A 69638-nucleotide genomic window follows, 5' to 3' on the forward strand; every position below is an offset into this window, starting at 1 on the left:
GTGAATAAAATCGTATCATTCCTTGGGCCCGTGGACGTAGGTTGAAAAACCAAACCACGTAAATTCTTGTTCTTCTTTTCGCCGGTGATCTTTACACGTACTTCTATTCATTGCTTACTTTCATGATTAATGAAACATTCTCTCTCTTTTTCTTTTATCACTAATTCACTATAGTAATTCTCTTTGCTAATGACCCGCGAAGTTGGAGGTAGAGATTATCGACTCAGTAAGTCGATGTCGCAGTAAACTTTGTACTACTTCACTCTCTGGTTGAGAACATACCATACATGCATTAATAGCATGATCCAACAAAATGACTTTTTTTTTCCTCGCACAAGCTACAAACTTTCAAAAATAAAAATTCAAAGGTTTATACCAAGCAAAATTAAATGTACATTTGCGACATCCATGCACAACAATTTCAAATTAAGAAGGAAAAAAAAAAAAAAACTCAAGAGATGATACATTAGTTATGGTTATGGAGATGGGATGGACTAGGCTTCAAAATTATTGCCCTCCAAATCCAAGGCGCCCATATACTTCACCAACTGAATAGACTTTGGAACTTCACCGCTCAACTTATTATACGATAAATTCAAATTTATAAAGTAATTTTCAGCGCTGAAACTATCCGGCACCTTCCCTTCCAATGAATTCCGGCTTAAATCCAAGTAATTCAAACCCTTGTTGCCGAACAAACTCGCCGGTATCTCACCGGAAAGTTTATTCGAGTTCAGATTCAGGACCGACAGCACCCGCATCGACCCCATCCAATCCGGAATCGAACCGCATATCTGGTTCATCGACAGGTCCAAATCAGCCATCCTAGACAGACCGGCGAACGACTCAGGTACCGAACCGCCGAGTTGGTTCCCGCTCAGTATCGCGCGGCTCAGCATACTCATTTTCCCCATCTCCGACGGAATCTCACCGGAGAGTTTGTTGTTGCTGAGGTCTAGAAGCTTCACGTTGCTGAGGCCGGCGACGGATGGGGGAATCGAGCCGGTGATCTCGTTGTCCGCGAGATTCAGCACCACGAGCTGGGTCAGCTTCCCGATATCCGCAGGGATCTCGCCGGAGATTCTGTTTCCGGAGAGGTCGAGGATGCGGAGGCGGGAGAGCGAGGTGATGCACGGCGGGATCCCGCCGGAGATCCTGTTCCAGTCGGTGACGATGAGCGTGTTGAGCTGATCGAGCTGGCAGAGGGAGTCGGAGATGAGGCCGGTCCAATCGACGGTCAGATCGAGCTTCTCGCTCTGTAGATCGGAACTCGGCGAGTCGCCGGCGCGGAGGACGATGTCGGTGACTCGGAGCGTCTCCGGGTGGCAGACGATCCCCGGCCACGTGCAGCAGTCGGTACCGGTCCATGCGGTGGCGATCGAACCGCTCATCGCATCTCTGATGGCCGACACCGCCGCGAGGTCAGTAGATTGGCTTCCATTTGCGTGTATTGAGGTAATCAGCAGCGTAATGCTGCAAACCGTCAACAATCTGCTCATCAATCTCATTGTAATTAACACAATATAAATCAATGTGTATAGATAGCTGCAGTAGGAGTGAAGTGTTTATATATTGGGGAGGATAGAGAGTGATGATGAGAGGGTGAGGAAACTGCATTAAAAGCTGCTACCTATAAAGAAAATTAGAGCAGCGCCATGGACGGTGTGGGGAAGAACAAAGGCATGTGCTGTAGCTCCGAATTTATTAATAAGCCGGAATCCATTAAATTTGGAATCATGCATGCTCTGTTTTTCGTTTTCGTGAATTATTATCAGACAATTAGACATTTAGATTGCTTAATTTTTTTTCCCACTTTAACACGAAAATAATGCCTTTGTAATTGGTCGATGGGAGATACTAATGATCTTCATAATGTATAGGAATATGTTGACGACTGATAATTGAGATCTGCAGAAATTTTAAAGGGTTTTCATTATTTCTATAGGCTATTTTATTTTTGTTGTTAGAAATGGATATTGGGCTCATTCTCCATGCACGCGCTGCGTGGACTATCCCAAACGCCATCTGTTGACAACGATATTGGGGGGCCCATCATTGGATTGGGTTGGCTCTGATACCATGTTAGAAATGGATATTGGGCTCATTCCTCCCTTAAAAAGGCCTTATAAGGGAGAGGGTTGCCTCACCATATAAAGTGGCTCATGCCATTATCTCCAATCCAATGTGGGACACTTCAATATTTGTAATACAACAATTTATTTGAATTTCAGTTAAGAAGTTGATTAAAAATAACAATTATTATGAAGATCATTTATATGCTATTAGTGGCATCACATGTGGCATCATGTTACACAGCATGATGATCAGTCTGTAATGCTAACTTTTTTCTTAGAAAAAATAAAAAAAATTCTTTCAGAAACTGGTCCCATAAAAGTATAAAACTGTTATATTTAGCCATGTGGCCAAGTCAGTTTTAATTTGAACTATTTGATGCTCGAATATAAGTAAATTTACAAGTCTTGAGTTTATTTTATGTTATCACTGTATCCTTCAACTTTGAGTTTGATAGCAAAGTCATTTTCCTTTGAACTTAATGAGTCATTAATTAAGGCCCTTAAAATTTCCATGAAACCTCGCTTTGCATTGAATTCGACTCTGATGCAATTAAGCAATTATATTGCTAACAAGTAATTGGCAATTTCGAAAAGACGTTGTTTCAAATAAACTGTTTATTAAAAAAATTAACATATTTTAGGAATCTTTTTTTCTCATAAATTCCATCGTTAAATTAAATAATGATTAAATATTTTTTAAAAATAAGAATTTCCATCGTTATTAGCATTTTTTTTGTAGTGATGTCTACATAAATAGTGTTTCATAAAGTTGTGAGCCGTCCATACGCCCATTTGGGATGGAATTCTGCCGTCACATCGGAATTTCACAGAAAGCAAAAAAGAAAATTTAATTTCCCTTCTTCAAAGGCAGGTCGTCCATAGTTGCCAATTGATCGATTCCAATCTTGCATATTTTTTGTCTTTTTGTTATTTTTTCAAACTTCGAAGAATTCATTAAATTCGAAGCTGTTACAAATTCTCAATATTCACCAGATATCATTAAATTTTTATTTTCGAATATAATTAAATCTCTGAAAATATCTCTCAAAGCTCAAGTCAAAAAATTCGAAAAACACGCACAAATACTTTCGTCAATTCACAAGATTGGACAGATTAAGAAGACAGTACTAATGTCTTCTCCATGTCTTCTTGGTGTATAGTTACCGAGAATCCAATTGTTGACACCAACCAAAAAGGTGATGTGTTATGGGAACACATTTTTAGATTTGTATCAACAAGATCGAGCAACCAATCTACAACTGGGCGAATAAAGATCATCAAGTAACTGAGAAACCATTATAAATGACTTAATGCAAATGTGACCAAGTGGATTGTGCATATAAGGAAGCATTAGTTGAAAGATGAGCTAAATGTCTAACCAAGATGTTGAAAGGGAGGCTCAAACAATTTAAGGAGCTTCTAAATTCATGAATTGAGAAGTTTTTAAACAAGTTATGCGCCATCATCCCAAGTGAAATTGAAATTGGACAGTGAAAATATACGTAAATATCCATACAATGAAGATAGCATTCATGAAGGGGATGGCAGTTCAAAAAGATTAAGGACCGAAGAAGATGGATTCGACTCGACCGACTCACATCCAGAAGCTCAAGTTATCCGTACTTCAACAATTAGGCGTCCTGTTGGTAGACATAAGGCTAAAGCTAAATGAAGGAAAAGCCACGACATCACAATCTTCAATTATTCCAGATGATTTCATTGCAGAACTTCATGCGATGAGGATCGTACGTAAAAGGAGTTTGATGTGCGTCGAAAGAAAGTTGATGTAATGAATAGAAAGACGGACATGATTATGTTAACTACATTGATGAACCAAAATCACGTATCTCCACGAGATGAAGACCTGAAAATGCGTCTCATGATGAAATTATTTGCAAATTGCTTGTAATTTTAATTTCAATTATTTTAATTATTGTCCTACAATAGCTTTTAATTTATGTAATTTCATTTTCTGTAATGTTAATTAATGTAATTTCAGATTTTGTAATGTATTATGGTAGGGAGTAGAAATGCCTTTATAAGGCTGTACATTGCAAATTTTTGGTGGTAAATTTAAGCCTTCAAATTTTCGATGGAAATGAAATTGGATGAACCGCCATTTTCTTTAATTGATGTGTCTCTTTAATTTTCAGTTTTTTAATTTTGGATGAACCGCCCTTTTCTTTTCAGTTTTTCATATTGGAACTAAGTGGAATTGAAAATTTTGGAATTAAAATGAGTTTAAATTGATAACAGTGAATAAAAAAAAATGTAAAATCTGGATAAAAAAAATTAATTTAAATAATTAATTAAATTTTCAAAATTTAATTATTTAAATATTCAAAATATAAAGTCAAAACTTAAAATGAAGTCAACAAATTCATTAAACTTAAATTAAACAAAACACTAATAATGTGGGCCACAACACTTTATCACCTAAACTACCTCTCCTTAATCTCCGTGCCCAAATGAAGTGTGTCTTCATTATTGGGACGAATGAAGTATATTTTTAAGGCTTTTGAGTTTTGAAGACTCGAATCTTACCAAAAATAAAAGAATTGAAGACTCGATACGTAATATTTTAGTTACCATATTATCATTCAATCGATCAAATCATCATTATAATAACGTATCATATAGTATAATGTCTTTATGGAGTACATGAGATGGACATGTTAGGAGAGAAGTTAGTGTGAGACCAAAAACAATTTAGTGCTCGCAAGCAAACAATTGCTTAAAGTTATTACTGTATTTGCAAGCATGTAATAAATCTGCGATCGTATTGTTGAACAAAAATTATTTATTTGTTTAAGAGTTAATTATCAATTAAAGCATGAATTTGTATTCATTTTGTGATTTCAACTTGATATTTTAAAATTTTAAATGATAATGATATAAATCACTAATGGGGTGATGCTAATTGCGATGATGAGATATGTCACGTTGATTTTTCGACGATTTTTTTTTTTAGAATGGTAAAGAAGATGACATTATTATAATGTTTTTAAAATTGTATTTTTGTTATTTTTTTTTTGGATTTGAGGGAGTTGGGGAGGAGGAGCAGTGAGGTTTGAACTCGGGATCTCATTGTTCACACATAGGATATCGTATCGCTTGGTGTCCCCTTAAAGATGTTTTTAAAATTATACTAGTACATTAAAATTGCAAAATAGTGGAGAATTATTAATAATTTAAATACAATTTTAGTCTCCCGCCATCACCATTTCACCAAACAAAATTAGGAATCCACTACCCCACCATTTCCAATCCCAAAAACTTTCTCTTTCTCTCTCTAAAACTCAGCTATGCAGATTCCGGTGATCGATCTGGCGCCCTACTTGGAATTCTCCGCGAATTCTCCGAGCCCGGGCAAGGAGGAGCCCGATTCGAATCTGAAGACTCTGTGCTCGGAAGTCAGCCGAACCCTAAGAGAGACGGGAGCTCTGCTTGTTAAGGATCCGCGATGCTCCGCCGCAGACAACGATCGCTTTCTCGACATGATGGAGAAGTATTTTGAAATGCCCGATGATTTCAAGCGCCGCCAGGAGCGCCCGCAGCTCCATTACCAGGTCTTTTAGTTCTTAATTCAGTAGTGGGCATGTTTGAGTGTGACTGATTTCGAATTTTGGGTACTGATAATTGCAATTAGATACTCGAACGTTTGGGTTTTAAGTAATTTCTTGTGTTAGTGCTTTTGCTTTTGTTGGCATTGGTGTCCATGGAATACAATTGGGTGCATTTTACACGCACACACATACACACTTCTTTGTGGGTATTTGTCTGCATATCTTTGCTATATACTGCATCTGTGCATTTCTCCAGTTTCTCGCATCCCCAAGACCATAGTCACTCATGGTTTTTTCTCCAACTAATCTATATTTTAATAAACCCTCTTGGGCATTTTATCTCATCTGCAATACAAAATAAACTCAATGTATGATCACTATAGCTTAGTTTGGTGATCAGTACTGGTATGTGGATGGAACAAATAGTGAATATGAGAGCACGGAATGGTATTAGATTAAGTCCTCAAGAATTAACAGTGGGACCACATTATCACATACACTCTGTATGACTGTATCCAAAGAAGTTGAGAAAGAGCAAGATTATTTTATTTAGCATCTGTTCTTTCTTATATTCTATATTTCCATATTCCATTTGGAGTTCAATTTACTTTACATGATTGATAAGATGCATGATTGGGTATTTTTATCCTCAAGCGTATGATTTCTTCAATCCCACCCTCTCAATGGGACATGAATCAAGCAAAACTAGCTTAAATGATAGAAATAATCAAGAGCCTTGAGATATCTAAAAGTTTCAATCTATCTAAGTAAACACGGGATTAGTCTTACTATTTTTATCTATCAAGGCTAATCCTTAAAAGTAAACGCCCCCTGAGGAGATTATGTGGTTGATAATAGCTATATCTTTAAATATTCTTGTTTGGAGTGACTTCCTGCTAAGGTTTCATTCCATTCTCTCCATCACACAAATCTAATCGCGACATTTGTGTTATGTTTACTCAGGTAGGAGTGACACCTGAAGGAGTTGAAGTACCCCGTAGTTTAGTTGATGAAGAAATGCAAGAGAAGCTAAGATCAATGCCAGTAGAGTCTCAGCCTTCCAATCCTGCTGGACCTGACCCTAAGTGGCGGTATATGTGGAGGGTTGGTCCACGGCCATCAAGTACCCGCTTTAAGGTCAATCTCATAAAGGTGTTCTATGAATGCTGTCTATGGGCTTCGTATGCTGATGCATATTTCTTTTGTAGGAACTTAACTCTGAGCCTGTCATACCTGAGGGATTTCCTGTGTGGAAAGATACCATGGATTCATGGGGGTACAAAATGGTGTCTGCTATAGAGGTGAATATCAGATTTCCTGTTCTTATTTTGTATGGCTAGTATAATTTATTTTTCTTTCATGTTATGACATTCTTTGTTAGGTTGTTGCTGAAATGGCTGCAGTTGGATTTGGCCTGCAGAAAGATGCATTCACGTCTCTTATGAACCAGGTTTACCCTTCTAAACTCCACCTCTTTCTTCAACTCATTCATGACTTCCACACTGAACATCTACTGAATGTTTGTGTGGGTATGTGATCTTTCCTATGTGTGATGCAAATCCATGGTGCTTGTGTTGCTTCATTACCGCACTTGTTCTCTGTCTCTCTATATATTGTTATTTTCATTGTGCATGTGTTTCTTCAATACCTCAAATGTTCTTATGCAAAAATATTCAATTTTCATTTTCAGGGACCACACCTACTTGCTCCAACAGGAAGCAATCTAAAACGCCATGGCCAAATAGGCACAGTATTTGCAGGGTATCATTATGACCTCAACTTTCTTACTATTCATGGTAGGAGTAGATTCCCGGGACTAAATATTTGGCTGAGAAATGGGCAAAAAATGGAAGTTAAAGTTCCTGTGGGATGTCTCCTCATTCAAACAGGAAAACAGGTGATTTCCTAAGTATTGGCATGTCTAAATATAAATACCTGTAGATTGTATGTTTGCATCCAGCTAGTTATTCCCTTTTCAGTTGTGTTTTGGTCATCACTAAAAGATAAGCAAGGTTGTCTGATCCTTCTAAAACCATATTATCCCTGTTGCTGATGTGACTAAAATTGTTACCATTTAGATTGAAAACTTGCTACCATGATAGAAATAAGATAACTTGAGAAGTCTTAACTTTAGATCTTTTCCTATAAGAAATCTTTATATTCTTCACTGGAGTTATGCGTATGCAGATAGAATGGCTAACTGCTGGAGAATGCATAGCTGGCATGCACGAAGTTGTTGTGACTGATCGCACAATTGAAGCAATGAAATTAGCTTCAGAGCAAAATCGCAGCCTTTGGAGAGTATCCTCAACAGTGAGTTTATGCTTTACCGATGTTTTGATAATTTCAGTGTTCTGCTCTTCTGCTTTGCTATGACCTTGAATCTAAACGACTTGCTAAAACGTGTATCTTCTTCTTTGATGGCCTAGCTTTTCGGGCACATAGCATCAGACGCAATTTTGAAACCGCTAGGCCATTTTGCGGACTCACCCCTAGCCTGCAAATATCCCTCTATGCGTGCCGGAGAGTTTGTGGAACAAGAGCTCGCAGTTATCAATCTCAAAGGAAGTAAAGGAGAGACATCATAATCTACAACAGGAGATTGTGGTTTGATTTATTTCCATATCGTTGTGGGAATGTTGTGTAATTCAGTATTGGAATCAATTGGTGGCTGCACAAAGAGAAATTGCCACGTTCTTTACTTCAATTATTTAATGCGTCGATAATGGAATTCACATGCATCATGCCTTGTACATCAAAATGGGAATTTTTTGAATTTATTAAATTAAATGCGAAAATTGAGTTAAATCTTATCTAAACTAGACTAGTTTGTGGTTCGTTCCTAGATGCCTAATTGTCTGTTTTTCTTCCATTTCACACAAAAACCAACTGCTACGGAATGGTTTGAGACATGGAGTAATAAGTGGTAGTATACCTAAATCCATCTTTTTTTTGTTAGGGTGTGTTTACATTGGTAGTAAAATTTTCATTTGAAAATGATGAATAAGAAAAGGTGAGATAATATTTATCTTCTTCTCCTTTTTTTTATCACGTGTTTACTTTGTTAGAAACAGATGGATAAACAAATCGAAATGTTGGAAAATATTTTCACACCCTCCCAATAGGATAATATTATCCAACATTTGTGAGAAAATGAGTGAAAAGGGGCTGCCCGAATAAATTTTCCAGCCTGACCGGAGAAAATTATTCATCATAGGAAATATGTGAAAATGGAAAATATACTTTTTCTAACCTTTTCTATCAAAGTAAACACACCCTTAGTTTATTAATTTTCCATTTCGACTAATAATATAGATTGCCTAGTTTTGTGACTGTTATTTTTCAACATTCAAGAAGAAAAGTGACCCAATCTTAGGGTGTTTATGTTGCATGATTGATTATAAACATGATTGAGTATTTTTATCCTAAATAGTTGGATTTCTCCAATTCCATCTTTTTCATTGGATAAGAGTCGAGCAAAACTAGCTTGAATAATAGAAATAATCAAGGACTTTGAAATATCTTAAAATTTCAATCCTAAACTTAGTGTAAAGTAAATAATGGATTAATCTTATTATTTTTATCTATCAAGATTAATTTTTCAAAATAAATGTCCCTTAGTGTGAAGGACATGGGATTATTGCATTTCGCACGTATGGTGAAGAAGAAATCAGGGTAAATATCAAGAATAGATGGTAGTAGTGTGTGTGTGTTGGCCTAGTGGTAGTCGGTAGGTAGTTAATGCTCAAGGTCAGAGGTCCTAAGTCTGAGTTTACCGTGGTGTTATCTTTAATTTTTTTCTATTTACTTGTGTAGGCAAATCTCTCGTTTATGCTAGGGTTTGCATAGAAAAGGGGTTGCACCCACAGAGCTTTGGAAAGGACAGTGGCTCGGCGTCGAGGACACCAGTGAGAGAGACATAAGACCTTCAGGATTTGAGGGTCTAGGGCGGAGAATCAGAGATTCTCTGTCTTTTCATGGTGCGACGAACAGAGTGAGGCGATAGAGAGTTGTAAGAATAGGGGTTGAGTGTGGCTAGGGTTAGATAGAAGGCATAGAAGTAAATTTTAACTATGAATCCTAATTAAACAAGTTAAATAGGCTTAATTAAGCCTAAAATATTTTTATTTTGGGATTGAGCCACTTGTAATGAGACATATAAAAGTGGAAGTGTGTCCACTTTTACTCGGACAGAGAGAGTATATATTATTTTTCATTTTGAATGTGTGTCGAAAAAGACAAAGAAGATTAATTAATACTCCCTCCGTCCCACCATTTTAGTCCCCTCCCACTTTTCACACATATTAAGAAAATGCATTTAATTTTTATATTTTTTTATCTTTTATACCCTTATTTATTATTTTCACACATCCTTTTCACATTTAAGTGAAGCATTAAATAAGGTTAATTTAGTAAAAATAATATTTTTATATAGTATTAATTAGAAAAGTGGACTATCTTTTTGGGACATCTCAAAATGAAATAAGGGACTAAAATGGTGGGACGGAGGGAGTAGTTTAAATGTAACAAATAAGAAACTTGTAATTAATAGTTTAAGTGTACCCAAATGACAATTTTAATGCATGCAAATGATACTTTCGAATGGGCCGATAAATGATATTTCGCAAATGACACTTTTAATAACATAAATTGATACTTTTAATGCATGCAAATTCTTAAATAGTACTATTTTTTTATAAAGTCAAATGATACTTTTTATAAAAATAAATGGTACTACTAAATTACAAATGACACTTTTAATAATAATAATAAAAATAATAGTTTTAGTGCATGCAAATAATACTTTTAAATAAGCTGAAAAATAATTATTACAAATGATACTTTTAATGTATATAAATGACATTTTTAATACTATATATAAACGATATTTTCATAAAAGCCAAAAAGAGTTGGGGAAACAATTTTTTCTTTTCAGACTGGACATGTGCAAACTATATAATTAAGGAAAATGGTGGAAGTGGGTTTCAAAGTTCAAACCATGACCTTGTGGTTATATAAACTATTATATAATAATGATTCACTTTTCTTTTGCATCTGTTCCATTAATAACGATCCAGTTTAAGAAAAGGAAATAATTTTTTTCTCACAAAAAAATTTAGACTTCGCTATTTTTTTTTATCATTTTTATCTTTTTAATTACTCTTCTTTTAATAACCATGACAAACACTAATGGGTCGGTATTATTGAGACGAAGGGCGTAGATAAGTTCCATTAAGCCTTATTGGATATTATTATAAAACTAATGGTAGGTTTTACCTATTTCTAAAATTAAAAGATAAAAAATATTTATTATAAAAGAAAATTATAAAAATGATCACTTTAAATGTGAAAAGATAAAATTGTCCTTACTTTATAGATTCAAAGCTTTATCCGCTATTTTATATTACTTGAATCACAAACATTATACGATATATTCGATCAATGTGAATTGAGTATTAATAATAAATATATTAATTTGAGACACAAGCATGTCCAACATTAGTGGTTAATGCGGTGGTCCTTAGTATGTCAAACATTAGTACTCGAGCTTTCATAAAAAAAAATACACTAGTATTTAACATACTAAATCACTATAAATTGAGTATAAGTGAAACATAAGGATAAAAATGTCAAAAATAGATAATCTATACTTCATTTTGTAAAACATGGATTTTTTTATAGGGGAAATAGCACCAAAATCCTTGTAGTTTCGCGAAATTTGCATATTTCCCTTGACCTTTAAAAGGTAGTGATTAAATCATTGAACTTAATTCCGATTCTTATTTTTCCCATAAAATTGATCGGCCCCTAATCTTATGCTGACATGGATGTCGGAAATCCATGTAGGATTAAATTTCCGGTGAATCGTTGACTGTGTTTAAGTGAGAACATTAAACGTCGTCGTTTTAAATGAAATTAGGGTTCTTCAGAGATGATCTGCTCCTCTTCTCTCTTCTCCTCCGGCCGCTGCGACTAAGCCACCGGTCGTCTCTCTCCCGCTAACCCCTCTCTCATCTCTTTACAGATCCCCTCTCCTATTTTCTCCTCCGGCCACCGCGGACACACAAGCACGAGACGGCCACCGCTGTAACTCCGGCGAGGAGCGCCGGCCTCGTCCTTCGTCTGTACTCCCTCAAACTGAAACACCCTCTGAATCTCCCTCTCTGTCCTCTCCCATCCGCCCTTGGATGGGCAGTGCAGCGACACCGCCGCCGCCGACCCCACCCTCCCTCATCTCTCTCAACTCTGCCCCTAAGTCAAACGACGGCACACAACCCCCGACTGCCTTGTTCCCTCAACCAAACCAACACCCTCAACAAGAAGCTCAACAAAATGGCGAGAAAGCATCATTTTAAGGTCAAGGGAAAAACGAGAATCGAGCCAAACTTCAGGGATTTTGACGCTATTATGTTAGACGCAAAACGACGTCGTTTAACTTCTAAATAATCTACTCAGCATAAGTGTGTCACATTGGTGACACGTCATCTAATTAATGGCCGGAAAACGTCACTTAAGGGAAAAATGAGAATCGGAGCAACGGTTAAGGATTTTATCACTACCTTTTGAAGGTCAAGGGAAATATGCGAATTTCGCAAAATCACAAGGATTTTGGTGTTATTTTTCCTTTTTTATATTTTCTCTTTTAAAATAATTTGGATTGAAGTCTTCTTCCTCGAGGTCTTGAGTATTAATCTCCTCTCCCTAGACAACACATAGTAACCTTCTTTTTTATCTATCCACCCACACATGCTCATATGCTCGTACTCGTGCTCGTGCTCTATTAAGAATTTACTAATTATACTTTGATATAGTGATTGGTATATTTGATAAATAAAGCTTCGGCTGGTAATTAAAGTGTATGATATCGAAATCTGAATAGTTATTTATTGGACAATGTAACGTTGAGTTAAGATGATGGAGAGACGATTGAACGCCGGGCTTCTCCTACTTTAAGTCGCAACCAGTTTCTTCATTTCTTTTTGGAAACCAGTTTCCTTTTTCTCCAATGGTAGTTCTCAATTTTGGAAACTGATTTTTTAAACAGTTGGAGGCACCTCCAATCATAAACTCCATTTTTAGTTTTCAAAATGTCACATCAGCTTTAAAAAATCAATTACTTTTTCTTTTACATCTCTTTCAACAATAAATTAGTTTCTTATTTTTTAAGAGTGCCACTATAATACATACTTCACTTATATATCTATATATATATTAATTTTATTTCAATTATAATTTATATATTATTTATATATTTTAAATATATATTTAAATTAAATTTTATATTGATCAGAAATTCAATACCCATTCGTGATTGCAAAAAGATATAAAAATTACACCTCCAAAAATTTGAACTATACGCATGACCCCCTCAATTTTAGCTACAAGTGATTCAACAAAGCAATATATATATATATATATATATATATATATATATTGAATTTATAAAGCAACATATGGTATCTATTTTACGTAACATATACTCCATATTCAAAGGAAAAAAAGTAAAATGGGAACACCAAGTCACCAATATTCGATTGAAAACAAGAAAGTGAAGGAATGGGGCCCGCCACTATTCGGCTAAAATCAACAAATTAAAGAAATGGGGCCCGCGCCTGGGAGTTCTAATGACATTGATTAGTTTGTTAATATTTTCTTGTCTTTTAGTTGTTGAGAGTTTAAACAATCCTACGAGTTCGATTTTAATGTTAAAGACTACTATTTAATTTTTATGCCTATTTTAATTCTTGTGTTTTTTTAACATATTCATTCTTGTTTTTTTTTTTTTTTATGTCTATTTTAATGTTAAAGACTATTTAATTTTTATTTTATTGTATAATTGTAGAGAAATCAATTGATTAGTTGGCACTAATATATAAAAATAAAATTAAATTTACTTTAATTTGTCAAAATATAAATATAAAAATTATTATCCACACATATATTATGTGTGGTTTAAAAAAATTAATAGAGGTGAACACCAAATATAAAAATAAACTTCATTAAATAAAATAAAACTTAAAAAAGAATTACCGCCATATAATTAATGTTACAAATAAATTTTCTGCTACACATTTTAAATGTCAATAACTAATTAAAAGTTTCAAATTGTTTCACCTACACATTTTTCAAAATATGTGTGGGTAATTATGCGTGGGTAAAACACCAATTAAGATTTGCATAAATAATTAATTAAAGCCAAAATATAAATGTAGCTAAAAATATTTTTCCACGTTTCTTACATGTCAAGAATAAATAATGATAAAAATTCATTACCCACACATAGATAATTTAGAATTATGAGTGGTTAATAAGTTTTATTAGTTTGCCACGTTGGTGCAACAAATTTTAAAATAAATTTTATTATACATAAATAAAACTTAAAAATAACCGTAAAATAATAAATGTCGCGAAAATATTTTTGCCTCACATTTTAAATGTCAATAACTAATGAATTTTTTTTTTTGTGTGAATTACCTACACATTTTGAAATTATGTGTGGCTAAACTACCACACATTATTATGTGTGGGTAAAAACCCAATTTCTTGTAGTGCAGAATTCACACGTGAAGTGGAGTTAATTTTCAGAACATGTTTATTATTTCATTGAGCTAATCAACAAACACACATAGCCCAAAAGCCATTAAATCGGGCTGTAGATACAATTGGATATACAATTTGGAGGGTTTGTGTGTATTTCTTCCACTTGTTTGAGTTCAGAGAAAAAGTAATTTAATTTTGGGAGAAATGAGATTGATTAGGCGTGGGGGAGTTGGTTTCGTAGTTTTAATTAGTGAGTTAATTGTGTGGGTTAATTGCATAGATTAAATAAAAGTGTGGATTTATTAATGACATAAGTTGTAAATAAATTGAAAAGTAAAGGGTATGAATGTACAAAAAGGTAAATATGACACTTTTTCGTGGACAAAAAAAAGGGGTAAGTAGGGCACTTTTTCGTAGATAGAGGGAGTATCTAAAACCAAGAACTAGCATTGGAGTAAGTAGGAACTAATTTCTTTGAAAAAATCGAGAAACCAGGTGAAAGAAAGAACTGGTTTCTCAAACCGTGTGGGACCCAAATTTGAAGCTGACAGCCATTTTTTTTGCTTTTGTGGCCTACTTTTTAAACATTGAAAAGCATGCCATTGAATTATATGGGAGTATGGCTTCGGTGACCTTGTGGTCTTTTTTTTTTTTTTTTTTTTTTTTTTTTTATTTTGCATTGTGTTGTAGTCCATTAATTTTGAATGTTTTATTTTGCATTATAAAAAAGCAACGGCTATATGTAATTTTAATTATAATTTAGAATTTTAAATTAAATTTATTTTATTAAATTAGATAATTAAAATATAGAATTTTAATTTAAAAATATAATTAAAGTATATAAATAATAATACAAATAAAATTAATTAAGAAATATATATATATAGATATAGAGAGAGTGTGTATTATGGTGGGAGACCCTGAAAAAGTAAGAAACTAGCAACACCCTGTATAGAAACTGGCAACACCCTGAAAAAGTAAAAAAACTGGTTTAAAGTAGGTGTCGTTTCATTTTCTTGTTTTGAGAAAACACCTTGTACCTCTTTCAATATCCTTGTTGAAATTTTTAAGCATTTTGATATTCGGTCGATATTGTTTGTTCTGTTGAGTTGCAGGGCTGTTTATAAATTGTTGGGATCAATGGCAGAAAAGGGGCAAGGACGGGCGATTGGGATCGATTTGGGGACGACATATTCATGTGTGGCAGCGTGGCAGCATGAACGCATTGAGATTATAGCGAATGATCAGGGCAACCGCACCACGCCATCTTATGTGGCCTTCATCGACTCCCACCGTCTCATCGGAGATGCCGCCAAGAATCAAGTTGCTAATAATCCCATCAACACTATTTTTGGTGAGTTTTCTTTACTCTTGTTTGATTTTTTTCTTTTTCCTTTTTTGGTTCGATATGTTTAAGTGGAAAAAATTGAGCAAGTAAATGCAAACTTCAATTATTGTTTGACTTATAGTGGTATATAAATATTTATTGATAACCAATTTGGATTTGTGTAGCGATGGTTGAGAAGTGCCGTGAGGGTTAATTACTGTAATATTATGTGGTTGGAGCAGACGCTCCTAGCCCTCGTTTAACCACAAGTTTATTTTCTTCAATTTTATCTGCACTCTAAATTTTGTTGCTTTCTCTTCTATTTTTGTTCCGACTAGTTGACTTCTTTCTTACTCTATGTTCCCCATAGATGCAAAGAGGCTGATCGGTCGCAAATTCAATGACCCAACGGTTCAGAGTGACATGATACTTTGGCCATTCAAGGTCATTGCTGACTCCACCAACAAGCCTATGATAGTAGTAACCTACAAAGGAGAGGAGAAGCAGTTTGCAGCTGAGGAGATCTCGTCAATGGTGCTCACCAAGATGAAGGATGTCGCCGAGGCTTATCTTGGAGAGTCGGTGAACAATGCTGTGATCACCGTGCCTGCTTATTTCAACGACTCTCAGCGTCGCGCAACCAAGGATGCGGGAGCCATTGCCGGCCTTAATGTTATGAGGATCATCAATGAGCCTACTGCTGCAGCCATCGCATACCTTGTGGATAAACGAGCTACTTTCCGCGGCGAAAAAAATGTGCTCATTTTCGACCTTGGTGGTGGCACGTTTGATGTGTCTCTGGTGACTATTAATGCGGGCGTCTTAAGAGTGAAGGCTGTTTCTGGAGATACTCATCTTGGAGGCGAGGATATGGACAACAGGATGGTGAATCATTTCGTAAAAGAGTTCAAGCGCAAGAAAAATATGGATATTAGTGGGAACCCAAGAGCTATTAGGAGATTAAGGACTGCTTGTGAAAGGGCCAAGAGAATCCTTTCCTCCACTTTTGAAACCAATATTGAGATTGAATCATTGTTTGAGGGGATTGATTCCATTTCGACTATCACTCGTGCTAAATTTGAGGAACTTAATATGGATTTATTCAACACATGTATAGAGCAGGTCAAGATGTGCTTGCAGGATGCTAAGATGGAGAAGAGCAGCATCCATGATGTGGTGTTGGTGGGTGGGTCGAGTAGAATTCCCAAGGTCCAGCAGATGTTACAGGAGTTGTTCGATGGGAAAAAGGTGTGCAAGAGCATTAACCCGGACGAAGCTGTGGCTTATGGCGCTGCCGCGCTTGCTGCCCATTTGAGTGGTGAAGGCGATGATAAGGTGCGACAATTGGTTCTTTTGGATGTTACTCCGTTGTCCCTTGGTATTGAATGTAATGGAGATAAGATGGTGGTGTTTATTCCGAGGAATACAGCTATCCCAACAAGGAAGGAAATCAAAGATTTCTCCACAGCGGAGGATAATCAGACCAATGCGACATTTCGGGTGTACGAGGGCGAAAGAAGCAGGGCAACAGACAACAATCTGCTAGGGGAATTCTGTCTCGAAGGCATTCCAACGGCTCCCCGGGGTGCAATTTGTTTCAATGTGTGCTTCGACATTGATGCGAATGGTATCCTGAAGGTGTCGGCGGGAGAGGCAACGAGTGGACTAAACAACAACATCACCATCAACAGCTACATGGGTAGGCTGTCCAAGGAGCAAATAGAGAAGATGGTTGACGATGCTGACAAGTACAAGAGGGAAGATGAGGAGCATAAGAAGAATGTTGCGGCCATGTATGCTGTGGAGGACTACGCCTACGAGACGAGGAACACCATCAGATGTGCAGCCAAGCTCACAGAAGACGACAAGAAGAAGATGGAAGATGCTTTTGAGTCTTTTATACAATGGTTGGACTCAAACAAACTTGCAGAAGCTGATGATTACAAAAATAAGATGAAGGAGCTCGAGACCATTTTCAATCCCATCATTGCCAAGATAGACTAAGATTGAAACTTAATGTCCCTAAAAGAAAAAGAATGAAACTTGATGATTGGTTGAGTTTATTTTTGTTCCCTTTTGCAAGTTGCCGCGATCGATAATTATGAAAAGTTTATGCCATTTCAAATTCGTGTTATATTTTTATCTTTAAAAATAGATATATACTCCCTCTGTCCACGAAAAAGTGCCCTTCTTACCTCTTTTTTTTTTCCACGAAAAAGTGCTTTGTTTACCTTTTTGTACATTCATACCCTTTACTTTTCAATTTATTTACAACTTATGTCATTAATAAATCCACACTTTTATTTAATCTATGCAATTAACCCACACAATTAATCCCATTTATTTATTTATTTTCTTAATTTTCAGTTTATTTATTTATTTATTTTCTATATTTCAAGTTTATTTATTTATTTATTTTTGAATTTTTAGTTTATTTATTTCTAGTTTATTTATTTATTTATTTCCAGTTTATTTATTTATTTTCTGAATTTTCAGTTTATTTATTTATTTATTTATTTCCAGTTTATTTATTTTCCATTTTATTTATATATTTATTTTCTGAATTTTCAGTTAATTTATTTATTTATTTTCTGAATTTCAAGTTTATTTATTTATTTATTTTTGAATTTTCAGTTTATTTATTTTCCAGTTTATTTATTTCCAGTTTATTTACTTATTTATTTATTTATTTCCAGTTTATTTATTTTCCAATTTATTTATTTATTTATTTTCTGAATTTTCAGTTTATTTATTTATTTATTTTCTGAATTTCAAGTTTATTTATTTTTGAATTTTCAGTTTATTTATTTTCCAGTTTATTTTTTTTTTCTGAATTTTCAGTTAATTTATTTCCAGTTTATTTATTTATTTATTTATTTCCATTTTATTTATTTATTTTCTGAATTTCAAGTTTAGTTATTTATTTATTTTTGAATTTTCAGTTTATTTATTTTCCAGTTTATTTATTTATTTCCAGTTTATTTATTTATTTTCTCAATTTTCAGTTTATTATTTATTTATTTTCGAATTTTTAGTTTATTTATTTCCAGTTTATTTATTTATTTATTTATTTCCAGTTTATTTATTTATTTTCTGAATTTTCAGTTTATTTATTTATTTATTTATTTTCCATTTTTTATATATTTATTTTCTGAATTTTCAGTTTATTTATTTATTTATTTTCTGAATTTCAAGTTTATTTATTTATTTATTTTTGAATTTTCAGTTTATTTATTTTCCAGTTTATTTATTTCCAGTTTATTTACTTATTTATTTATTTATTTCCAGTTTATTTATTTTCCATTTTATTTATATATTTATTTTCTGAATTTTCACCTAATAAAATAATGCCAAATAGTTAGTGCAAGATTAGTAAAAGTAACCACAATATATTAACACTACCCTTTTAGTCTTTTACACTATCTTTACACCACATTTTTCAGCTTTCTTAAAACCCGTGCCAGCACCCAAATGGGGCACTTTTTCGTGGACGGAGGGAGTACTATTTTCACCATCAACAAATTAAAGAATATACGTACATTCCACACTAAAAAAGTTCATTAATTGTGAATGGTGGTCAGCCTCAGCCGGTGTAGATAATTTATTGAAGTCCTCGGCATCACTTCAGTATATCAATTTTAATTGTATTGTTTCATCAATCTACAAGAGTAGCATTAAAATTTCACCTTCTTTTTATCTATATATCTACGTATATGCTGTCATCATATCATATTTGATAAATAAAGCTTCCGCGCGCTGATAAACTGTATGACATTGAAATCTGAATACTTACTTTAAAACATTTATCATAAGCACTTTTTATTGGGCAATGTAACGTCGATCGAGTTAGGCAGATGCCAGGAAAAGGCCTGCTACTCCTACTTTTGGATTAGGGTTTCTATCAGCGTACGCCATTTCATTTTCTTCTTTCCAGAAAACGCCTTCTACCTCTTTCAATATCGTGCATTTCAATTCCTAGTTGAAATTTTCGCGCTCTCGACAAGCATTTTGAAGTGTATGTGCTTATTGTTGGCATCAATGGCAGAAAAGGGGCAAGGACGGGCGATTGGGATCGATTTGGGGACGACGTATTCGTGTGTGGCAGCGTGGCAGCACGAACGCGTTGAGATTATAGCGAATGATCAGGGAAATCGCACCACGCCGTCTTACGTCGCCTTCACCCACTCCGAGCGTCTCATAGGAGACGCCGCCAAGAATCAAGTCGCCAATAATCCCATTAACACTATTTTCGGTCAGTTTTCTTTTCTCTTTAATTTTTCATGCTTTTGATTGATTTTTTTTCCCTTCTATTTTCTACTTCTTTCCTATATATGTGAAAGAGATAGATACTGGAAGAGGGAGGATATTTTTTTAATAAAAAATGATTACGACTTCGGTCATTGGGGTAATGTCTTAATTATTCATAAGAGTGATAAATATTCAGCAAAAGTAAATTGAATCATACTTATTTGGGTTAGTGTATATGTAGCTTAGACTAGAATGCAATCATATTTATTGGTATTATATAAAAGTATTTATGTTTACGAATTTGGATGTGTCGTGAGGAAGGATATATAGTTTTCTTATCAAAGTTATGTGTTTATTAATTCAGCAAGTAGATGCAACCTTCAATTATTGTTTCATTTATAGAGCTACATGTAACTTGTCTTAATTTTGAACAAGCACGAGTTTATTTTCTTGATTTTATCCTATCGTTTCTTAAGCGCTCTAAATTTTGTTGAATTCTTTCTGCTCCGACTATTTGAATTCTTTCTTACTCTGTGTTGAACAGATGCTAAGAGGCTGATCGGTCGTAATTTCAACGACCCAACGGTTCAGAGTGACATGATACTTTGGCCATTCAAGGTCATTGCTGACCCCACCAACAAGCCTATGATAGTAGTAACATACAAAGGAGAGGAGAAGCAATTTGCAGCTGAGGAGATCTCCTCAATGGTGCTCACCAAGATGAAGGATGTCGCCGAGGCATATGTTGGAGAGACGGTGAACAATGCCGTCGTCACCGTGCCTGCTTATTTCAATGACTCTCAGCGTCGTGCAACCAAGGAAGCGGGAGTCATTGCCGGTCTTAATGTTATGAGGATCATCAATGAGCCTACTGCTGCAGCCATCGCATACCTTGTGGATAAACGAGCTACGATCCATGGGGAAAAAAATGTGCTCATTTTCGACCTTGGTGGTGGCACGTTTGATGTGTCTTTGGTGACGATTAAGGCTGCAGGTACTTTACAAGTGAAGGCTGTTTCTGGAGATACTCATCTTGGAGGCGAGGACATGGACAACAGGATGGTGAATCACTTCATCAAAGAGTTCAAGCACAAGAAGAATAAAGATATTAGTGAGAATCCAAGAGCTATTAGGAGATTAAGGAGTGCTTGTGAAAGGGCCAAGAGAATCCTTTCCTCCACCGTCGAAACCCATATTGAGATTGAATCATTGTTTGAGGGGTTTGATTCCATTTCGACTATCACTCGTGCTAAATTTGAGGAACTTTGCATGGATTTATTCAACACATGTATAGAGCAGGTTAAGGTGTGTTTGCAGGAGGCAAAGATGGAGAAGAGCAGCGTCCATGATATTGTGTTGGTGGGCGGGTCGAGCAGAATTCCCAAGATCCAGCAGATGTTGCAGGAGTTGTTCGATGGGAAAAAGGTGTGCAAGAGCATTAACCCGGATGAAGCTGTGGCTTATGGCGCTGCCGCGCTTGCTGCTCAATTGAGTGGTGAAGGCGATGATAAGGTGCGAGAATTGGTTCTTTTGGATGTTACTCCGTTGCCCCTTGGTATTGGACTTGATGGAGATTTGATGGCCGTGTGTATTCCGAGGAATACACCTATCCCAACAAGGAAGGAAAGAAAAGATGTCTTCACAACGAAGGACAATCAGACTAGTGTTTCATTTCCGGTGTACGAGGGGGAAAGAAGCAGGGCATCAGACAACAATCTGCTAGGGAGATTCACGCTCACAGGCATTCCAGCGGCTCCCCGGGGTGCAATTTGTTTCAATGTGTGCTTCGACATTGATGCGAATGGTATCCTGAACGTGTCGGCGGGAGAGGCAACGAGTGGACAGAATAACAACATCACCATCAACAGCTACATGGGTAGGCTGTCCAAGGAGCAAATAGAGAAGATGGTTGACGGGGCTGACAAGTACAAGAGGGAAGATGAGGAGCATAAGAAGAATGTTGCGGCCAAGTATGCCGTGGAGGACTACGCCTACAACACGAGGAACGCCATCAGATGTGCAGCCAAGCTCACAGAAGACGACAAGAAGAAGATGGAAGATGCTTTCAAGTCTTTTATACAATGGTTGGGCTCAAACAAACTTGCAGAAGCTGATGATTACAAAAATAAGATGAAGGAGCTCAAGACCATTTTCAATCCCATCATTGCCAAGATGGATTAAGAATGAAACTTGAGAGTTTGGTTTTGTTCCTTTTTGCCTGTATGTGTCTGCCATGTAACTTAAGGACCCATTTCACTCACTATATCAGACTTTAAAAAATGATCGTTTATGGTTGCTTAAAGCCTAATGATTCGTCGTTACTATCTTTTGGTAACTGTATTCATTTGTAGTTTTTTTTTCTTTTTTGTTTGAGCTTATACGTTAATGAAAATAATTTTATAACGAAATTATAATTCACAAAATCTAAATGTCTAATTTTAATATATATTTTTTGATTTTAAGGTAATTTTATTTCAACATCAATATATAATACGATTAGAAATTCTTGCGCTCCCCTTGATTCATGGTCTCACGTGGCGTGTCTAAGAATTCAGTATTTAAAAAAATCTCTGCAATTCTAGAGCTTCTAGCTTTAAAATATATATCCTACATGAACGTGTCAGCGGAGGAGACAGGGAGTGAGCGAAGTAACAAGATGACCATCAACAACGACAGGGGTAGGCTGTCGATGGAACAAATAGACAAGTACAAGAGGGTAGATGAGGAGCGCAAGATGAATGTTGGGGTAGGCTGTCGATGGAACAAATAGACAAGTACAAGAGGGTAGATGAGGAGCGCAAGATGAATGTTGCGGCAAAACATGATGTAGCGGATTATGCCTACGAGCAGGGACGGACCTAGAAATTTAATAATGACTGGGCTAGATTTAACCGGATGATTCTAATAAAGTTTTAGTAAAGAAAACGAGTTGAATCTTGAAATAATTATTTGAAATACATATATATGTAACAAAAAAAAAATTGACTGGGCGATGGCCGGGGGTGCCTGGCCTTTAGATCCGTCCCTGCCTGTAGTGACCCGCTCTTTTATATATATTAAATTCAGTAATGCGTGTTTATTATTCATCATCAATGAATGAAACCCGGTTATTATCTTGATATGAATTCAGCTTATGATCCTGAATTTATTTTGTTAAAGCAGTCAATGATATTATTTCAAAAGTTAACTTAGCGAAGTCATATTATTTATTGAGCGAGATGGGACTATAGATTCTATTATTTATAATTACTTAAGTCGTGGATTATTTCCGACTCGTGAGTTAATTAAATCTACGGATTTAATTCGGATTCATTTTACAACCTGTCAATTCTAACAAGGCGGAAGATCATATGTCAAAACAGGAGATTCATATTACACTTACAGAATCACCGAGACATAAGAATATATTCCATTTATTCACCACAATCTCATTCTCATACTTTACAAACTTCCTACTCACAATCAACTCTTATTTCTATATTCCTAACTACACCGTAAGCTAACAAGTAAACAAAGGGAAGAAAAGAAAAGGAAAGGAAACGTGGGCTGCCTCACCACTGCACTCCTTCCTCAGCCTATTTTGCACCTTTTTTACTAGCACACTCAAGTGTACAGTCCAGTAACCTCCTCTATGGAGGCCCCCATCCCATCTAACCCATACATCAGCCACCCTACCTCTACCTCTGCACCCTTCTCCCTAGCTCACTCAAGTGTGCATTCCACACCCAACAACTTCATTTTGCTCCAGATTTCAGCAGCAAATAACCTCCACTTAGAAAGTTTCAGGACAGCAGGGGCCTTCATACATTGCCAGGAGGTAAACTTCTTTAACTCTCTTCAACTCCTCCAAGATTTCACCTGCATTAATGCAAAGAACATTCACTTCAGTTCAGTTCCAACCCATTTAATACCTCAAGAAATCGAAGAACAAGAGGGAACACTCATTCACTGCTCTACCAAACTTTAAGTCAATCATTCCAGTTCGTTTAACTCAGCAACAACAGCCAACCAACATTTATACATCAAAGATATTTACACTATCTCAGTCACCCTCTCAACATACGCATCTAGCATCCTCAAGCATGATCAGTTATGCATAGAACATCAATATGCTTCACACGCAAATGGAAAAGAGAACACCACAGCTTATAAATCGAATATAGACTTGCTAGCATGCTCACACACATAGAGTGCTAAGTTAAAATTTCTCACTCGGGTAAATCTGTATTCATATCGAAATCCAACCACGCAACGAAAACAATCGAGACTAGAGAACTTAGCTTTATGAAATAGGACCGACTGCCCGTTCGGTTGAACCAAGACCGAGGCGACGACGACAAGACCTCCGCTGAATAACAGGGCGGCCACGTCGCGCTAACCGGCAACTCACAGACGATGGCCCGATGGGGCAGAGCCCTGCTGCTTGTCAGAGCTCGACGGACAGAGAAGGAAGGGCCGAACGCCGGAGAGGCAGCGGCGCCTCCAGACAGTGCAGCAGCGCGGCGAATCTCGCCGGCCATCCAGTCGCAGCGGCGGCAGATTCTCGGCGGCAAGGAAAGCTAGAACTCAGTTTTGAGGAAGGAGGGTTAGGGCTCAAATCGTGGGGCGACCTCCCCTGATTTTGAGAGACATCAGCAACGGCAATTCCGGGAGCAGCGGCGCGGCGGCCGAGACCAGAACGCGGAGACGACGAACTAAAGGGGCGGCAACTTTCGCTTCTAAGATTAGGGCTTTTTCCTTCCGCCTTCTCCAAAGGCAGATTGGAAGGGGGAGACGCCGAGTTGATAGTGAGGAATCGGGGCAGCGACTCCAACGGAGAGTACGGCAGCGGCGGCGGCGGCATTTGGGCGGAGAAGAGAGTTAGGGCTCGACCAGGTTGGCTGATATGGTGAACTGAGGAGGAAGTGAGACGAGGGGAGAAGGTTCGTCTGGCTGTCGACCTCGCCGGATTCCGGAGCCGCGGCGGCGAGCCCCTCAGCGGAGAGAAACCGCGACTGATGTTGAGATGGGAGTTCTCGACTGATCTGAGAGAGGCCGACTGATTTTTGAGAAAGGAGAGAAGGCTCGACTGAAATTGAAAGAGAGAGAGAGTAATTCATTTGGGCCGACTGATTTTGAGAAGATTGGGCTTCCTCTTCATTCTTATTAGCTTGGGCTTCTTTCTTTTGTTTTTAATTGGGCCTGTTGTTTATAATGTATCCCTTTTAATTATTAATGTGGGCTGAAACCTTATAGACTTATTTCATTTGAGCCACATTTTATTTCAGTCGGGCCGAGTTCATATAAATTTAAGCCCAGCATAAATCATTCCATTCTCGGGCTAATTATAAATGATGGATTGGAATTTTATTTAGTTGAGCCTTGCATACTTTATTTAATTTAGCTCAACTATTTATTATTTATTCATTTGGGCCAGGATTTAGTTAACTACTTAAGCCAAGGAATTATTTCAATGGGGCCTTTCATATTCATTATTCGAGCCCACTTCTACTTGATTAATTATTAGGCTGCCTTATGTTGAGCCTTTTAATTATTCGAACTTATAACATTATTTTTTCTCATTTTTAAGCCCGATTTAATTATGAGGTTATAAAGTGAGTAAACCGAGGTATTTATTTATTTTCTATCGACTACAAGGAGCAGGATTTATTTAATCAGCGGATTAGAACACCCTGAAGAGAACAAATTAATTTAGTTAATTATCCGGCTTCATGAGACGAGACTTAGCTTTTGTTTAAATCTGATAACCTGGATTAACAATAGAATTTCCCGATTATTATCTCAGAATAACAATTCATGCATAAGAGGATCATGCATCGTTAATTTCGTATTCTCATTATTTGAGGATTTTGCTCGAGCAGTATCTTATTTATATTCTCGTAATAAAGGTCAAGCGCGAGATTAATAATCAATCAAGGAGCTACTGTACCACAGAAAGTTTCTATCAGGTGGGTTTACGGTTTACTTTCATATATATATCAAATGAGTTTAATGTTACAATTGAACAAGTTATTCCGTTTCAAAATCATTGAACTGAAAATTATTTTCAACTGTTGTCTTGCCATAAATGTTTCAATTTTGGTATGATATCTATCTGATGTGTTATGTAATCGAATTCGGGTCCTGAGCAGTTGATAGCTATCCTGCCAGGGCTAGTGTACACGTGTGACCGTGAGTCATCGAGCGGGTTGGCCGGTCAGGTGTCCGTGAGAGGTGGCCACCTCTCCGGCACTAAATTCCAGATATGATAGATTACAAGAGAACTTTAAGAATCACAAATGAATTTAGTAAGCTTGGGCCTTTTTAGCGAAAACCCCCTTGCTGTACTGTTTATGATGGCATGACAATATACAACTTTACGAAGCATGTTATATTTCATTATAGGCATATGTGCCCACTGAGTACCTTTGTACTCAGCCCTGCATATATTTCTAAATGTGCAGGTTGAGCAGTAGCCGATGGTGATGAAGTGACGAGCGGGATCTTCTTTTGTCTCAGTGCTATATGTTTTGAAAAACTCTTGGGTACATGTCTTCATACATGTAATCAGAAACCTTATTACTTCCGCTGCGTACTCAAAGAAGTCTTATGTTATTTTGGCTAAGTCGGGGATATCCGAACTTACTAGTTCAATCGAATCTTTGCAACTAAACCTTCGTTATATATATATTAGATGTTTCCTTCGTTATTAATGAAAAGTATGATTCTTCTCTATTTATTCACTCCCCTTTTCTACTCCCGCTTCTTATCCTCCTTCCTTAGTCATGGTTTCCCGGTTTAATTATCCTTAATTAAGTCCGGTCGTGACACTGCCTACGAGACGAGGAATACCATCAGATGTGCAGCCAAGATCACAGATGACGACAAGAAGAAGATGGAAGATGCTTTCGTATCTTTTATAGAATGGTTCGACTCAAACGAACTTGCAGAAGCTGATGAATACACAAGTAAGATGAAGGAGCTCCAGACCATTTTCAATCCCATAATTGCCAAGATAGATTAAGATTGAAACTTAATGTCCCTAAATGAAAAAGAATGAAACTTGATGATTGGTTGAGTTTATTTTTAGTAACTGTATATATTGATTTTTTTTTTAATATCTGAGCTTTTAAGTTAATGAAACTAACGAAGTTATAATTCACAAAAATCTAAATGTAAAATTTTAATTTTAAAGTAATTTTTATTCAACATTTATAAAAATGACATGAACCTTTATGTATCTAAACGGATAATTTTAGATATTAGAGGAACATCATTATATTATGAGAAATTATAAGGACCTATGATGACATGCCGCATGTTACTTAAACTAGCACGTAATCCATCGAAATTTGATGGCATCATTTTACGCCGTAATTTATAATCATTTTATTATTTATAAAATTATAACATATTAAATAATTAATTTAATTTGATCAAATTAAATTGGTGGTACATTTAAATAATATTAGTCTCAATCACTTTCATCAATTAAATATTAACTTTTGGTTGGTATAATAGAAATAACATGTTATCTCAATTTTTATTTGATGAAGTTTTTATAAAAAGTCCATGTGAAATTATAAAGTTTTAAAAAAGGAAGAAGAAAAAAAATATATGTAAAGTTGATGCAGGATATGATAGAGGAACAATGTGTCACATTGTTGCTAATTACTCCCTCTGTCCACGAAATATTGCTCTACTTATCCATTTTTTTCCTGTCCACAAAGTAATGCCCTATTCTGCTTTTTGTACCATTACACCCTTTTATCTTTCATTTATTTACCATCAATTGCCACTAATGGACCCACCTTACAACAATTTATTTTATTTTTATATTTTATATTTATTACACTTTATTATTAGTGGATCCACCACACAACACCTTTAACACTTTAGTCAACTACCCTTATATTTCACTCATAACCACTTTATTAGTTTTCTTAAAAACTGTCAGAACAGTAAATGGGGCAATACTTTGTGGACGGAGGGAGTATATCATTTGGAGCTAGTAATATTATAATTGACTGTTGAGCATCATCTCATCTGAAGTTTGAAAAATCATAGAATTGATTTTTGTGTATCATTTCAATGCTCTCCTTTATCTGTCGTTCTCGACTTCATTAAAACAGTGATCCAAATAAAAATAGTCACCTTATCATATTTGTTTGTCCCTTATAAGTGGTCCAAATCTAAAATAGAAAGGATTTGGGGTCTATTAAGTCCAACTAATTAAAATTTAGTCACACTAGTTAGAGCTTCCACCCTTTCTACATCAATTGTTTTGCCGCCTCCTCGTCTATCTCCACCTTGGTACGACTAAGAATCCATCTATCCGAGAAGATAGAAATATGCTTTCCATTGCCCCCCCCCCCCCCCCCCCCCCACCTTCCAAGAATTCCACGTTCAAGCAACTTTCGGCCCCAACCAATAGACCTCCAAACATACGAACAATTTGAGGAAATACCAGCAAGCATAATATCACAAGTCAATTGATTGAATTTCGAATTATGATAAAATTATAATATTATTTAAGTTCATGTTTTTCTTTTTGGATAGTTTTTAAAATTTGTGAAAATAAATAAATAAACCCAATATTTGTGTATTTAGTCATCAATAATTTATTTTTTTTAATATATTTCATAATAGAACTACTTTTTTCTTTTGTTGTCATATTCATGTCAAAGTATTCGAATTATGAAAAAATTACAATAATAATTAAGTTTGTGTATTATTTTGAATTTTTTTAAAATTTCTAGGAAAAAATAAACGATCGCAAAATTCGTATCTTTAGGAGCCAAAAATTAATTTTTTAAATTATTTTAAAATAAAAATAATGTTGTTCTGATTAGAATGATGCCACGTCAACGCCATGTTAGATTTAACTAAAGGTCGAAATGTGGGAAATTTTTGAAAATATTTATTTATTATTATTATTATTATTATTTTTATTTTTTTTACAATTTTCAAAGTTCATGAGAAGAATGAAGCTGTGCTTAAAATCCGTGTATTTATATATGCCAATAACCCTACTTTTTTATTTCCTAAAAAAAAACTATACTTTTTTATTGCGCAATGTAAGACGATCCTGACTCCGGGAGGAGGCCTGCTACTACTCCTACTTATTGCTCTATTTAATTCGTTAGTTTGGCTCAACGTATCGGATTAGGGTTTTTTCAAACTCATAGTTTTTGCAAAACACTAGCATGGTGTAGTTGCAACTCTTCATTAGGAATTCTTGAACGTACGTTGTTTGTTTTTCTTCTTTCCAGAAGACATCTCGTACCTCTTTCGATATCTTAGTTGAAATTTTATAAGCATTTTGAAGTGTCTCTGCTTATTCGTTTGATATTTTTTGTTTTGTTTAAGTTGTTAGGGCTGTTTATTGTCGGCATCAATGGCAGGAAAAGGCCCAGGACGGGCGATTGGGATCGATTTGGGGACGACGTATTCGTGTGTGGCAGCGTGGCAGCACCAACGCATTGAGATTATAGCGAACGATCAGGGCAACCGCACCACGCCGTCTTACGTGGCCTTCACCGACTCCCAGCGTCTCGTCGGAGACGCCGCCAGGAATCAAGTCGCCAATAATCCCATCAACACTATTTTCGGTGAGTTGTTTTTTTCTTTTACTTTTCATGGTTTTGATTCTTTTTTTAGACTTATTTCTGGTTCGTTGTTGTATTTGTGTTATATGCAAAAATTATAGATATGGAAAGAGGTAGGACTTTTTTTAGTAAAAAATGACTGCGACTTAGGTCATTAGGGTATTTGTCTTAATTAGTGACGATGGAGTCGTAAAAATTCAGATATATGTTACCATATATAGATTTTTATGTTAACCAAGTTGGATATGTTTCACAGATGCAAAGAGGCTGATCGGTCGCAAATTCAATGACCCAACGGTTCAGAGTGACATGATACTTTGGCCATTCAAGGTCATTGCTGACTCCACCAACAAGCCTATGATAGTAGTAACCTACAAAGGAGAGGAGAAGCAGTTTGCAGCTGAGGAGATCTCGTCAATGGTGCTCACCAAGATGAAGGATGTCGCCGAGGCTTATCTTGGAGAGTCGGTGAACAATGCTGTGATCACCGTGCCTGCTTATTTCAACGACTCTCAGCGTCGCGCAACCAAGGATGCGGGAGCCATTGCCGGCCTTAATGTTATGAGGATCATCAATGAGCCTACTGCTGCAGCCATCGCATACCTTGTGGATAAACGAGCTACTTTCCGCGGCGAAAAAAATGTGCTCATTTTCGACCTTGGTGGTGGCACGTTTGATGTGTCTCTGGTGACTATTAATGCGGGCGTCTTAAGAGTGAAGGCTGTTTCTGGAGATACTCATCTTGGAGGCGAGGATATGGACAACAGGATGGTGAATCATTTCGTAAAAGAGTTCAAGCGCAAGAAAAATATGGATATTAGTGGGAACCCAAGAGCTATTAGGAGATTAAGGACTGCTTGTGAAAGGGCCAAGAGGATTCTTTCCTCCACTTTCGAAACCAATATTGAGATTGAATCATTGTTTGAGGGGATTGATTCCATTTCGACTATCACTCGTGCTAAATTTGAGGAGCTTAATATGGATTTATTCAACACATGTATAGAGCAGGTTAAGATGTGTTTGCAGGATGCAAAGATGAAGAAGAGCAGCATCCATGATGTGGTGTTGGTGGGTGGGTCGAGTAGAATTCCCAAGGTCCAGCAGATGTTGCAGGAGTTGTTCGACGGGAAAAAGGTGTGCAAGAGCATTAACCCGGACGAAGCTGTGGCTTATGGTGCTGCCGCGCTTGCTGCTCAATTGAGTGGTGAAGGCAATGATAAGGTGCGACAATTGGTTCTTTTGGATGTTACTCCGTTGTCCCTTGGTATTGAATGTAATGGAGATAAGATGTGTGTGTTTATTCCGAGGAATACAGCTATCCCAACAAGGAAGGAAATAAAAAATTTCACCACATCGAAGGACAATCATACTAGTGTGTCATTTCCGGTGTACGAGGGCGAAAGAAGCAGGGCAACAGACAACAATCTGCTAGGGGAATTCTGGCTCAAAGGCATTCCAGCGGCTCCCCGGGGTGCAATTTGTTTCAATGTGTGCTTCGACATTGATGCGAATGGTATCCTGAACGTGTCGGCGGGAGAGGCAACGAGTGGACTAAACAACAACATCACCATCAACAGCTACATGGGTAGGCTGTCTAAGAAACAAATAGAGAAGATGATTCAAGATGCTGACAAGTACAAGAAGGAAGATGAGGAGCATAGGAAGAATGTTGCGGCCAAGCATGCCGTGGAGGACTACGCCTACAACACGAGGAACACCATCAGATGTGCAGCCAAGCTCACGGAAGACGACAAGAAGAAGATGGAAGATGCTTTCCAGTGTTTTATGCAGTGGTTGGACTCAAACAAACATGCACAAGCTGATGATTTCATGAATAAGATGAAGGAGCTCCAGACCATATTCAATCCCATCATTGCCAAGATGGATTAAGTTAAGAAGAATGAAACTTGATGATTGGCAGGGTGTTTTACTTTTTTTACTATGTTTTTGTTTCTTTTGAAAGTAAGGACCCCTTACTGTTGCTCTTTCAATACATCTCCCAATTAGCTAAGCATTAACTTTACATCTTTTCCTATAAGGTTTTTTTATATTCTTCACTGGAATTCACATGCATGTATCGTGTCTTGTCCATCGAAATGGGAAGTTTTGAATTTATTAAATCTAAACTAGACTAGTTTGTGGTTCATCGTTTCCATGCGCCTAATTGACTCTGTTTTTCTTCCATTTCACAGAAAAACCAACTACTAGGGAATAGTTTGAGACATGGAGTAATAAGTGGTAGCATACCTAAATCCATCTATTTATATGTTAGTTTATTGAAGTTCCCTTTCGACTAATAATATAGTTTACCTAGTTCTGTCACTTATTTTTCAACATTCGACTAGAAAAGTTGCTCAGTTTTAGTGTGAAGGACGTGTGAATTATTACATTTTGCAGTTACGGTGAAGAAGAAATCGTGGTGGGGATTATCAAGAATAGAATGGTTGTAGCATAGCACATGCAAGTAATTTGTAACGCATTGAATATGATATGATCACAAATTGTTCGCATTTCAATACTGTAACCACATCTCAAAAAATAAATAAAAATGGTGGAGCACATCTTTGGAGGGCCATTGAAATAGGCAATTTTTTTGGCTGAAAAAGGACTCGTAGTTTGTTACACCAAAACCAAACTGAATAGCTACAACCCATGAGTGAAAAAAATATAGTTACAAGTTTCTTATTGTTACATTTAACATTAATTTAATCTTCTTTCCCTTTTTTGGCACGCATTCAAAGTGAAAAATGTTATTCCTCCATCAACGTATCGTATTATTCTCGTCAATTGGAGTAATGACTAATCACAAATTCTTCCTAAATTTTGTGAAGCGTAGATCTCTCATAGACTACTTCTTGTTCTTGTCGTATCATCATAAACACACATTCCGTTTCTCACCAATTCCGCAAAGATTATGCAACGGAATCAAACACATCAAGAGCACACAACATTAATTAAACATCTCTCTCTCTCTCTCAACCATTTCATATAAATACCTAATAGTATTAATAAAAGGCAACGTTACATCCGCGCATTCTCAACTGAAACCAAACACAAAAGGTTAAAAACAATTATTGCAATTTGCAACCAACTATATATATTTTGCTCAACTGAAAGTGAATCTGATTCATCACAATGGTATCATCATGGCTTCTTTTCCTAGGCTCACTTCTTCCATTCTTCACAGGTAGTTGTCCCTTTCCACAGCTATCAACAGCATTCCAACTAACTAATACTCTCAATTTCAGGATCCAAAGCTGCAGTCTTCACGTTGCAAAACAGGTGTAAAGAAAATATATGGCCCGGAACCCTCTCGGGAGCCGGCCACCCTCTGCTCATAAACGGCGGCCTGCAGCTCAAACCAAATGAGCGAACCAACGTCGTAGCACCCACCGGGTGGTCGGGCCGTTTCTGGGCCCGCAGCGGCTGCAGCTTCGACCAATCGGGCAAGCAGGGGAACTGCACCACTGGCGACTGTGGTGGCCTCCTGCAATGCGGTGGCATTGGTGGGACACCTCCGGCTTCCCTGGCGGAGTTCACTTTAGACAGCCCGGAAGACTTTTATGATGTCAGCCTCGTCGATGGGTTCAACATGCCCATCTCTGTCGTCCCATCTGGTGGATCGGGTAACTGTTCAGCCGTGAAGTGCAGCTCCAACTTGAACCTGCAATGCCCGGAGAAGTTGCAGGTGAGGGTCAATGACGGCGGTGAGACGGTGGCTTGTAAGAGCGCTTGCTTGGCTTTTGATCAGCCTCAGTTCTGCTGCACAGGAGCCTACAACAATCCTCAGATTTGCAAGCCCAGTAATTATTCAGAGGTTTTCAAGAAAGCTTGCCCCACAGCTTATAGCTACCCTTATGATGATGGCACTAGCATTTTCACCTGCAAGGGGGCTAATTATTCCATCATATTTTGCTGAAATATTTGAAATTAAATTGAAGCTAAAGCATACAATTTAGTGTTATGGTATGATATTACTGTGTATAGAGGAAACGGATATAACAGAGATGGCACATGAAATGTGGTGATAGAAAGTGGCTACGATTTTCAATGAATGAAAAGAAACTCTTATCATATATAAATTTAATTCACGAGGAAGATAATGTAACGTACAGTGTTGTTACTTGTATATAATGCGACTCGGTTACTTGAAAATTCGGAAATGAAGGATTAGACTATGATGATCTACAACAGCTAAAGTTGCTAGCAGCAGGCGCAGGTTCCTGTCCAGGAATGACAATCTTGGTACCCTGAAGAAGTGCTTCGTTTCCTCCGGATTCTGCTTCATTAGCAACGAGCGATTTCTTGCTAACGACACGATAAATCTCAGTCAGGACAGTTACGAAAGCTTGTTCAACATTTGTTGCCTCAAGTGCTGATGTTTCCATAAAGCATAGGTTCTCCCTCTGGGCGAACTCTTTAGCATCTTCAGTTGATACAGCTCGATCTGTTTCCAAGTCGGATTTGTTGCCTACGAGCATAATGACAATATTCTTGTCAGCATGGCCCCGTAATTCCTCCAGCCACCTAGCCATATGATCAAATGATTGACGATTGGTGATATCATAAACGAGCATTGCCCCTACTGCTCCTCTGTAATATGCACTGGTCACCGCCCTATATCTGAAGTCATTGAGTTTCGAAATCCAAGTAAAAGAATCAGCAAACTGGAATATATAAAACTGTACTTTCCTCTCTTGCATGAATAGAAAGAGGACAAAGTGGAAGCAGGAAAAAGAAGGCGTTGTAACATAATGTTTGAGATAAAAGAGAACGAGAACAATATTTCTTCATTGTCAACAAAATGAAATATTTTCTTATCAATTACCCTTTCAACTTTTATAAGGTAGATCAGGAGAACAAAGTTGGTAAACGTGACAAACAACATGGCTTTAGAACAATTAATCACTTTCCTGACGAGCGCTAACCATATAAACCCTGCTATCCACAGTCACTTCACAAACAATGGGGGCTATTTGTCGATTTAAAGTTTGATTTTTTGAAAATATTTAAGTTTAAGGACCATGAATCAACATAACTGCTTTAGAGGTGGCTGATCAATGCAGCAGCCATTCTAAATAAAAGTAATAAAGTAGAAAATAATGATAACCAGTCATGCTGGCCTGTAAAAAGATGAAAGGGCAGAGTTCCCACAATCATAATATAAGTTTATGCACTTGCCTAGAGTAAATATGAAATAAATTTGTGGATCAACACAAAAAGAAAATGCAAAACCAAAGGTACCAAAACAACCACAAATTCTATCCATGTTCGTAGGTTTGCAAGTTTACTAATCTGAATAAGTCTAAGCCACTAACTTTCTCAAACTTGGGGTAAAAGCCTTAACCAACCTTCAAATAATTTATTCTTTCCCATGCTTAGTTTTACAAAACATCAAATCTCTAAGGACATGTAGCAAATAAATTCATAGTGGATAAATAAAGGGCCTGCAAGAGGTGTGATTGATACAAATAATATGGGGCGATTACTTTGAGTGATAGGATGAATAGATAAAAATAATCAAAGCTAATCTACCATTTACTTTGATGGATTGATTAATTTTGAACTTGTTTGACCATCTTATCCTTCAAATACCCAATCATATGTTTTATCAATCTACCGTATCACTCAAAGTAAACGCTCCCGAAATAGATTTGACAACATTTTGGGGAAATTCCATAACTCGCGCGGCAGCAGGTGATCCCTGTACTACCCTGTTCTAATCCAAACTACTTCCAGTTCATGTAGTATCAATTATCCCATAATCACAAAACAACTGCTGAAACATAGGAGTATTTGGACGCTTCAGCTGTTAGAAAGAAAGCAAGAACTAATCAAGCTTTAAGTTCAACAGAGCAACCCTATCGCCTCTAGCTAGATAATTCAATTACATTTCTTTCTAAGAGCTCAAAATCCTAAAATCCATAGATATAACAAAACGCAGTAACAATTTCCAGTCATAACACAATTATCCTGTATTTTCCATGAATGATTTCGTTTTCTCCTCAAAGTGAAGAACCATGACGGCAATCCAAAGCAACAGCCTATATTCTCATGGAAGCATCTCGTTTAACTATATTGCATTAACCAACTCCATAACAAGAAAAACCAAGTAGAAGATCCAAAAATCAATTAGAGAAATTCACATTAGCATACAAATAGAAAAACCCTACACCTTGATAATCCCAAAGAAAATAACACAAGGGGGAGAGAGAGAGAGGTCCATGAGAAAATAAAGTTACCTTTCTTGACCAGCAGTGTCCCAAATCTGCGCCTTGACAGTTTTGTGATCGATCTCAACGGTCCGCGTCTGGAACTCAACACCGATGGTGGACTTGGAGTCCATACTGAACTCATTCCTGGAAAAGCGAGCTAGCAGCTGCGATTTCCCCACCGCGGAATCTCCTATCAACACGGTTTTGAAGACGTAGTCGACTTTGTTGCCGCCGAAAGCCCCACCGTACAAATTCGACATCGCTCAACTCCCGATCGATCGATCAAATGGAAGCAAGACGGATTTATAGTCGTTTGTAATACGTATAAACAAGTATTCTGCGGCTTTGTACAAATATATAGGTACGCGGTTACAGATATACGGTGGGTTGTTTACAGCACAAAAATGCAGAAAGGAAGATGATGGGAAGAGCGAAAAGTATTTGAAGACTATTGACTGACTCGTCTCCCACTCCATCGTCGCCTATTTTCATTTTTCTTTTTTCACTATTAAACTATTACTCCCTCCGTCCCGTTAATCAAGTCCCCTTTCTTTTGGGCACGGGTATTTAGGAGACTAAAATTAAGAGTTAAATGGTATATTGAAAAAAGTTACTGTTACTTTAATTAAGGCTCTAATACACCGCCTGTGCACCACCACCACCGCCTGTGCACCACCGCACCACCACAGCGCACCACCACAGCCGCCAGAACAGTAAGCCTTAATTTCAATTTCTGAGCCGGAACACCAACCAAAACACCACCACAGAGAAATCAAGAAATGGAAACCTTTCAATTTCTGAAATTAAAACAACAAAAATAATTGAAAGGGTGGAGGCAAGCCCTAATCGTTTTGGGCGAAACAACAAAAAATGGAAATCTTTCAATTTCCTCTCTGCAGCGGCCGACGGCAAGAGGTGGTGGGCGAGAGCCGGAGGCGGAGGGCAGAGGCGGCGTTGGAGCCCGCGGAGGCGCGAGGCGACGGAGGCGTTGGAAGCGGAGCAGGAGGATGGTGGAGGCGGCGTAGGAAGATGGTGGCGAAGGCGTGAGGCGCCGGAGGTGCCAGGCGGTGGAAGAAGGCGGAGGGCAGCGGCTATTGCGGCAGAGGCGGCGTTGGAGCCCGCGGAGGCGCGAGGCGGCGGAGGCGTTGGAGGCGGAGCAGGAGGAAGGTGGAGGCGTCGCAGGAGGATGGTGGCGGAGGCGTGAGGATGGTGCGAGGCGGTGGAAGGTGTTGGAAGCCGTGGAAGGTGGAGGGATTGGAGGTGGTGAAAGAAGAAGAGGAGAGGGGGGAGTGGGGGCGATTTTCAGAGAGAAGAGAGGAGAGAGAGAGTGACAGATCGGTGGGTGGGTGGGTAGGTTTTAGGGTTAATTAAGTTACTAATTCATCCCTAATTTTAGCCAAAAAAGGAAAGGGGACTTGTTACATGGGACGGCTCAAAAAGGAATACGAGACTTGAATATTGGGACGGAGGGAGTATTTCTGGAGGCAACAAATTTCGGGATCATAACATTGCATGTTCCAATTTATTCAATATTTTAAAAATCCAGTTGTTGGAAAAAAAAAAAAAAAAGACAATTCCAATTCTTTCGTTTGTGTAATAACCACTGTATAAATGTGGGCATTTAATTAGAATTTGGTATATAATCGCTCCGTCCAGACGACCCTTTCATTTTAATAAATTAGTTAAATATATTGTGAATAAAATAAGGTTCATTTTTACTTGTATTTTCAAATTAATTAATTTGGTGGAATGATAAGTCCACAATGATTAATATTGGTAGATAAGGAGTAATATTGAAGATTAATTATGTGTGTGAAATAAAGGTTCTATTTTTTATGATATTTTAAATTGATTATTTTGATTGAGTGATGAATCCAGTAATAATAATATGGGTTAAGGTGCAGATTAGTCCCTGAAGTAGATCCCCTTAGAGCGTTTAGCCCCCCATTCTCGGTCAAGGCGCGTTGACCTTCCTGAACTCCAGAACAAGGGTGCAACTAACCCCACATAACTAACGGCCTACTCACGCCGTTTCCTTCGATTTTTTTTGTTTTAATATTAAATGGGGCCCACCACCAACGAATTTCGGTGACTCGACGGTGGCTGTAAGGCAGAGACGGCCCGCCGGAAGTCGAACCAGGACGTCGATTTCAGTCGAACCTAGAGGAAGCTAGGGCTCAGTCGCCCTTCTGTTTTGGGAACAGGGGAAAAACGACGTGGGAGCCGCGGGCCTCGTTGGCCTTCAGAAGACGCGGCCTCGCCGAATCCCAGTGATAGCGGCGGCGGCCGGAATCGAAGAGAACAAGGAGGGTTAGGGCTCAATCTAGAACTTCGCCGAGAGCTGAGAGATGGGTATGCTGAGTCGTCAGTGAGTAAGGAGAGAGGGAGGAGGAAAGGAGCGGCGCCTAGCGGCAGCGCCGGCTCGTCGGAAATCACAGGACGGCGGCAGCAACGTCTCACACTTGATATTTGAGCTTTGAAAATTAACTTGAGTAATTCAAATCAAAGTCAACGTCTTAGTCGTGCCGGACCTAATTAACCACAGCATGCATTTAAATAAATCTCACACTTGATATTTGAGCTTTGAAAATTAACTTGAGTAATTCAAATCAAAGTCAACGTCTTAGTCGTGCCGGACCTAATTTCATAAAATTAAAACATAATTTAATAAGAACTAAAAATAATTAATATATAATATAATATATATATATATACCTTAATGTTTTCGAAATTCTCGACTTCTGTTTTATTTGTTTTACGATGGAAAAATGCCATCTATCGTCTCACCTCTATTTATAGTAGTTAAAATTTGAATAAAAAAAACATGTAGGCTTGAGGAGTCACATTAGTAGACCTCACACGTTTGCATAATTGCATAGTTATATATAAGAAGACTCCACATAGTCATTTGCATGCATGTATATATGTAATATATTATTGATATCGTAAACTTATAGATGACTACACGTGAAATACTAAATACAAATGATTTTGAATTCGTCCAGATTTATTTATCTTTAAATATGAATTACTAAATATATATATATATATACATAAAATATTTATATACATACATATATATAATCTTCTAATTGAAATTTTGAATTTGATCTATTCTAAAAATATATAGATATTATTTTAAGGCTAAATTTTTATTTAAAAAAATATCATTTTTCTTACTAGCGGCGTGACCAGACAAACATAAAATATTTTTAATAATTTGAAAATTTTTAAATAAAAATTATAAAGAAAATAAATGGTTTTGGACTGTGACATATATATATATATATATATATAGGGGTGGGCTAGAATAAAAACACTCTTAAGTGTATAAAATACAAACGTTTTTTAATGTACGAATTTTATCCAACAGGGTTACGAATTCATCCAACATGGTTACGAATTGCGAAAAATAAATTTTTGTTACCTTTGGGATTCGAACTCAGGACCACGAATTCATCCAACAGGGTTACGAATCAACCGTAGATCTTGATGATCTAAGGGCTGAAAATCATTTATATTTTATACACTTAAGAGTGTTTTTATTCTAGCCCTCCCCTATATATATATATATATATATATATATAGGGGGCCGCTCCAATGAGACCCCCTAATTTTAATGAGATCTAGGGCACGATCCGGTGCGTTTATTTTATCAATCCTATGGCTGATATTGTATCTGGAGGGTGATTTTTTTCGCAGGGTTCGAATCCTGGAGGGAGCAGAATATTTTAAATTTTGTTATTCATCAGTATATACTGCATTGTTCATTAGTATATACGGCCCTGTTCATCAGTATATATGTCTTATTCATTAAGAATTTTTTAAATTTTATTTTTCATCAGTATATACATCTTGTTCATTAGATATGCGTTTTGTTCATTAGTATTATATGTGTTATTCATTGTACTCATGTTACACGAAAAATAGGGGGTCTTACTGGAGCGCGCCCCTATATATATATATATATATATATATATATATATATATATATATATATATATATATATATATATATATATATAGGGGCGCGCTCCAATGAGACCCCCCTTAAGTGTTAGGACTAAGATCATATAATAACCATAGGATTACATTGATCCAACCGTGTATATTTTTTTGGGAATTATTTAATCCTATTTTTTCCTGGAAATTGACTTCTGCGTTCACACTGACAAAAGGGCTATTCAGTAAATTATGCAATAACGTGTATCAACTAATCCCACAAAAATCGGTGGTGAATAATTGCTCCAAAATTTCCGTTGGTTTCATTTTACATTTTTTTCCTTATTCATTTGCAATTAGAGTTTTCTTCCTTTTCATTTTATTCCCTTCAACGGCGAAATACAAAGGCGGAACAAGCGGCTTCTTCAGATTTGGTCGAGCGGTGAAGACGAAGATCGTCGTGGTAAACAAGCGGCATGAAAGGTAAGTTGCGATAAAAAGGAAATTTATTTTTTCGTTTTTCAATTGTTTATTTATTCCAGAAGTTTCGAATCTCATTTTGTTCAACAAGATCTGTAGAATCGATTAACTGTGCTTCTTTTTTCACTTTTGAAGGAGTGGATCTCATTTAAAAAGAGGTGAAAATAGTGAGTTCATCGAAAACATGGAGGTTTGTTGTTATTAGTGTTGTATTTCTTTGTTGTTTAAAGTTCTGATTTTTTTCCGATTCTATGCAAATAGATGTGGAAAAAGAATTCTCTTTTTGTTGGCTTTGTTTTTTTATGAGAATGTATTTTTTCTTTTGTTTTCTGATTTTGTACTGTATGTTGCATTTGTTTTTCGATTCTTTGCAAATAGGTGTGAAGAATGAATTCTATTTATCTTGTTTTTGTTTTTGTACCAGAAATTTTCCCTTTCTTCTTTCTTATGCAATTTCCTCTAGGATTTTGAATAATCTCATCATCAACTTGTTGAAGAAGACTTCAGAACTTGGTTCTCTATGGAAAAGGTGTTGGATTAATTTTGTGGTTTAGCTGCTAGAGACCTAGCTTTGGAAAAAGATGTGATTCTCCTTCTGGTTTCGGTTCTTTTCCTTTATTTGTTGTAAACGCTCTTCTCTTTGGGGTAATTGGTACTACTGGTACCAAAGATCCTTTTATTAAAGTGCCTTTTTTCCTGATAAAAAAAGCTTGTTGAAGAAGAAGGTGAACTTGCTGAACAAGCGGCAAAATACGAAGGTTCCAAAGAACATTATAAGTTTTTTTGTTTTTCAGAACCTGGTTCAGGCAAAATCCGATGCATCACGTACGGCTGGAAAATGTAAAATAAGGGTAAAAAAAACTGATCGAAGATGTGTTATTTGACAGTAGTTTTTTAATATTTAGCTAAACATATGTATTATGCATTAGAAAATAAATTTATTCATTCGACATCTTTTTCTTATGTATTATACATTCGACATCGCTTAGTCGATCCTAGCATTAGGTCATTGACCGACATTAGTTTGTTGTATATTTATTCATTACTGTAATCGTTATTTATAATTGTAATCACATATACATAAATTTTTTTTATCTATATTCACTACATGTTATGTTTTATTCTCATAAATATATACATTATTCATTAAATTATGAGCACGTTATTTAGTTCGGAGAAAGTCTTATTTATAAATATTTGTTATAAATATTACAAAGGTACACAATGATTAATAACTTGTTCATCACATATAATGTTTTATTCTAATGAATATAATTGTTATTCATTAATCGTAATTCATGACCGTAACCACATAAAATATATGAATGAATAATCTAATTTATATTCACTACATAATATGTTTTATTCTAATGATTATACGCTTTATTCATTAACTGTTAGCATAAAATATCATAATGTAACCAGGGGGCTTAGCCCACTGGCCACCGGGTCCTCACTTAAGTGAAGTGACCCGGGTTCGATCCCTCTTGGGAACGAATTGGTGATTGGAGATATAAGGTGGAGTTTGGTGAATGGAGAGATAAGGTGGTTCTTGGAGTGGATGGGGAACTAACTACTAACATCTAACATGACTTTGACCGATCAAAAAAAAATAATAATAAAATAAAATATCATAATGTAAAACTATTTTCCGCAACTTAGTTCTATTGTAATCAAATTCAATGCGTAAATCTGATTCTGTTCATCATGTATTATAATCTTATTCATTACGTATTATACATTATTCATTAAACATTTTGAATAAACGTGCAATGACTTACGATTATGAAATAACATAATATAAGAAAATTGTTGAATAAGTTATGTCTGGTGGATAAATAATATTATTGGATATTGTATTTTTTAACAATACATATGAACAAACATGACTGTATAGATTTGTATAGTTAAATAGAGATACTTTTTCAAAATAACAAATAAAAATGTAACAATAAAAAATGAACTAACATAAATTAATGCAGTAGAATCTAAAAAATTTACAAATTGTGAAAGAATATAATAATCTAATAAAAAAATTACGCATATATTTGTTTCATATTGTATAAGTTATATTTTGTGCATATATTCCATATTATTTTTATTAAAATATATGCATAATATATGAGAGAGAAATCTAATAATAATATAAAAGATTTGGAATAGATATGGGAGGAATTATTTTCGGTAGTTATAAAAATGTTATGGACACATCTAACCTTTATAGAATTAAATAATAAACAAAATCAGAAAAAAAATCTAGCCATTGGATTGATATAATAAACGCACCAGATCGTGCCCTAGATCTCACTAAAATTAGGGGGTCTCATTGGAGCGGCCCCCTATATGGGAGCGCTCCAATGAGACCCTCTATTTTTAGTGAGACATGAGACACGATCTCGTGCATTTATTTCATCAATCATATGATTGATATTGTATCTAGAGGAATAATTTTTTTTCTCAGGGTTCGAATCCTGGAGAAAGCAAAATATTTTAAATTTCGTTATTCATCAATATATGTTGCATTGTTCATCAGTTTATATGTCTTATTCATTACTAATTTTTTAAATTTCATTATTCATTAGTATATACTGCCTTGTAGCCCTTATTCATCAGTATATACGTCTTATTCATTGTACTCAGTGTCTCACAAAAAATAGAGGGTCTCACTATATATATATAAACAATGCGTATTTTATTTATATGACAGTAGTAGATCATACAAAAATATAGTTTAAATTGATTTCTATTTAACTCTCATACATCTTGTCATCCACTAGTTCAAAATCCAAACAAAACAATCATCAATTTTTTTACTATGTGAGACCCATAATGTACAGCAGGATTAGATTAGCCAAGAATAAATGATCTTGAAGGAAACTTTCCGTAAAATATCACAATTATTAGTGAATCCAATTCTGTATTCCATACCATCATCTTCCAATCTTGTAATATCCCATATCTCGTTGCATTAATAGACACGCACGTCACAAATTCTATATTATTATTATTATTATTATTATTATTATTATTATTATTATTATTATTATTATTATTATTATTATTATTATTATTATTATTATTACTCCCTCCGTCCACTAATTCAATGCCTTCTTTCCTTTTTGGGACATCCACCAACTCAAGGCCTATCCATTTTTAGTAAATTTTTATTTATATTTAATTGGTGGGTCCCAAAACAATAAACTTTTTCTCCACTCAACTAATAAACAATACATTAATTGTGGGTCCCTTTCTCCACTCAACTAATAAAAATATATTTTTTCTTAAAACCCGTGTTTTGCTCTTTAGGTCATGAATTAGTGGACGGAGGGAGTATTATTATTATTATATGCTGGATCACTCCTAACAATTTCACGATCTATCACAATATATACATCTAAACCTGAATTATATATCCCATTATATTATATATACATCAAACCTAAAACACAATCACGTATACCAAAAACTAGATTAATCTTACAAGTCTACGCACCTCATATATATACAGAAATTATTCATAAAATGAAGCTACATATATAAAGATTATGAGCATACGCTACAGATTACATCCGCATTGTTGGTGGAAGCCTACCAACATCGACAACGGATAGCGCTCCTTCAACTAGTCGTAAAAATAGCACATACACACGACAGCCTCGACGCAGAAAATCTAATTACGCTACGATCTGGGACCTGTTTGTTGAGATTTTATGGAGCAAACGCACTTGGCCTTCATCTCCGTCAGCGTCTGCACAAGAAATAATGAGGGGAAGATGAGTTTGGTGGGACTTCATGTGAATCTTGTACTATTGAAAGGGACTCATCTCTCCTCTTGTAATTTAATTACCTCTACTTGCACTTGAAGGTCTTTAATGTATTGAACTGCCAAATCCAACATATCAGCTGTGCTCGTTTGCTGTCAAAACCCAATCCCACCTCAGTAAATACACAAAACCGGCAACATGGCTGTTTTGTTTTGATTCCTTTCTACATTCGGACAAGAAAAAGTGAATATTACCTTGTCCATATTTGGGAAAAGGTCTTGCAGCTTCTTCATCTTCTCACTGATTCTGGTGCGTCTCACCTGAAGAATTAATTAGCAAATCCATGATATGAGTTTGTGTGTACACGTATGATTGAGCAATGAATGAGAACAAGAGCTTATGTTTTACCCTCTCTGCTATACTTCTTGGATGAGTGGCGCAGCCTCTTTTCGCCCTAATCTGGCAGGGAGTCGTGTCCGGTTGAGCTTGCAGAAACTTGTCCAATTCGGCCATTTCAGTGGCAGTTTTGGGCAAGCTCAAATGGTGAACTAAACCATGAGGGCTTCTCCTCGTTTCTCCACTCTGGTTAAATGGAACAACATATTTCAGTAATAGCCAACACTATAAACATTAGCTTAATTAATCAAGGGAAAAAGGAGAGGTGAGGTTCCCACCTGGCTCTCCAATCCATTGAAATTGGAAAACATATGATCTCGATTTCTTTTCAAGCTGCTGAAAGGAGTGTCGTTCCACGAGTCCTGAGGGAAGAGGGCGTCGAATTCTCTGGCGTTGGCGCTTCCCAACTGCCCGTTTTCAGGGTTGCGCGTCGCATTGGCAATGCTTTCGTTCACGTTCTCAGGTATGCTAGGCATGAACCTCGAGGATGAGAAGCTAATGTGACTGCTCAAACCACCTGCTGCTGATGAACTTGCTTTTGAATGGTTCTGCACTCTGTAATCCTCCACCTCCCCCATTATGCCATATCCTGACAAAATGTATGTTTCAACCATTAACACATCACACTATATCCTTAGAAGCTAAAGAATGGATCAATTCCGATCTAATTCGAAGATTCACCTAGAATTAGGGGCTGAAAACATCAAAACAGGGAACAATATGAAGACAATATGTTGTTTAAGATAGGATAATCTAAATTAAGATTTCTCCAGAAAATATCTACTGAATTTCTTGTGAGCTAGATTAATGAAACAATATGTTGTTTAATTATTTTTGTGAAATAATTTCTCATTCCAGCTCCCACGAGTCATCATTACCTCATATTCCGGATCCAAAAAAAGGCTAAAAGTCAACCCAATTTGGTTATCCAAAAAGAATCAATTCAAGCAAGCATCAAATCAAATACACACACGAAATCAGCAGCAAAATTACCATTGAAGAATCCAGCAGGAGAGCTGCTCTGCCTCACGAGATTCGACCTCAAATTAACGTGATTCTCCATCCCCACGGAATAAGATCCGACGATAGCACCTCCGCCACCACTCACAGCGCTCTCATAACCCATATGACCGGGTCGGGGCTCCGATTCGGCCCCGACCTCCTGCTTCAGATGATAATGCATCGGATTACCGCCCTTCTGAATCTGATTCAGATCACGCGGCCCATCCATCAGCGCCGACAACAGAGCTTCCGATTCGTCGCCGCTGCTGCTGTTTTCAGTAGTCGAATCCAAAAGCGCAGCGAGTAACGAGCTCGGCGCCGATCGATACCGCGCTAACCCCTGCTGATTACTCTGCTGCTGATTCAGAAACAAATCGGACCCCATCGAATCTCTGCTCTTGAAACCGCCGTCATTACTCGGATTTGGGAGAAGATAGCTGCTGTTCCTGCTCATATCTCTCGAGATTGCCTCTGAGCTGAACATACTAGCGCAGGATTATTACGAGAAGCAGAAGCTAGAAGAAGAAAAAATAAACATTAATGGAAGCTCCGAGATCAGTAGATTTTCATGAGAGTGTGAACAAAAGTTGCTCGAAAAGGAAAGAGCAATACGCTGAAAACAAGGGGGGTTTCCTTTTTCTGTTTTCCTGCGAAAATCTACAAGAATTTTTTGCTTTCTTGCTATTTCTGTCTCCAACTGAGATATGAAAGAATCACAGAAATAGCAAAAAAAAATTGGAAAAAGCAGAAATGATTAAATTGTTCCCAATCGCTATTTATTGACCCCAAATTTCTCAAGGCGCCCTTGCTTTTATCTTTTATTACAAATGGATATACTTTACCGCCGACATCAACCGGTCCACAAATCAGGCCATTACAGTGTATTTACTATTTAGCCCTTTGTTTATCTACTAATTTCCATCTAAGGCTAATATTTTACAATAAATCTATGCAGCCACATTGTGGCCACCCACACACTAATATAATAAGGACAATCTTGATTTATTTAATTTATTTTTTAAAATAAAAATAGGATTTAGTTATTTTATTATATACTCTACATTGTACTTATTTTTTAAATTTTTTTTGCATTTTTTATTTTTAATTTATTTTTTAATAAAAATAAAAAAGTTACCAAAAAATTGCAAAAAAATAACTATTGTGTAGAGAATATGATAAAATAACTAAATCTTATTTTTATTTTAAAAAATAAGTTAAATAAATTAAATTATTTTCTACTTAAGTAAATTGTGGGTGGCCACAATGTGCCTTAAAAAAATTCTAAATTAATTACGTGCGCGTACGATATATAGCACGAGAATCTCGATCCGGGACTTGGGCTTTTGTAAAATTCATTAATTAATCTCTTTTTGCGCAACTTATTATGGGTCATAATAAATTGCAAGTTTAGTTTTATTAATTAGGTTCTTACTGAGTAATTTTGTCTGGTTGTGGCATTATAGTATTCATGGTGTGTGCGTTAAGCGTGGAGTGTTTGTGTTCAAGGATTTTTGGTTTAAGTTAACGTCATCCAAACCTTGTAAGCATAGAAAACTTGGCTTTGAGGTTAAGGGAATGCTTGTTTATTTGGATGTAGTTGACTACTAAACGTGTGGTTGGTTTGGTTGCTCTTTTGACTATGGAAAAGGCCGCTAGGGACCTAGGGGCTAGGCTTACTCTCTCTCACCTCCTTTTCTTTTCTTTTTTTTATTTATTTATTATTATTACTAATAATTAATCAAGTAAACTTCTCCTTCAATTATACTATAAGGGTGTGTTTGACAACTAAGTTGAGATAAACCCATCTACACAAACCCAATGAAAGGTAATTTGGTTGGACTTGTTACGTTATGTAGGTTGTGCATTTGGTAGAATCTCTGCAAAAGCATGTAAATAGATGCTCAGTGTTTGGTATTCAAAACTAATACCAAGTTACGGGCAAGAAATGACCAAAATATCCAATGTTCACAAAGTTGTTTATTCCTCAAAAACGTGTCCAAAAACTAGCAAAATCTGCTTCAACATGTCACCGCAAATGTAGAACAGAAATCATCAAATCAAGAAGAACCCAGTATCGGCACGCAGAATCTCGTCGTCGATGCTCCTCGAGGTGCTGCCGTTCTCATGGCGAATCAGCGCGGGAAAGGGAGGGAGGGTTCCTGAAATTGGAAGAGAGAGAGAGAGAGAGAGAGAGAGAGAGAGAGAGAGAGAGAATAAACAACGGGGAGGGGCAGAGGGGCCGCAGTCGTTCACGGTGCATAAACTGATATTTGCTAATAGGTTTTTTGTTAAACAACCAGCAACAACAAAACTCCAATCAGACCTTGCTAGCTCTGAGCACAAGCAGAAGCTGATCTTCATATTCCGCAGCATCTTCATCTCCTATATCTCTAACTGCATAAATCATTGTTGCAGCAGCAATCGCAGAAGGCAGATAATGTACTAACCTAGAATCTGCACTAATATAAATTCTTGTCAAGAATCAATCGTTTCACAACAAATCCATTCAATCAAAAATGCAATCAAGTGATCTACATACCAGCAATAGCTGAGAGAATCACACCCTCGCATCTCCTTAAAAATTCCCAATGTAGATTCTTCACGAACTCAAATCGCCTCGCAATGTGGTCGAAGAAGGACATCGACGTCATCGGATTCATCCTCCATTCGACCGTAAAGAGTAGGAGAAGCTCCATTCTCTGAATCGTCTTTGCCTCGAACAGATATTTAGATTCCTCAACCTAAAACACACCCAAACCAAATGAATAACCCTAGAAAAGAAAACTCCCAGAGGCGCAAAAAAGAAAATGTCGATTAAATCAAACCTACTTGCAAATCTAACAAAAGCGACACTTCAGTCTTTTCCACTTTGGCAGCTACACAGAGAAACGCGACGGCAACCAACTGATTCATCCATGGCTTCTCCCTCTAAAAGCAGCGGCTGGTGACAAATATGTCGTAATAGTTCACGGCTAAGGCAGCGTGTAGGGTGGTGGTGGCGATGGAAATTGGGGGCAATTGTGTAAACAAAAAAATTAACAAGGATTGTTGTAGCTTCGAGCTTCACAAACTGAGGGTGACCCCCGCATCTGTTTCCTTTGAGGAACAGTGTTTTTAGCTCGGGCCCATGTCCAAATACGGGCCTTCCTCTCTATTATACTTAACAATTTAACAGCGAAAATACCCTAATTAAGCATGTAATGAGGCCTCTACTTACCTATCAAACTGGGCCTAAGTGGCACAAATTTTTGTGTTAGGGCACATGAATTAGAGAAAATGTGTGAATTGGTTAAATATGATAGAGTTTATATTTTTTCAGTGATTAATTTTTGCTATATGGAACATACCATTTATACTGGGATATCTTAAAACCGAATACAAATTATTTTTAACAATAAATCTATGCAGCCACATTGTGTCCATCTACAAATTACTCCCTCGTCCGCCAAAAGTGGACTACTTTTACTATATCGGGCGTCCGCAAAGAGTATACCACTTTCTTTTTATAGAAATGGTCCCACCATCCACTTTAATCTTTTATCCTTACAAACACTCTTTATTTACAAAAAAACCACCCCAAATTCAATACCAACTACACATCTCATAAAGTGGTGGGACACTTTCTCAACTACATTAAAATTATCACCAATTTTATTAAATCATGTGCCCAGCCAAAGTGGTCCACTTTTGGCGGACGGAAGGAGTAGTTTAATAGGAAATTTTTTGATTTATTTAATTTATTTTTTAAATAAAAATAGGATTTAGCTATTTTATTGCATTGTCTACATAATCCTTCTTTTTGCATTTTTTATTTTTTATTTTTAATAAAAATAATAATAAAAGGTTACAAAAAATAACTACAATGTAGATAATACAATAAATTAAAATAATTAAATCTTATTTTTATTTTAAAAAATAAGTTAAATAAATTATTATTATTATTTATTTAGCATCACTCTTTAACTAAAGGGATGACGAGAGCATTAATTTTATTTTTCATTTATTTTTTTTAATTGAGAGGATTTAGTGAGAACCACAATTTTCGTGAGAGCATTAGAACTATTAAAATTACTGTATCTGCTATTCAAATTAATGCATCCGCTATTAAATTTACTGCATTAAAAAAATTGCTTCCTTCAGAATTCGAACTCAGGTTCTGCATTCATCCACCGTAGTTCTTGATGATCGAATGACTTAAATTGATTCTCCGTACTTATTTTATTTAGTGGTTCTTATTTGAACCTATATATAGGGAGTGGATCATGTAGATCCACCCCCTTATCCTAGTATATAGTATATTGTAGTTTTCCACATTTTTTTTATCAGACAAAAAGGAATTTCATTTCAAAATGGCACCAGCAATGCCAGGAAATTACACAAGTCGAGAAATGAGCTCGTTTGAGCTCCACTCAACAAAATTCAAATCAACATCCACAACCCCGAAAGTTCGATTCCAACCCCAAGTTCTAGCTTTGATTTCCTGAATGAAATCACCGACAATCGATTCTTTTCCTTCAAAAATTCTCTTGTTTCTTTTATTCCAAAGCATCCAAACACATCCGATCCAAATCATGTTCAGCAGCTTCCGAATCTTTTTCTTCCTTCCACAGTGTCCGAACATTTCCCAGTGCATTGTTGTTGAAGCAGGTCTGGCCATACACATCCCGCACCATTTTTGAATCTCATCCCAAATCTCCTGAGTTTTTGTGCAGCTGGTGAACAGATGGGAGGCTGTCTCAACGTGTTCGTTGCATTGATGACACACCTTATCTTCTTCGACCAAGAGTACTATCTCTTTTTCCAGATTATCACACGTTGTGTTGAGTATCGACCCTCGTCGTCGTTGTTGAAGGCTTCCTTCGACTTTGGGCAGCCACAGCGCAGCTACAAAGCCGCAAAACAGCAGCTGCACAGCGGCGCAGCAACGAGGTAGCAGCAGCCTCGACAACCTGCAAGAAAAAACACACAAAGAGAGGAACAAGGGGCGTCGATCTTCTCGGCTCAGGTACAGCTCTCTTCCTCTCGATCACGCACACACTAAGCCACGAAGAATCACAAAGGGGACGTTGCTCTCGCCGGCACCACAATCGGCCAACAAGCCTTACACCTTCACCGGTAGCACCTCCACACAAAGGAAGAACACTAAGCAATTTTCGTCTACACTACATCCACAGACCAAGGGCTCTTTAAATAGCCTACCATAGAAGGATCTAGAGAAGGAAGGTGAAGAGGTTCATGGGGGAGAAGAAGCGCAGGGGTCACAGCCCCAAAAGGGCACTAATTTTCGACTGGAAGGGGGGAATGGGAGGGCTGCCAAAATAAGGAGGATAGGGCATGGGCTTGTTGGGCCAAATTTGGGCCAACTAACAACACGTTGGAAGGCGATTCCGGAGTAATCTCCAAGCTGTAACAGCGGCTTTATGAGGCGCGGACGTCTTCCAGACCTCCGCCATTCTCCGCTTGTCGGCAGTGTGATGAGGATTCACAATGTTCCTTGACTTGATCACGTCGTAGGCAGATTTAGTGGTGTAAATGCCATCTGCTGCCTCTGTCCATTCCCACCCATCTTTGTTACCTGCAGAAGGACAAAAATTTGCAATAAAACTTGTTAGTGACTCCACCGCCTCCCTCTCTCTTTCCCTGAGGTCCCTTCTCCATTTCAGATCCCATTCCCAGCTCCCCCCAACCCACCTCTCGCATTCCCCCACGCAAGCCTCCCGATTGTTGCTAAGGTGGTAAAGCCTTGGGAAGAAAACTTTCAGAGGTTCCCCGCCCGCCCATGTATGCTCCCAGAACTTCGTAAGATTCCCATCTCCCAACTTCCTTTTCATTTTTTGAAAAAACCAGCTCCCAATTTCAGTTCCCCCCTTTTTAATCACCTTTGCCCACCAACCTGCTTTCGCCCTGTACCCATCTCTAAGCACCACTCCATCCTCTCTCCAATCAAGAACACCATAAATGGAATTAACAACCCTAGTCCACAAAGAATCCCCCCCATCCCAATACCTCCAAATCCACTTAAACACAAGAGCAGAATTCATCCATTCAAGGTTTCGAAATCGCAGCCCCCCTTCATTTTTACCAAGGCACAATTCACCCCATTTGACCCACGCAATGTGATCATTGACACCAGACCCTCCCCCCCAAACAAAGTTACGGCACAAAGAAACAAGAGCTCTCACGGTTGATTTAGGGATAAAAGAGAACGAGAGTTGATAGATAGGTAAAGCTTGCAAAACAGCCTTAACCAATGTAATTCTACCTGCCAGGGACAGCCGCGAATTCCTCCATCTAGCAATTCTATTTTTGACCTTCTCCACCAAATACTCCCAGTCGATGATGCTATTGAACCTGCCGCCAATCTTAATACCCAGAAATTTGAATGGCGTTCTGCCTACCACACATTTCAGTTCTCCGGCCCATCTTTCTGTTGTTGAATCATCCACGCCGATGCCCACAACACAACTTTTGCTGAAATTCACCTTAAGTCCGGACATGAGTTTAAAAATCCTCAAGATATACCTGACAGCTTGGGCGTTCCTGTCCTGGTTCTCCAGGATGAAGATCGTATCATCGGCGTATTGTAAGTGTGAAATTTTGACCTTGTCCTTGCCAATTTCAGCCGGTTGTAAAAGGTTTTCTCTAACTGCTCTGTCTGTCAAGGACTGTAAACCTTCAACTGCTATGAGGAACAGAAAAGGGGATAGTGGGTCCCCCTGTCGGAGTCCTCTCTCAAGGCGAAACTCACCCGCCGGCGAGCCATTGAGGAGAACGCTTGCGGAGGCTGATGTGAGACATCCCTTGATCCATCTTCTCCAAATTGGATCGAAGTTAAATCTATCGAGCATGATATCCAAGTAGTCCCATTCGACCGAATCGTAGGCCTTTGCAAAGTCAATTTTGAAGAGAATTCTCCCATTCCTCCTCTTCTTAGCTTCGCTGATAGCTTCATTAAGAATGACCACGCCATCGAGAATAAACCTCCCGCTGATAAAAGCGCTTTGATTCTCTGAGATGATAGAATCCATGACCTTCTTCATTCTGTTCGCCAACACTTTAGCAACCACTTTGTACACGCTACCGATCAGAGAAATTGGACGGAAGTCATCAATATTGCCACATTCCTCCTTTTTTGGGATAAGGACGATAAAAGACGGATTACCTCCTCTTGGGATCTTCCCGTACCTGTGAAACTCTTTCATAAGAGTGATGAAATTCCCTTTTATGGTCTCCTATGTCGATTTCCAGAACTTGAAATTGAATCCATCCGGCCCCGGGCTCTTGTTAGAGTCACAACTCCAAACTGCATCTTTGAGTTCTTCCTCCGTAAAATCCCTGACCAGCCATTCTCTGTCGGCCTCTGAGAGTCTACGTGCCGTGAAATCCTCAGGTATGATTGGTAGAATCCTCCTTTTTTTCCGGAAGAAGTTCTCGAAGAATTCCGTCACTTTGAATTTCAGAGTTGTCGGATTATCCACCCACTGATTTTCGAACCACATTCCGGCGATTTCATTTCTTTTTCTTTGCCCATTGATGATTTTATGATAGAAATGAGTATTCAGATCGCCTTCTCTAAGCCACCGAGACTTGGCTTTCTGTGCAAGGAAATCATTCTTGTTTCTGCAATGAAGTAGGATTTGAGCTCTCACCTCATTCCTTTTAATAATCTCGTGATCCTCAAGACCGAACACGTCATCAATCGTATCCCATTGTTGTAGCTCTTCCTTTCCCCGGGCAATCTCATTATCGAAGAGACCAAAACAGTTCTTATTCCAATCTTTAAGAGCAAACTTCGTCCTTTTCAATTTCTCCTTGAAAACATACCAGCCCCATCCATCAACATTCTGATCATCCCAAACATTCTGAACGACGGAGAGGAACTCCGGGTGAGAAGTCCATGCATTGATAAATCGAAACGGTTTTGGCCCCCAATCCACCGTCTTTGTCGAGAGTAAGATTGGACAATGATCAGAGACCGACCTCTGAAGACACCTGCCCACCGAAGATGGCCATGAGACATTCCAGAAATCATTGATCAGAAACCTGTCAAGTTTGCTTTTACACCCCCCATTCGCCTGATACCAAGTGAATCGCCTACCTTGTGTCCTAACTTCACACAACTCACTGTCCCGAATAAAATTATTGAACCTCAACATATCAGAAGTGCCGAAAGTCTCACCTCTCCCAGCCCTTTCACTTGCCTCCCGAATAACATCGAAATCCCCCATAATGCAAACACATCTATCCTTATTCTGTGCCGCCACAAGCTGTAATTTATCCCAAAGATCACCCTTCTCAGCAGAAGCTTGAGGCGCATACACATTAATGAGATAAAAGCTTTGGTTGCTTTCGACTCCATTCCCTTGCACGATCACTGCTCCCGCCGTATCCCACATGCTCGTCGCCACGAATTTCTTTTTATTCCAAGCACAAAGTAGACCTCCGGATCTGCCTTCGGCCCCCCTGAAAGCCATCTCGAAATTATTCCGACCCCACCACCCAGAGCACAATGCGTCCTCCACAAATTCCATTTTAGTTTCCTGCAAAAAACAGATATCAATCTTCTGTTGCTGAATAGTATCTCGCACGTCTCTCTTCTTCGCCGAACTCCGCAAGCCCTGTATGTTGTAGGACAGAAAATTCATGAATGACCGTTTCCATCTTCTCCTAGGGCTTCTTTCCTTTGATTTTGTTGCGAAAATTGCTCCTTCATAACAGAGTCTTGAACCGTGCTTTTCAGCCCTAATTTCTTGTCAAAATCCCAAATTTCTTTGCCTTCGCCAGTCCCTGTAATACCTTCGATGTTGTCCCTTGATTTACGCTCTTTAGACTGGCCCTTCCCTGCATTGCTAAAATCAGAGTCCATTTGGGCGATGAACTTTCCCCAATTCTTCTTGACATTGAGATTAGCTTGGAGCTTTTGTGACATCTTTTTTTTTTCTTGTTGGCGATTTTCTGAGATTGTTTCTCCCTGTTCGCTTTCTTGATGATTTCAGGGAGGACTTGATCTTCCTTATTCTTGCCGTGAAGAGCTCCCTCGACAATTTCCCCACTGCTCTCGATCCCGTTGCTCTGTTCCTCTATCAGTGGTAAGCTCTGTGTTTCCTGGGGTGTGTTAGGGATAAGAGAATTCTCCCCCTCGTCCTTCTCATGTTTCTCTTTTTCCGGGCCTTGGTCTTGAGTTTCACGAACTGGGCTGCCAAGTTGAGAATCAAACTGTTCACCATTTTCCTTTTCAATCTGGGCCGAGGAGCCCAAATGGGCTGAAATTGGTTGGCATGTTTCAGATGTGCACTTAGGCCCATTAACGTATGGGTTGTCTGTTACTGCATCCCGCGACTGATTTGAATTCGCCCCTCGATTTGAAAAAGACGGCGCATGCCTTCCTGTCTTAGACACGTTTCCATTATTCCCAAAACCCTCATCATTACTTTGCATGGGTTTCGAAGCGACGCCATCAAAGTCCACCGTTCCTTCTTCCCTCTGATCTTCGGCGTCTGAGACTTCTCCGATGACTGCATCCGCCGGCGAGCAATTGTCCTCCCATGACCAGTCAGATTCCGATTCTGTCTGAAAAATCCTTCTATCGATGTCGCTGAGATTCTCCTTGCTGTCTCTAACTTCTTCCACCCGAACCAAGAATGATACTCCCTCGATCCTACATTTAACAATTCTGTCCACCGAGAGTAATCCGGTTGAAATTTGGACTCTTGCTTCGTCAAGTTTTTCTCTGAACCTTGTTCCTTCCTCCAATTTGAGTACAAGACCGAACTTTGAACATGCAAGATCAAAGAATCTAGGGCTCCATGCATGGAGTGGGAGACCTATCCATCTCGTCCAAATGATTCGTTGAGAATTCACGTCGATGTTCCTCCATGGTCGACTCCATTGGAACCAAAATTCTCGCCACTCCTCGAACTCCTGCAACACTTTCTGAACTGAATCTTCGCATTGGCTCTGAATCAAGACCAGATTTCCGCCAAGAGAGTTCACTTTCAATTTTCCAACACATTCGTGATTAATTTCTTCCATAATCTCTTCCCACACAAAATCCGATTTGATGTAACCGGTAAACGCTTCCTTGAGCCAATCTTTTTCCTCCTCCGAATGATTAAAGTGCAGTTCTTCGTCAATTAAAGCTTGGCCTCCAGTTTTTGATTTGACATCCTGATCTCCCGACAGTGCTTCTCTAAATGAAACGCCCACCTTCCTAAATCCCTTCGCTTCGCAACTAATTCTCTTGTGAGCTACGGCTGAGTCCTCTTTTCCACCATTCTTCATGCACGTACCTTGTATTTTGGATCTCTGAAACTTGGGTTTAAAAACCCGGATCTTATAACTGCCGATCCACAAATTGTTGATTTGATCCAAGATTTCCTCATGAGCAAAAGCACCTCTGAACCTCACGAAACCGAAAGGTTTCCCTTTGAGGTCTCTTTTTTAGGGGCAAAAAACATCCGAGACTTCTCTAACCGATTCGAATTTCCTCATGTCCCTGCTGCAGTCTTCCGGGATGTTATTGAAGAAAAAAGTCGTCGTTTTCTCTTGCTGTGGTGAACCCATTGATTTCGGTTTCTTGCAAAATTTACCTTTCTATCAACTCTGTCATTGACGGTTTTTTGGTTTAACCTAAGGCTGGGGTAATTTGTTTGCCTCACCGGGAAACTCTCGGATGAAGGTGAACCTACCCCTCTCCTCCTCACCACTCTCCACTCACTCTCCATCACATAGATGTATATGTACGAGATAATTGTATTAGTATAACAACATATTGCTGCCACATGGCAGCAACCTCCCAAGGCCTTCCAGGCCAAAAACGTGGAGGGGTAAAATGGTTATTTCGAAATTATTTTTTTTTATTATTTTTTTACCGAAAATTCATTTTTTTCCCGAGGCCGTTGTCAAAATTATGCATATAATTGAACACCAATATGCATAAAGGTAAACACAAATATGCATGACGCTGGATAGAAATACGCATTAAAAAATATCAGTGTGTGACCCGTCAAGTGACCAGAGGCGAGAGCTACCTGACGGTGTCATATAGTATTATGCATATAGCTCAACAAGAATATGCATAAAGAAAAACATAAATATGCATAACATTACACAAAAATGTGCATAGCATTTGTCGACAGCAAGAGACACCAGATGGTTTGCATACTGAGATTTTTTCATGTATATTTCTATCCAGCGTCATGCATATTTGGGTTTATGTTTATGCATATTGGGTAGAAAGAGGACGCATTCAATTAAACTAAAAAAAAAAGTTCTTGTAGATTCAGCTCTTTGTAGATATACTTTCATGTTTCGATACAGTTTGATTTGTTAATTTATAAAAAATGAGCACAACTTGGGTGCGGATGCCCTACCATGCGGGTATCCTCACTAAATTATACTCCCTCCGTCCCAAACGAAATGTCTATTTCTTTTCGGCACGAAGATTAAGAAATGTGTATAAAGTAGATAAAGTGGGTTGGTGGAAATTATTTAAATATTAAGTATAGAGAATGAGTGTATTGCCAAAAAAGGAAACATGACATTTCGTTTGGGACAGCCCAAAAAAGAAAACAGGACATTTCGTTTGGAACGGAGAAAGTAGTTCTTTTTTTTTTGAGATAAAAGAGGGAAATATATTACTCAAACTAAAACAGAGTATGTCACACCCCAATTCTTGAACGAATAAAATATAATCGAGGTGCGACTAAATCATAGAAATAAACAAGGAAAGAACCTTGTGGGATTCAAATAATAGGATAAAAATCGGGGATCACCCTTTGAGTGAAGAAAGACAAAAATCAGGTGATACTAATCAATCAACAACATTCTAAGCCTTAGTATCATAAGTTCAGTTTCATGTTTCCGATAACCAACGTTAAATAACATAGAGCTAGAAGTTGAGAGTTTAAGCTCGATAAAACATAATTCAGAATTTAACATAAAAGTCTTAAGTTAGAGAAACAAAAGACAAATAAAAGCTAGTGCAACAGCGGAAGACAAAATACGGAGTTGAACCCTAGCCTCAGCTCTGCCCCGTCAGCACCGACCAATTAACCTGAAAACATTTGAAAGTAATTTTGGGCTAAGTACTAATGTACTTAGTGGGCTAGCATTTTTATAAACATTTCATAATCATAAGAGCAGTTTATCCAATTATTCATGACATAACTTAGAAGGTTTTAAAACAAAAAGAACTTCCAAGCATGTTAAAGTATTTCATTTTATTAGCGCGCCATTGTCACACTCTGTTCTGTTACTCGCTGTGATCCCGGACCTTTTAGCCACCGACGGATCCCTCATTCCCATGACACTTGCCCTGAGGACGTAACTCAGACAAGTTGAATTGACCTCGGGACGCTACCCAGGCAGGCCTTACATGATACATGCTCCGGAACACATCCAGCCAAGTGACTCATCCAAAAACACCTAACGGATGGACTCGAATTTATACGAGGTCGTCCTAGGGTGGTAAGGTGACTCAAGTCGTCTCACAAGGAAGACTTAGCAGGGCTCTAACCGTATTGCTCACAAGAAACTTAAAAGAAATCTAAACACTCTAATCGGGTAATTGGGTCTGGCACTCTCTCCGATTAACTAGCGCGTAATTAAATAAGCTTGTAATTATCTAATGCAGAATCAACAGAAAGCATATAAATCTATCTAGGCGGAATGAGAAGGAAGCAGATTAAGAACGCAGGAAACTAAGAAACCTAGGGTTTTAACTAGCAATCTAGAAAGCATTAGATAAATCAATCAATCATAAACAACGATTATCTAGGCGAGATTAAAGAACAACGATTCATCAATTGAACATGGAATAACGATTATCTAAGCAATGCAATAACGAGAAAGCTTGTAAAGATTAACTAATCAAAATGAAGAACTTACAATCGATCCAATGAAATCAACGATCTAGCGGAATCCACAAGTATCTAGAATGTTTCTATCTATCTAAACTATGGGAAAAAACATAAAATCGCCTATGGAGGCTGCTGGAGACGAGAGTGATGAAATAAAACCCTCAAAATCGGATTTTATAGCAATTTCCGTAACTGCCAGATCTGCACAGGGGCGGCGGCCGCCGTGAGACGGCGGCGCCGTGGACGGCGGCCGCCGTGGGACGGCGCCGCCGTGATGCCCCTTCGCGGTTTCCTCCAAAAATTGTACGGCCCGCGCCGTGGGGCCGCGGCCGGCGTCTGGACGGCGGCCGCCGTGAGACGGCGGCGCCGTGGACGGCGGCCGCCGTGACACGGCGGCGCCGTGGTCCGTCTTCGCAGATTGCTCCCAAGGTTGCACGGCCTGCGCCGTGGGGCCGCGGCCGCCGTCTCCACGGCGGCCGCCGCCTGGCGGCGGCGGCCGTGAGCCTGACTCCAAAACATGCTCGAAACAATACCAAAACGCTCGGCAATTCGCGAATCCTGCACGCGACAATAGTACATCCAAAAAAGATCATCGAGCACATGAAATATAGAGCAAAAAGGTACGAAACGAGCTCGAAAGCACAGCAGGAAAACTCACAAAATCATCACAAAATAGGGCTAAACAACCCCCCCACACTTAAATCCTTGCTTGTCCTCAAGCAACAGTCACAACATCGACAGAAAATCCATAAGCGATTCTTCTCACCAAGCAAACACAAACCAATCCAAGTCCTTCAAGATATCAATGTCCCCAATCAGATGCTCAAAGTTAAGGTTTAAAAATGCAACAAGAAGGTGATACAACTCAATCCGATCAGACCCGATTCTCCGCTAGGGGTGAATTTCCTAATGCAATTTCCTTTACAATCATATCTCATTCATTTTTCACATTCGTTCATTTTTCACATTTCACTTCTTTTTTTTTTTTTTTTTTTTTTTTTTTTTTTTGGGTCAAGTTATTTTCGCTCTTAATAGATGGGCCAAAATTCACAAGATTGAACTTTTGGAGGTGATCCAAAAAAATTCTCGTGTGGTTTCCCATGCTCATAATGAAACCATTAGAGGAGCAGAGACCCAAAGCTATCAGAACTCAACAACCAACCAAACAATTCAGCACAGAGAAAGATATTAGGAAATTGCACTGAAAACACTCCCCCTAGCATCTACCGGACAAATCACGTCAAGAGTTGCTCAACAGGGTGTTGCACCAAAACCTTAAGCTAATTACACCATGTTGGGAACAAATCAATCATGACAGACAAGGACAACAAACAACACAAACACAATCCAGAATCGCCATTGAATCACTATCAACATGCGATGCACTTAAAAACAAGCAAGAAGATCACAAGGTAAGGGGACCATTCGCCCCAACACAAGAAAGCCCAAGAACACAACAGGAAAACACCCACAGGATTTACAAATACCAACAAGCGCCCCCCCCACACTTAAAATCCGGCACTGTCCTCAGTGCAAACAAAAAGAGGGGTGAAAGAGGAAACTTCCCTAAATACCGATCAAGTGGTGAGTCTGTAGTGTCCCACAATGTCTGCCTCTCTCTCATCCATAGAGCAAGCAGTCTCCAACGCAACAACCTGCACCAAACAACAGAAACAACAAAACACAACATAAACAAAACGAAAGAAAAACGACACAAGGAAAAGCAAGCAAACATGGGTTGCCTCCCATGCAGCGCTAGATTTTAAGTCGCCAGCCCGACTAAGAGAACCCCTTAACCAAAATCCGATTGGAGCTTCAGCTGCCTTAGCGCCCTTGTAAGCACATCTTCTTGAATTGCAGCTGCGGGTCCTCCAAATGAGTCCTCCATACTCATATCCTTGAATGGCCCTCTATCCACGCATCCAACGAGATTGGGTAACCCAACCTCATTCAACTTCTCTTCCAATAGCAAAGCACACAGAAATCCTTGCTCTATATCATCTTCCTCTTGCAGCTTATCCCGAAATTCCTGCTCAAAGTCAGCCTCATCCTGCAAGTTAGCAAGGAATTCCTCCACAATCTCGTCCTCCTCCTGCAGCTTATTAAGGAAGTCCTGCACAATACAATCCTCATCCAAAGCATCAAATGTTTCAACATAAGAGCAGGTTTGAATTAAGGAAGTGGATGGAGTAGGTTTTTTATCAAAGGTTGAGAATGTTACCGCTCTACCTGCCCCTGCCATACTCACAGTCCCCGTACTCACATCGATGCGAGTCTGGGTGGTGGCCATAAAGGGTCGGCCAAGTAGCATGAGATGCCCATTCTCGCCTCTAATCCCTTTCCCCACATCAAGGACCACAAAATCAGCTAAAACACTAATTCCCCTCACAACAACCTCAACATCCTCAACAATGCCTCGTGGGCTGCTAATGGAGCCGTCAGCTAGCTCTATCTTAATGTTCGTGCATTTTAGCTCTTTATTTCCCAATTTCTCAAAAATATCAAGCGGCATCAAATTAACTGCCGCGCCCAGATCAAGCATTCCTAAGGCCTGTTCAACCCCACCTAAGCTAATATCAAAAATAAAGCTACCTGGATCTCCTTGCTTGGGTGGTGGTTGTTCTGGTGCAACGGGGATAGGTGGCAGTGGCTCACTGGGGCATTGGGTAGCTTTGATTGCTTGCACGGTTTTGCTTCTCCATTTCCCCGTAGTCATTGGGGGATTCTCATTGATTACCGTCACGGCATGAGCTTGATGCGGCTGTTTGTCCTGGTTTAGGAACTTCCCAGATGGCTGTTCTTGCTGCAGCTGATTTAGGGCTCCTGTAAGTTGCCCAACTGTAGTCTCGAGGCGCTTGATGGTAGCACTCTGAGACTCCATGTTCTGTTTGGTCATCTCCATGAAGGACTGCATGGTGTCTTCGAGAGACGGCTTCTGCGGTTGAGCTTGTTTCTGACACTGTTGGGGGGCATTCTGGTATTGCTGCTGCTGCTGAAAATTCCCTTGTTGCATAGGGAACTGTTGATACTGTTGATACTGCGGGGGCTGCTGCTGCTGATAAGCTTGAGTGTAGTTCTGCTGCTGAGCTCTCCAACCCGAATTGGAGCTTTGTTGCCCTTGATTAAAGATAGGCCTCTGTTCAAATTGAGGCCTCCCCGGATAGCTCTGAGCAGCAAAGACCTCTGCTTCTCCTTCAGGTGTGAATCCCCCCATGCGATGGCACGCGTTGGTTCCATGACCAAAATCGCCACAAATTCCACATCCTTCTGCTGGTGGCGCGTGAACTGGTGGGGCTTCTGCCTGGTTCATCTTGAGGTGCTGAACTTGCCTCATCAATTCTGCTACTTGCTTCTGAAGCTCATTGTTGGGAGCTACTGCATTGGCTTCAACCCTCCTTCCTCTAGCTGATTTCTGTTGAGAACTCGCTGCAAGTGTGTTGAAAATCTCCTTGAGCTCATCAGCTGTCTTCCGGGCAATGTTGCCCCCTGCTGTACTGTCCACCATAAACTGTGCCGTCTGAATCAATCCGTCATAGAAGAACTGCATCAACATGACAGGTGATAACTGGTGCTGTGGGCACTGGCGGAGGAGCTCTTGGAATCTCTCCCAAGCCTCGTGGAGAGGCTCGTCAGCTCCTTGCATGAAGTTCATTATTTGGCTCCTAATCTCCTGTGTCTTGTGGCTAGGATAGTACTTGAGCATGAACTTCTCACATGCCTCTCCCCATGTGGTGATGGAGTTCGGCGGCAGGGACAGTAACCACGTCCTAGCTCGGTCCTTGAGTGCATAAGGTAAGCACTTGAGTCTCAACTGATCCTCGGTGAGTCCCGACAGTGGGAAAGTTTGCACTTGAGAGCAGAAATCACGGATGAACTGCAAGGCGTCCTCACTGGGTATCCCATGAAAGAGCGGCAGCAAGTTTGAGTCGTTGGGCTTCAGATTATAATTCCGGACCGCCGTGGGAAATACTATTGCAGACGTGCTAGTGTTCCCGATAACAGGCCTGGAAAAATCCCCCATATACTGTACGTTCTGCTCTGCCATGTTTTCTTGGTCAGGATTAGGCCGAGCTTCTTCTTCTTCTTCAGAATGCACAGATAGTGTCTCCTCAAGGGCTTCCAGGGTGGGATTGGAAGCAATTCTCTCTTCACGGTCTCCCTCTCGAGACTGTGATTCCACAAGGGTTCTCGAACTGGACTCGGACTCCTCCTCCAGGCTTGAAAGAACCTCTCGAGGTCGATGAATGTTGTCGTAGTAAGGTGCAAGCTTTCTCTTCAAGCTTCTGCGTCCTTGCATACACAACACGAACAAACAAATCAAACGCACCGGAGGGAAAAAATAACCGAGTCAAAAGAAAGAAGCAAAATAAACACGAAAAACAAATGCAACACAATCAAATGCCTAAAGCCTTCCCCGGCAACGGCGCCAAAATTTGACTCATCCAAAAACACCTAACGGATGGACTCGAATTTATACGAGGTCGTCCTAGGGTGGTAAGGTGACTCAAGTCGTCTCACAAGGAAGACTTAGCAGGGCTCTAACCGTATTGCTCACAATAAACTTAAAAGAAATCTAAACACTCTAATCGGGTAATTGGGTCTGGCACTCTCTCCGATTAACTAGCGCGTAATTAAATAAGCTTGTAATTATCTAATGCAGAATCAACAGAAAGCATATAAATCTATCTAGGCGGAATGAGAAGGAAGCAGATTAAGAACGCAGGAAACTAAGAAACCTAGGGTTTTAACTAGCAATCTAGAAAGCATTAGATAAATCAATCAATCATAAACAACGATTATCTAGGCGAGATTAAAGAACAACGATTCATCAATTGAACATGGAATAACGATTATCTAAGCAATGCAATAACGAGAAAGCTTGTAAAGATTAACTAATCAAAATGAAGAACTTACAATCGATCCAATGAAATCAACGATCTAGCGGAATCCACAAGTATCTAGAATGTTTCTATCTATCTAAACTATGGGAAAAAACATAAAATCGCCTATGGAGGCTGCTGGAGACGAGAGTGATGAAATAAAACCCTCAAAATCGGATTTTATAGCAATTTCCGTAACTGCCAGATCTGCACAGGGGCGGCGGCCGCCGTGAGACGGCGGCGCCGTGGACGGCGGCCGCCGTGGGACGGCGCCGCCGTGATGCCCCTTCGCGGTTTCCTCCAAAAATTGTACGGCCCGCGCCGTGGGGCCGCGGCCGGCGTCTGGACGGCGGCCGCCGTGAGACGGCGGCGCCGTGGACGGCGGCCGCCGTGACACGGCGGCGCCGTGGTCCGTCTTCGCAGATTGCTCCCAAGGTTGCACGGCCTGCGCCGTGGGGCCGCGGCCGCCGTCTCCACGGCGGCCGCCGCCTGGCGGCGGCGGCCGTGAGCCTGACTCCAAAACATGCTCGAAACAATACCAAAACGCTCGGCAATTCGCGAATCCTGCACGCGACAATAGTACATCCAAAAAAGATCATCGAGCACATGAAATATAGAGCAAAAAGGTACGAAACGAGCTCGAAAGCACAGCAGGAAAACTCACAAAATCATCACAAAATAGGGCTAAACACCAAGCACCCTTATAACGCCTCTTACATGAATTAGTGCCCGATGGAGATCAACCCACCGAAACAACTAATAAGTGTACACAATTCTCAAATAACGTGTTAGGCCATAAGAGAACCTCGATCGATCCATGAATTGCGAGCCTTAAACATAACAGAGCGCACAAAAACATTTATTGGATAAACAGTTTTCATTTCATGAAATATTTAGAGCTTAATAACTCAAGCATACATTTGAAAAATAAGCCCACCTGTATAGGCAAAGCCTGTCGTTTAACCTTATCTCTGAATCGGAATAGCAGTGCTAGTCCTCCTGATGCTCAAAGCCTACAAGAAATCTATTCTTAATAGGTCTCCTTGAATTCTAATCTTAAGTCATGGTGAAGTGCTTAATATTCTATGATTCACTTAGCCGGGTTTTCAAAATTTAAATAAATAATTGAAAACATTTCTCTTGAGTTAAGAACACCAACAATATTCTTACTCATCTTTAATTAATAATTGGAATTATAAATAAAACCAATTAAATCATAAATATTTTTATTGCAAAATATAATGCAAATCATATCATGCTTAGCATATAATAAGTAATTTACTTAAAATATGCACATAATAATAATAATATAATATTATTATGAAAACTAGTCTTTGAAAATAATTAATCAAACTAATTAATAGTTCAATTAATTATAATAGGGTAGCCCAATTAAATAAATTAATAAAGGCCCAATAGATTTAATAATTAAAAGCCCAGCTGAAACAAAAATAAATAAAATCTCGGCCCAAAACTAATTGAAACCCAGCCCAACACTAATTAAAACCAGGCCCAACACTCAAGCCCAACCCTAAAGCCCAACATCCCCACCCCCCTTTATCCTCCCCCATCGGACGCACACACACACAAACACAAACGCACCCACACACAAACACAAATTCCGCAGCACCCTCTTCCCCCCCTCTCTTCTTTTCCGGCGGCGGTAGCAGCGCCGCCTCCGCCGTCCCCTGACTCCCCTCTCCCCCATCTCTCGCCTCTCACACACACCTCCTTCTCCCTCATCCTCACTCATCAAACTAACCGCCGCTGTGGAGACTCGCCGGAGACGTAGCAGTGACGAGCCGCCGCCACCAGCTCTCTCTCTGACCTCTCTCGACCGATCCTCCCTCTGGAACTCCGGCGATAGCAGCGAGAACCGCCACCGACCGCCGCTGACTCCGACTCTCCTCTATTTCTCTGACCGTGGCCGAGCAACAGCAGCCAAGGCCGCCGAGCTCTGGCCTCCCTCGGTCTCTCTCTCTCTCTACCTTCCGGCGACTGCAGCAGCGATAAGCCGCCTCGCCGGAACCCTAACCTCCACCCAGAACAGCTCCGACCAGCTACCACCCCACACAGGTAAACCCCCAAATCTCCCTTCTCTTCCTTTCAAAATACAAAATCTGAAATCTAATTCCTCCTCCTCCTCCTCCTCTCTCGTTTTGGCAGAACAGGGACTGGGCGGCAGTTGCCGCCGCGCCGCCGTTGCCGGCGCCCAGCAGCCACCTGCTGCTCCCTCCTTCCCCTCTCACGACTCGGACAGCGCACACACACAATAAAGCATAAGGAAACCCTCCCAATTCAATCCAGATTCACAAAGTAAAGCAAAGCTAGGGTTTTATTGTAAAAATCTGTTCTTTCTCATTCTTATTTATTCTCTAAAAAAAATTCAAATCTTGTACTTGTAATAGTTAGAAAACGAAGTGATGATGAGTGTGTGTGTTCGTTGCTGCCTTCTTTCTTTCTCTTTTTGATGCTTGATTCAGAATTTCATAAGATAAATGGGGAGGAATTGGGGTAACCTTGATGTTGGTGGTATTTGGTATTTAGCTGGAATCTGTGAATTGTAAATCAAGCATAAGAACGTATAGCTTGGATCAGAATGTTAGAAACTGGAAAAAAAATAAATTAATGGAGGTTTAACAATTAATCACCTTCCTGCTGAATTCGACAACTTGGACTGCAGTGAAGGAAACTTGAATTGTTGACTTGAAAAGAGCTTACTTAGAAATAGGATAAATCGTGAGTGAAGAGTGAGGAAATGGTGAAGTAGTTGCTGCCTTGAATCATTAAAGAAGGAAGATTGACAGCCTAAAAGCTAAAGAATTGGACAAGATATCGTGTAGTGGTGAAGTTAGGTGTAGTGGAATTTGAAAGTGGAAGCAAAAGAAAGTGGACAGCCTAAAGCAAAAGAAATTTGATAATATATGGGAGATTTGATTGTCTGCATAAAGACATGTATAAAAAAAATAATCATGATATAGGGTGGCTATTAGGAACATAGGGTATGGTGTGAGATGGGGTGTTGGTTGAACTAATAAAATAAATCCCTCAGGATAAAATATCGGGATTGTAATAATACTTCAGGGTTCGTTAAATATCTCGTGACAATACTTGAATGCTAAATTAAATAAATATGCAATGCATATAAATTCAATAACTAAATTTACAAATGTTTTTGTAAATCATTTTTGTTGGAATTAAAAATAAATTCATTTTCTTTTATCCGGCGTGAATCAACTTAATATCTAAGTTTAAAATAAATTCTAAACTTAATAGAAATGGGCGGGGTATTACAGAGTAGGTAAAAACTTAGCAGAAATAGAAAAAGCAGAACTATCAAGAGTGACAAGCCAGTTTATCCGCTATCTCATTCTAGTTAGGATTTAATTAAATATATATTATTAGAATTTAATTAAATCCTATGTTGAACAAATAAACTTTATTTTTAAATTAATGAATCTAGTTATGAATTAATAAATGGTATTGTAAAAATGTAAATTCCAATTAAAAAATTCCTGATCGATCACTATTAGGATTTTGGTTAAAAGGAAACATCATATTCTAACCAAAAGCATAAAAGCACATAGAACGTTATAGTCATATATATAGATAAAAATGTAGAAACATAATCATTTTTTTATTATTACCCTACATATTTACACGATTTATACAAACTTTGTGCGTAGCTAAAAGTCGTGTAACAATATTATTTACACTATTAAACAAATTTACTATTTCATGTAATAATATTACATGAATTTTGGTTATACACAAAATTCATATAAGTGTATAAGGATATAATAGTAAAAAATAGCTATTATTTTTATATTTTTATTTACATAATTATACAATTTCCTTTTGTTATATGAAAAAAATTAGGATTGAATATTGCCTCTTTAATTAATTAAGGGGTGCAGACGTCCCGCAGCCAAATTTTTATCTTCGAAAATTCGCTTATTCATAGTTTGAGTTTCAAAACTAGACCTAGCTCATTTTTTATTTTTATATTTTTGAAGTAACTCACTTTTTTATTAAGCAACTAATTTGGTTGAAATATATATCCACAGATGGTCTAACTTTGATTCGATTCCATCGATAAAAAGAGATTAGGGCTGTCGATCGGTTCGGGTTCGATTACCCATATTCGAATTTTCGGTTACCCAAACCCGAAATTGTCATATTTCACTAATCATTCCCAAACCGTTTTAGGTGTTCGGTTACCCAATAATCGCTTCGGTTATTTGGGTATCCGAAATACCCATTTAAAAAATTAAAATTCAAATAATTTGCTAGATATTCCAAGCTCAAGTCCTCCCAAGACTATTATCCAAATATTGCTGATATTCCAAGCTCCAATGAATTCCCAGAGTTTGATTATGCTATGAATTCAGAATTCTCGCAAAATCCAACTAATTCCCCTATTTTTGAATATCACCAAACTTCTGAAATTTTTTCTGCAAATCCTTCCAACAATGAGCAAAGTTAGACTGATATAGAAGATATATCATTAATGCGCAAATTTTTTTTGTAATATTTTAATTTATATTTAATATTACTAAAATTATTACGATTAAAAATAATAACAAAATAATTATATATAATGTTATGGTTGGGATGAATATTGGTGATGTGAAAGAAAGAGAAATTCATTAAATATTAAAGATAGTTGAATGGTCGGTGGTTGCTGATAAACTTAGTTTCAGATGTTCAACCAATGCCGATGTTCTAAGACTACGTTTATCCACGCTCGGTCGTCAAAAATCATAGCTAGAAGACAAATTGAAATAAATAAATAAAATGTAAAAATGGCATAAAACTAATAACCGGTCATGCAAAGAGTTGCAGACCCACTTCTGACAACTTTTGACAACCTCTTCAAAATTGATTTTATAAATATTTATTATGACACGTGGCAGATTTTCATTGAATGAATAAATTGATTATTAAATAAAAAATATATATATTTTAGGTTGTAGTAGGTTGTTGAATTATAGGTTATGTATGTGAAAGGGAGATAAATAAATTTTTTATTAAAAAGTTGGGTTGGTGTAGGTTATTGATAAAGATAGTCTAAGTCTTAGAGGTTCAACCAATGGTGATGTTCTAAAAGTCAACTAATTAATAATTTGAGTTAGGCTAAAAGAGACTACGCACATCAGGCTACGAGGTAGGTATAATATTTTTCTTTAAATCTATTTCGCTTTTTAAATTTTAGTTTTTTAGGATAAGATGCATGTACGGAGACGAGAGGGGTCTACTGCTTCTTGAAAACGATGTTTATTGTTTGTTTTCTTCCTTTATCGAAGTTTTAAATATATCGTCAATTCGTCATACGTAATAATCAAATTTGTACATAACTACGTGATCGGCTATGTTCGTGTACTTAGTTTAAAATGTATGTGTAAATAGAATAAGTTGAGACGCGACCAAAGTTTGTTACAAAGCATTATTATGTCACCATCAATCAATTCATATTCCCATTTTTCAATTGACCAAAACGATGTAACGAATTGTTTTGGAAAAAAACGGATATATAAAAATAATGAGATATTGATATATAAATTACAAACTTTTAGCTAATTCATAAATTATAGTATGAATTTTAATTTTAATATAATAATATATAAATTTGCAATATGTTATGATTCTATCATGAAACTAAAATCTTCAAACATTTACAAATTTTCATAGAGAGTGGTGCAGAAATTTTCATAGAGAGTCGCCTCGCGCCCCTGACCCGCGCTCCAAATTATTACATTTGTTTATAGTAATTGTTATTTTTAATAAGCATAAGATATATATTTGTTTGCACAAATGTATACTTATGTAAATATAAATATTTACCTTCATTCAATATAAATTATTATATTTTTTAAATCCTAAACCCTGTAAACTAAACTCTAAAACCTGAACACTAAACCCTAACATGAGTATTTACTTTTAATAAGCATACGATATACATTTGGTCGCACAAATATACTTATGTTAATATAAATATTTACCTTTATTCAATATAAAACATTATACATATCAATAATTACTTTTCCTTACGATAATAATTACTCCCTCCGTCCGCCAAAAGTAGACTACTTTGGTTGGACACGGGATTTAATAAAATTGGTGATGATTTTGATGTAGTGGAGAAATGGTTCCACCACTTTATGAGATGTGTGGTTGAGATTGAATTTGGGGTGGGTTTTTTTGTAAATAAAGATTGTTTGTAAGGATAAAATATTAAAGTGGGTGGTGGGACCATTTCCATAAAAGGAAAGTGGTCTACTCTTTGCGGATGCCCAATATAGTAAAAATTGTCTACTTTTGGCGGACGGATGGAGTATTTGATCAAATAATAATATAATTATTTATGTTTATTAAAAGTAATAATTGATATGGAGAAAGTTAATATTTCAAAAATATTATATTTATTGTAATTATTGTTGTAATCAAAAGTAATTATTGTTATAATAAAAAGTACTACTACTAATTATTATTATAAAGAAATGTAATGTTTTTGAAACATTACATTTCTTCACAATATTGATGTTAACTACTTGTATTAACATAAGTATACATTTGTGCGAACAAATGTATATCTTATGCTTATTAAAACTAACAATTATTATAAACAAATGTAATAATTGATATGGAGAAATGTAAATGTTTCAAAAATATTATATTTATCGTAATTATGCTTATTATAAAGAAATGTAATGTTTTTGAAACATTATATTTCTTCACATTATTGATGTTAACTA

The 69638-nt window shown here is 37.9% G+C and overlaps 9 protein-coding genes and 1 long non-coding RNA gene across 15 annotated transcripts; 6 read left to right on the forward strand and 4 right to left on the reverse strand.

Moving 5' to 3' along the window:
• Window positions 1-346: 346 nt before the first annotated feature.
• LOC131022240 (DNA damage-repair/toleration protein DRT100-like) lies at window positions 347-1763 on the reverse strand. The gene has a single exon (XM_057951706.1). It carries the CDS (start codon window positions 1506-1508, stop codon window positions 495-497), a length of 1014 nt encoding a protein of 337 aa, XP_057807689.1. The 5' UTR covers window positions 1509-1763; the 3' UTR covers window positions 347-494.
• A 3496-nt stretch (window positions 1764-5259) lies between these two features.
• LOC131022234 (uncharacterized) lies at window positions 5260-8382 on the forward strand. Its single transcript, XM_057951697.1, has 7 exons — window positions 5260-5644; window positions 6605-6778; window positions 6850-6942; window positions 7023-7091; window positions 7332-7538; window positions 7829-7954; window positions 8071-8382. Exons 1-7 carry the CDS (start codon window positions 5381-5383, stop codon window positions 8227-8229), a joined length of 1092 nt encoding a protein of 363 aa, XP_057807680.1. The 5' UTR covers window positions 5260-5380; the 3' UTR covers window positions 8230-8382.
• Window positions 8383-14642: 6260 nt separating this feature from the next.
• LOC131022213 (heat shock cognate 70 kDa protein-like) lies at window positions 14643-17634 on the forward strand. 3 transcript variants are annotated; one of them, XM_057951653.1, is made up of 3 exons: window positions 14643-14799; window positions 15298-15536; window positions 15880-17634. In XM_057951653.1, the coding sequence occupies exons 2-3, from the start codon at window positions 15323-15325 to the stop codon at window positions 17511-17513; spliced, it is 1848 nt and encodes a 615-aa protein (XP_057807636.1). In that variant the 5' UTR covers window positions 14643-14799; window positions 15298-15322; the 3' UTR covers window positions 17514-17634. The 3 variants fall into 3 exon arrangements, with proteins under 3 accessions (XP_057807636.1, XP_057807634.1, XP_057807635.1); XM_057951652.1 differs by lacking the exon at window positions 14643-14799 and adding an exon at window positions 14823-15178; XM_057951651.1 differs by having other exon boundaries at window positions 14794-15536.
• A 1562-nt stretch (window positions 17635-19196) lies between these two features.
• On the forward strand, window positions 19197-22033 carry LOC131022212 (heat shock cognate 70 kDa protein-like). Of its 2 annotated transcripts, XM_057951650.1 has the most exons (3): window positions 19197-19415; window positions 19555-19761; window positions 20302-22033. In XM_057951650.1, the coding sequence occupies exon 3, from the start codon at window positions 20355-20357 to the stop codon at window positions 21936-21938; it is 1584 nt and encodes a 527-aa protein (XP_057807633.1). In that variant the 5' UTR covers window positions 19197-19415; window positions 19555-19761; window positions 20302-20354; the 3' UTR covers window positions 21939-22033. The 2 variants fall into 2 exon arrangements, with proteins under 2 accessions (XP_057807633.1, XP_057807632.1); XM_057951649.1 differs by having other exon boundaries at window positions 19198-19761.
• A 6816-nt stretch (window positions 22034-28849) lies between these two features.
• Window positions 28850-31413, forward strand: LOC131022214 (heat shock cognate 70 kDa protein-like). Its single transcript, XM_057951654.1, has 3 exons — window positions 28850-28980; window positions 29113-29347; window positions 29601-31413. Exons 2-3 carry the CDS (start codon window positions 29134-29136, stop codon window positions 31232-31234), a joined length of 1848 nt encoding a protein of 615 aa, XP_057807637.1. The 5' UTR covers window positions 28850-28980; window positions 29113-29133; the 3' UTR covers window positions 31235-31413.
• Window positions 31414-32294: 881 nt separating this feature from the next.
• LOC131022257 (ras-related protein RGP1-like) lies at window positions 32295-36084 on the reverse strand. Of its 3 annotated transcripts, none has more exons than XR_009101194.1 (3): window positions 35587-36058; window positions 33458-33967; window positions 32295-33226 (listed from the first exon to the last, which is right to left on the reverse strand). XR_009101194.1 is itself a non-coding variant. In XM_057951730.1 (2 exons), exons 1-2 carry the CDS (start codon window positions 35817-35819, stop codon window positions 33520-33522), a joined length of 681 nt encoding a protein of 226 aa, XP_057807713.1. In that variant the 5' UTR covers window positions 35820-36084; the 3' UTR covers window positions 33396-33519. The 3 variants fall into 3 exon arrangements, 1 of the variants encoding a protein (XP_057807713.1); XR_009101195.1 differs by having other exon boundaries at window positions 32295-33237; XM_057951730.1 differs by lacking the exon at window positions 32295-33226 and having other exon boundaries at window positions 33396-33967; window positions 35587-36084.
• On the forward strand, window positions 32392-33435 carry LOC131022255 (pathogenesis-related thaumatin-like protein 3.5). Its single transcript, XM_057951727.1, has 2 exons — window positions 32392-32531; window positions 32593-33435. The coding sequence occupies exons 1-2, from the start codon at window positions 32480-32482 to the stop codon at window positions 33261-33263; spliced, it is 723 nt and encodes a 240-aa protein (XP_057807710.1). The 5' UTR covers window positions 32392-32479; the 3' UTR covers window positions 33264-33435.
• A 3573-nt stretch (window positions 36085-39657) lies between the features above and the next one.
• Window positions 39658-41104, forward strand: LOC131022271 (uncharacterized). The gene is made up of 2 exons (XR_009101203.1): window positions 39658-39984; window positions 40117-41104. It is a non-coding gene; the product is annotated as an uncharacterized LOC131022271 (long non-coding RNA).
• Window positions 41105-43436: 2332 nt separating this feature from the next.
• On the reverse strand, window positions 43437-45932 carry LOC131022232 (transcription factor bHLH130-like). Its single transcript, XM_057951695.1, has 6 exons — window positions 45135-45932; window positions 44420-44730; window positions 44154-44327; window positions 44000-44065; window positions 43829-43897; window positions 43437-43729 (listed from the first exon to the last, which is right to left on the reverse strand). Exons 1-6 carry the CDS (start codon window positions 45625-45627, stop codon window positions 43661-43663), a joined length of 1182 nt encoding a protein of 393 aa, XP_057807678.1. The 5' UTR covers window positions 45628-45932; the 3' UTR covers window positions 43437-43660.
• A 967-nt stretch (window positions 45933-46899) lies between these two features.
• LOC131022262 (cyclin-D3-1-like) lies at window positions 46900-48254 on the reverse strand. The gene is made up of 3 exons (XM_057951735.1): window positions 47973-48254; window positions 47683-47884; window positions 46900-47597 (listed from the first exon to the last, which is right to left on the reverse strand). Exons 1-3 carry the CDS (start codon window positions 48054-48056, stop codon window positions 47461-47463), a joined length of 423 nt encoding a protein of 140 aa, XP_057807718.1. The 5' UTR covers window positions 48057-48254; the 3' UTR covers window positions 46900-47460.
• Window positions 48255-69638: the final 21384 nt, after the last annotated feature.

Source organism: Salvia miltiorrhiza, chromosome 4 (assembly GCF_028751815.1).
Source record: "Salvia miltiorrhiza cultivar Shanhuang (shh) chromosome 4, IMPLAD_Smil_shh, whole genome shotgun sequence".
Lineage (NCBI taxonomy): Eukaryota > Viridiplantae > Streptophyta > Magnoliopsida > Lamiales > Lamiaceae > Salvia > Salvia miltiorrhiza.

Excerpts from the sequence above, each read along its gene's own strand:
- LOC131022240 (XM_057951706.1), bottom strand. The coding sequence starts at position 1,508 with ATGAGATTGATGAGCAGATTGTTGACGGTTTGCAGCATTACGCTGCTG.
- LOC131022234 (XM_057951697.1), top strand. The coding sequence starts at position 5,381 with ATGCAGATTCCGGTGATCGATCTGGCGCCCTACTTGGAATTCTCCGCG. Across the intron at positions 5,645-6,604 it reads GCCCGCAGCTCCATTACCAG|GTAGGAGTGACACCTGAAGG; the intron begins GTCTTTTAGTTC and ends ATGTTTACTCAG. Across the intron at positions 6,779-6,849 it reads CATCAAGTACCCGCTTTAAG|GAACTTAACTCTGAGCCTGT; the intron begins GTCAATCTCATA and ends TTTCTTTTGTAG.
- LOC131022213 (XM_057951653.1), top strand. The coding sequence starts at position 15,323 with ATGGCAGAAAAGGGGCAAGGACGGGCGATTGGGATCGATTTGGGGACG. Across the intron at positions 15,537-15,879 it reads TCCCATCAACACTATTTTTG|ATGCAAAGAGGCTGATCGGT; the intron begins GTGAGTTTTCTT and ends TGTTCCCCATAG.
- LOC131022212 (XM_057951649.1), top strand. The coding sequence starts at position 19,527 with ATGTGCTTATTGTTGGCATCAATGGCAGAAAAGGGGCAAGGACGGGCG. Across the intron at positions 19,762-20,301 it reads TCCCATTAACACTATTTTCG|ATGCTAAGAGGCTGATCGGT; the intron begins GTCAGTTTTCTT and ends TGTGTTGAACAG.
- LOC131022214 (XM_057951654.1), top strand. The coding sequence starts at position 29,134 with ATGGCAGGAAAAGGCCCAGGACGGGCGATTGGGATCGATTTGGGGACG. Across the intron at positions 29,348-29,600 it reads TCCCATCAACACTATTTTCG|ATGCAAAGAGGCTGATCGGT; the intron begins GTGAGTTGTTTT and ends TATGTTTCACAG.
- LOC131022255 (XM_057951727.1), top strand. The coding sequence starts at position 32,480 with ATGGTATCATCATGGCTTCTTTTCCTAGGCTCACTTCTTCCATTCTTC. Across the intron at positions 32,532-32,592 it reads ACTTCTTCCATTCTTCACAG|GATCCAAAGCTGCAGTCTTC; the intron begins GTAGTTGTCCCT and ends TCTCAATTTCAG.
- LOC131022257 (XM_057951730.1), bottom strand. The coding sequence starts at position 35,819 with ATGTCGAATTTGTACGGTGGGGCTTTCGGCGGCAACAAAGTCGACTAC. Across the intron at positions 33,968-35,586 it reads GACACTGCTGGTCAAGAAAG|ATATAGGGCGGTGACCAGTG; the intron begins GTAACTTTATTT and ends CAATGACTTCAG.
- LOC131022232 (XM_057951695.1), bottom strand. The coding sequence starts at position 45,627 with ATGTTCAGCTCAGAGGCAATCTCGAGAGATATGAGCAGGAACAGCAGC. Across the intron at positions 44,731-45,134 it reads TCCTGCTGGATTCTTCAATG|GATATGGCATAATGGGGGAG; the intron begins GTAATTTTGCTG and ends ACATTTTGTCAG. Across the intron at positions 43,898-43,999 it reads TTTTCCCAAATATGGACAAG|CAAACGAGCACAGCTGATAT; the intron begins GTAATATTCACT and ends GGGTTTTGACAG.
- LOC131022262 (XM_057951735.1), bottom strand. The coding sequence starts at position 48,056 with ATGAATCAGTTGGTTGCCGTCGCGTTTCTCTGTGTAGCTGCCAAAGTG. Across the intron at positions 47,885-47,972 it reads CGCTTTTGTTAGATTTGCAA|GTTGAGGAATCTAAATATCT; the intron begins GTAGGTTTGATT and ends GGTGTGTTTTAG. Across the intron at positions 47,598-47,682 it reads GATTCTCTCAGCTATTGCTG|ATTCTAGGTTAGTACATTAT; the intron begins GTATGTAGATCA and ends ATATTAGTGCAG.